We start from the raw sequence: 72,089 nt of genomic DNA on the forward strand, positions 1-72,089 counted from the left end.
AGAATGACTGGTTGCTTGAGTATGGAATTTAACACCATTTTCTATAGTAATATTACATGTTGCTTCCAAGGGCGAATATAATTGTATCTCCTAGTGTGATTCTTATTATATATACTTCTAACCTTCGGCTCAACATGACTAGGTTGCTAAGTAAGGAATTATGGATTTTACTGCAATGAGAAGAATTCGAGTGGCTACCAGAAATTTCTCTTATTCGGTTGTAGCAAGTCTTGGAGTTTGACCTGGCAATGTTCCACACGCGAATAATTCCTTGGTTGCTTTTCATTGTCTTTTCCTTCTCATGCTTTCCACTACGGGGCAGGGAATGAGCGGTGAGCTGCGACTTTTATTGTATTTCTACTAATAAAGATCGTAGAATGTAGGACTAAGTGAAAGAATTTCTACGCAAAATTGTTACGTGAAATAACTGAATGTAAATTCATATGCATCGATGCCACAACCAAGTTGATGCATCGATGCCACAACCAAGTTGATGCATCCGAAACTGCTATCTGAATAGTAATACACGGGCATTGCCGGGACACTTGCTTTGTTGGGTAGTTATTTATTTGGTTGCCACAATCGATGCATACGAAGCGATGCACAATCATAGTTATTTATACGGCAAGGGCGTTGTTGTAAGTATGCTATGTCAAGAAAGAGAGATACTTACAACAACGCCTTTGCTCTCCATGCTTTTCATCGTACGAGTTAGTTAAAAATTCACCACCAATTGGAGAAGTTGCAACAAAGCGGCAAAAGAAAAGAAGTTAGCCAATGATAGAAAAAAAGGATTCAGAAGAGGCAAGGCAATCGCGGTGTCAGCATATACCAGGGACCATATAATACAACTTGACATCTTAATTTATCAAACGTTGTAGCAGCTTGGCATAAATAAATTTTCAAGTGAAATCTACAAAGTAAAAATGGGAAAATCACTATTAGATACGAGCAAGTACACTGACAGCCGAATCAATAGTTATGTTAAGATACTTGGAAGGACTGCTTGTTATTCAACATGTAAAGAGGATATGAATAAGTTTCAGCTCGGACATTACCAAATTTTCTTTTACAACATCTTAGCACCATTATCCATCCTCAATACATTCAACATAAATCATCGATTCGCTCATCAAGATGCAGTGCAGCTATGCATTTCATATTGCTGAAAAGTACCAGGTTCATCCAAATAGATTACCTGACAGTAATTTGTGCACACATATTCTAAACGCCCCTGCCCTGTTCTTGATCAACACAACAAACAACTGCACTTATCTGGTACTTCTCAAGGCATCGAGATGCACTGTACAAGGGCTTCAAATCTGAGAAATATTATCGATGTGTCCCAAACAATCACTCACAAATATATTTTTCTGGGAATTTACTCAGACATTTCATCAATGATAGCTTGCAATGCAATTCACATAATAAAGAGAAGCATATATCGTACATGAAAATCAAATACCTGAGAGGGGTAAATATTGTACATCTAATTGATAGCAGAGCATAAAAATGCATTCATCTTTCCTGCAGGTTGCTTGGATATTTATCGAACACCTTATAGGCATAGATGTAAAACCATCTGTACAAATAAAGATGAGAAATTGTGAGGAGTGAAAAAGAGAGGGTAGGAGGAAAATTAGGACAAAAGAAATCTAAAGGGAAGCTGCAGAAAAAAGTGGCTACAATCAATTAGATCCAGTGGTGATATATAAAGCTACAAATCAGAGATGCGGAGGGAGGACGTACCTTTAGGGCAGATTCCCAGCTCATGGAGGGCCTCAAGGACGGTGCAACGGAGGAAGCAGCGGGTGTACTTGCCGTCCTCGCGCTTGTCGAGGACGGCCTTGGTGGCCTCGCGCCAGAGAACCTAAACAATCAAAACATCATGCTCTTGAACAATATACATAAGAGAAATACCCAACTATGCAAGGAAAAGGCAAGGAACCAATGAGAGAAAAGAAGACCAGCCTCTGTAATTTGTTGTTCGCACCGTGGACATCTTCTTACTCCGGGAGTCACCAACACACTATTCCTCCCTGAGTTGCTGCACAGGTAGATGCCATAGATCAGATCAGATCAGTTTTGAATGGTAGTACACTGGACATGAATGCTATCCTACATTCCTACCTCGAATTTCCAACAAATTCCCATGGAACGTCTCTTCTCCAAACACAAGATTTTTCTTCTTTTCCTACCGCATAATTTCCCAACTGGCTAAACAAAAAGAGATGGGGAATTAGGGGTTTGTGCATAAGCGATGTGACCAAATTGAAGAAATCAAACAAAAATCACTGCATACAGGACCCAATCTCTCTACGGAGTTGATTTACCAAATACGGGGTAGAACAAAAATATCCTTTTTGCAGAAGAATTGCTCAAACCCTAAAACATATTACTCAACCAAATAAATTTAGGTGAGCTCAGGGGGAGACCTACGATAGAAGTAATGTCGTACCTTGCAGAAAGAGCTAGAAATCGGCGGCATCTACGACAGGATTGACAGGGCAACCAGGGACATGGGGTCTCCCGCGAAGAACTCCACCGGCCTGCACCTCAGCTATGACACCTTGTGCAGCTCCACCACGCACAGGGACTGCAGACCTGCTGCTGAACCGAGAGAGAGAGAGACGCGCGAGGCGGAGCTCGAGGAGGAAGGCAGGCATGAGCTATTGGGGGAGGAGATTGTCACGGGATTGGAAGAGGAGGTGCAGGAGGGGATTGGGGAGGAGGTGCTCGGGAGGGATTGGCGGCCGGCGAGGCGGGAGCGCCAGAGGCATCTCATGCGGAGGCGCGCCGAAGAAAGCAGGCAGCGGCGACGGGAGGAGGCGCGGTTGGGATCGACTTGGGGGCGGATGAGGTGCGACTGGGGGAGGAGGAGGCCAGCCGATCGGGAGCCGCGCCTCCTCCTCCGCCGCCGTCGCGGCCGCCATGGGGACGAGGGGGTCGGATGGCTGGTTTCCCTGGAGCCTGCGGGCGCGGAGCGGGGGCGCGGAGGGCGGGCGCGGAGCGGAGGCGGCGGCTGGAGGAAGGGGAGACGGGCGAGAGATCGGGCCGAGCGGGCCTTTTCACGACCCATGGATAAAAAGTGGGTCTGTGGGAGGGCCTCAGCGCCCTGAACGGAACGACGGCTGAGATCGTGCCACGTCAGCTCGATCGGACGGCCGAAAATCCAAAGCGCTGTGAGAGCTCCATGGGGGTGCAGCAATCATACCGTGAGATTCCAAACAATTGATAATGGCATGCACATTGCTCCGTCTACAAACCATCGCTTGTTTTAATGATGATTGGATAGTTCCTAACACGAGAAGATACATATAAGTCTCTAAATCTTGTATCGTGACAATATCATCCACTAGTCTTCTAAGAGACATTTACCTTTCCAGATCCATTGTTGAATAGAAATATAAATCGGTTTCCCATGTTGCAGAGAAATGTTGGATTCGGTATATTTTGCGGGATCTTCATTGGTCGATGGCAAAATCAACTCTTTTATACATCAATAATGTGTCTCTAATGTGCGTAACTGGAAACACGGTGCAACACACGAAAACCAACCGAGTAACCGACCGGGCATCTCCTCCTCGCGTCGCCCCCTCCTGGCGACCGGGGAGGCGAAACCCTAAAGCGTGCCGCCGCCGCCCCCCTCCCCTCCTCTCTCCCGTCTCCGCCGCTCCCAGAGGCGCTGCCGGGCTCAGCCTGCAACGCCGGTGAAGGGGGCGGTGGGGATCTGAGCTCTCGGCTCCCCCCGCGGTGGCTAGGTGGAGGATCTCCGTGGCGGGCTCGCCATGACCTTGGAGGCGGCGCGACGGGCTCTCCTCTCCAACGGCCGGCCTCTGGCTCGGCGGATGGCGCGGAAGAGCTGGTCCAGCGGCTCCCTCGGTGGGGGCTCGGGACTGCGAGGCGGCGGCCTTGCTCGGTGAGGCGCCACCGGCTTCGACGGCGAGCGGTGGGCGCGGATGCGGTCCGGCATCTCGGCCGCGTGGGCGGCGAGGTTCCGGCGGACGGCGGTCGTGGCGCGGGGCTGCTTCGGTGGCCGGCGGCGCCAGATCTGAAGTATCCTCTCAACTGCACATAGGCGCTTCCCACCACGCTGGATCTGGAACTCGTGGGCCTTGTGCCGCTAGTTCCATGGCTGGAGGTGGTGCTGGTGGCAGGAAGTGGAGTCCGGGAGAAATCCCTTTGCCGGTCTCGGCTGCGACGGCGGCGACGCCCGAGTGGCGCCGTTTTCCTCCTTGGTGGCGACGTCGAGGTACTCCCTTCCCTTCACCCCACCCATGTTGCGCTCCCGGGGTGAAAACCCTAACTTTGTTGCGTGGCGGCGGCGCCACGGGCGTCGTGTCCTCCCTGGAGGCGCTGCTGTTGGGACCTTTCGGGGTGTGCGGTTGCTGCCTTCGTGCAGTTGGGTGGTGGCGGTGTTGCTCCGCGACACTGTTCTTCTAGATCAACGACCAAGTCCGCGGCTTCGGCTCTGCGTGAGTGAACCCTTGGCGGGCGGCATGGCTTCGCAAGGTGAGCTCGGGCTGCGAGTTTTGGGGCTCTGTTCTTGCCCTAGGTTTAGGCTTGGTTCCTGCTATGTGCTCTGCTCAAGGGGAGCGTTTCCATTGCCGGCGGTTCGGCGTCCTTTCGAGCCAGGACGAGGGGGTAGGGACCCTCTCCGGCAATGGAGGAGTACTGCCAGACGACAGATAGATCAGGGGGCAAGCGGGTCTCCGCTGCTTCGCTTTCGATGCTTCTACCTCGCTTCACCTCCATCGCTCACGGGTGCTTCGTTCTTGCTTGAGGACATCGAGGACTTCAGCTGGGTTTCTTGTTTTTGTGTTTGCTGTAGTTCTGGATGTTGTAAGCTGTTCTCAGCATTCTTGTATCATCAGCCGTTTGGGCTTTATTAATTTAAAGCCGGGCACTTTGTGCCTTATGTTTAAAAAAAACACACGAAAACCAAGCATATGGGGATTGATACCAATTTCCCATGGGACGAGGTGCACATTCATGAACTATCGATTCTGCATTTTCCCTTCTCTTCTCTATTTGTAGATATCTTTTTAAATGGTTGCCTATGATAATTTTTAGCAAATATCATTCGATTCTTGAACCACATATCAAAATCTAGCTAGGAATCACAAGAGTATGGAGGCAAGGAAAATAAATCACGCAAACCATTTAATTTGTTATGTATAATCTGACTTGGTGTTGTAAAGTTATGAAGTACAATACAAGATAATCTGACTTGGTTTTGTAAAGTTACGAAGTACCAGGGAAGATGTATCTTTATATTGCACCTCTAATGGTTTAAAGATATATACATGTAGTAATTTGAAATAGCGCGACATAGAAAGTAAACATGTATGATAGTCATCTTGAGGCTTTCTCCATATGAGTTTTAAAGATTATGACATGTGTTAGCATTTGGAAAACTTTTGCGTATAGTGGATCGGTCATGAGACTAAACATTGATTAAATTAAATAGCATTGCATGTCTTACAGCATATGTATTATTTTACTATTTGCATTTTGTTTCTAATTATATTTCAGTGTATGGAATATTTTTTCGAATTTCCTTTTGCATCTTTATCGTACATAACTACACTCACTCAACTTGAGAGTGTGTGGGCTAATCAATTAAGTTCGGGCAATCTCTTGCATACATGTGCTGTTTGTAGAGCCAAATAAAATAATAACATTTTCCGAGAACTCGCATTCATAGGTCATACATAGTATTATTTAGAGGTCTATTTCTCATCAAAATTATTTTTCCTTGCGTTAACAACATAAAATTATGATGAAATATTCTAGCATGTTTCTATATATCTAAGTATTCTGGTACAATGGCCCAATATCTAAATCGTGTGTAAGATACAACACCTACGTTTATAGTCATGTTTATGTGATCAAACAAGAATAAAATATCGTCTTAGTTTTTTGCACGTGAAGAAAATATCTTCTTAAAATGTGCAAAAGATGGAATAATCTAGAAAAAGTAGCATTTGAAGTTTCGAAAGAAAATTCACCACTGATTTGTATGAGACTGATGCTACCTCTTCCAGCTGCAACGGTGCAAGTGTCCTCTGAATGCAAAGGCAAAGAGGAAAAAAACGATATTGCAAGGGATGGTCTCCCATCCGTCGCACATAATGGGCGCGTTTGGTAGCTTGGGCGTCCCTTGGCTCGCATTGGGCCAGCCAATTTCAGCATGTTTGGTTACCTTGCCTCGCTCGCGTTCTTGCACGAACCGGTTCTCAAAATACCCTCGGACCAAGCACTGGAGGAACGCCAAGTTCGGCCGTTTCTAGCGTGCCACCCCCGTTTCCGCACAACTGGACAACGCCACGTTCCCGCAGAGCCACCGTGGAAGATGGCGCGAGCTCGCGCGGGATGGCGAAATCTCGGCGGGATAAATTCGTTCACCGCGCTTGAATTTTCGCCGCCATGTATAGGGGGCGGCGCTCTCACCGTCAAATCCAAATCCCTCATTTCCCCCCATCTCGAGCTCATCCACCCTTCCCGATCTACCTACATGTCCGGCTATTCCTCACCCACACGACCGGCGAGGCTTGCGGCGGCGACGCAGGCTGAGGGGGTGGCTACTGGCTCGGATGGTCATCTTCTTCCTCTGTGTCGATGACTTCGTTTGTGGTAAGCTTCTGCAAACCCTGTCCTTAGATCTAGATCTTTTGGGTACACAAGGGGGGTCTGAATGAATCTATTGTAGGACATTCCTTCGTCGCCAATCGAGGTTGTGGAAGTTGTCTAGGTTGCATTTGACTCTACCATGGGGACCATTGTCATTATTACATCTGACTCTTCCATTGGACGGTGGTGTTGCCTGCATCTTCGCCAGGGTCCTCTGCTTCCCCGACCTCGGTGCTGCGTGTGGCTCCTTTGACTGTAATGCCGCTCTTACTTATCTCATTGTTCATTAATGTGGTACTGGTAGTGGTAGTTCATTGATGTGGTACTGCTTAAGGATGTGGATGTTCTTGTGGTAGTTCATTGATCTGCTAGTGTTTGTCATGTAGGCGATCATACCATTGGGCTCCCCTGATCTGTCTGCTCCTACTGTGAATGCTCATCCATGTCTGGTTGCAAGCAAACCTGCCATGGTTTGAAAACCTAAGCTATCTGAGTTTGTGCTCAACCGGTTGGTTCAGCTCATTCGTAGCGGCGTCTGTCTCAACATGGGATTCAAAGAGCATCAGATGAAGAATGTAGCAACTGATGTTCTTGAATTCGCTGGCATACATGTGATCACTCTTCAGCTCTACAACCACATCAAAAACTGGAGGACGAAGTGGAGCGTCATAGTGAAGATGAAATCCGATCGCATTCTGGACTGGAGCGAAGATGGCTGCTGCTTCTATGCCGGTGATGAAGAGACGGCGGAAGAGTACATTCAGGTACGAAGCCATATTGAGTTCCTTCATATATCTGAAGTATGTCAATGTCGTCCGCACTAACAGTTGTTCCTTGTGGATTGCAGCGCTACCCGAGGCATCGTCAGTACGTCGGCACCCCGATCATGAATTATGCTTAGATGAATATGATCTTCACGCCCCGGTTTGTTGCAAGGCACAGCTATTCCAACCTAACTTGATGATCAGGGCTATCGAATTCATTGTAGACAACGAAGCACAGTATGCCGAGTACCGTAAGCTACAGCTAACGGAGAGGAGGACCTAGCTTGGGACCTAGCTCCGCAAGCAGTTTCCTGCTTAGTGCTTCTGCTTCGTTCGTCATGATCTGCTGATTTTGGGAGGTGATCTTCTATCCCTCCATTAGCTAGGACTTGCTACAACCTGATTCCCGATCTGTAACATTAAACTTGTTCGAGGTGGTATTATACTAACCCCTCGTATGATGAAACTGTGATGCATCACGAAGTATAGTTGCCTCGCTCGTGATGCATCGCCCACTAAGTAGTTGTTGTGTATTACCAACACATTTTGTAATAAACTGAATCTGATGTGTTCTTCAGTTTGCAGTGTTGTGTCTCACCACTCTAAGGGAAGGGGTTACCACAACACGCTCCTATCTGCAACCAAACAAGTTGTTGGTTGTACGAGTAGGGAAGAAAGTAGTCTGTGCAGGCACCCAAACAATGGAGCCTGGCTTTCCTCTCTGATGTCTACGGGTGCTTCTATTCTTGTAGACAGTGTTGGGCCTCCAAGAGCAGAGGTTTGTAGAACAGCAGCAAGTTTCCCTTAAGTGGATCACCCAAGGTTTATCGAACTCCGGGAGGAAGAGGTCAAAGATATCCCTCTCAAGCAACCTTGCAACCACAAAGCAAGAAGTCTCTTGTGTCCCCAACACACCTAATAGGTGCACTAGTTCGGCGAAGAGATAGTGAAATACATGTGGTATGAATAAGTATGAGCAGTAGTAACGGCGCCAGAAAAGTGCTTGCTGGCGTGTGGTTGATGGTGGTAATATTGCAGGAAGTACGGATGCAGTAAAACAAGTAAACAAGCAGCGGTAGCGTATTTAGGAACAAGGCCTAGGGATCATACTTTCACTAGTGGACACTCTCAACTTTGATCACATAACAGAATAAATAAATAGATGCTAGACTCTACACTCTCTTGTTGGATGATGAACACCACTAACCGTGTAGGATTACACGAACCCTCAATGCCGGAGTTAACAAGCTCCACAATATTCGATGTTCATATTTAAATAACCTTAGAGTGCACTGACAGATCAACATAACCAAACCAAGTACTAACATAGCATGCACACTTGTCACCTTCACGCTACGAAAGGAGGCATACATCACATCAATACCATCATAGCAATAGTTAACTTCATAATCTACAAGAGATCACAATCATAGCCTACGCCAAGTACTACACGATGCACACACCGTCACCATTACACCGTGCAGGAGGAATAAACTACTTTAATAACATCACTAGAGTAGCACACGGATAAATTGTGATACAAAACACATTGCAATCATAAAGGGATATAAATAAGCACTTCACTATGCCATTCATAACAGGTGAATAAGTATTCTGTGAAATATAGCCTAAGAGACCCACACGGTGCACACACTGTCACCTTTACACACGTGGGACAAGGAGTCTCCGGAGATCACATAAGTAAAACCCACTTGACTAGCATAATGACATCTAGATTACAAGCATCATCATATGAATCTCAATCATGTAAGGCAGCTCATGAGATTATTGTATTGAAGTACATAGGAGAGATATTAACCACATAGCTACCGGTACAGCCCCGAGCCTCGATGGAGAACTACTCCCTCCTCATGGGAGACGAGCAGCGTTGATGAAGATGGCGGTGGTGTCGATGGAGGAGCCTTCCGGGGCACTTCCCCGTCCCGGCGGCGTGCCGGAACAGAGACTCCTGTCCCCCAGATCTTGGCTTCGCGATGGCGGCGGCTCTGGAAGGTTTTCTCTGGTTTCGTCGAACGTGATAGGGTTTTCGTGACGGAGGCTTTAAGTAGGCGGAAGGGCAGCCTCGGAGGGGGCCTGGTGGGACCACACACTAGGCCGGCGCGGCCAGGGCTTGGGCCGCGCCGCCCTACTGTGTCCCCACCTCGTGGCCCCACTTCGTTTCCCCTTCGGACTTCTGGAAGCTTCGTGGAAAAATAGGACCATGGGCGTTGATTTCGTCCAATTCCGAGAATATTTTCTTACTAGGATTTCTCGAAACCAAAAACAGCGAAAACAACGAATCGGCCCTTCGGCATCTCGTCAATAGGTTAGTTCCGGAAAACGCATAAATATGACATAAAGTATGCATAAAACATGTAGATATCATCAATAATGTGGCATGGAACATAAGAAATTATCGATACGTCGGAGACGTATCAGCATCCCCAAGCTTAGTTCCTGCTCGTCTCGAGCAGGTAAACGATAACAAAGATAATTTCTGGAGTGACATGCCATCATAACCTTGATCATACTATTGTAAGCATATGTAATGAATGCAGCGATCAAAACAATGGTAATGACATGAGTAAACAAATGAATCATAAAGCAAAGACTTTTCATGAATAGTACTTTCAAGACAAGCATCAATAAGTCTTGCATAAGAGTTAACTCATAAAGCAATAAATCAAAGTAAAGGTATTGAAGCAACACAAAGGAAGATTAAGTTTCAGCGGTTGTTTTCAAATTGTAACATGTATATCTCATGGATATTGTCAATGTAAAGTAATATAACAAGTGCAATATGCAAGTATGTAGGAATCAATGCACAGTTCACACAAGTGTTTGCTTCTTGAGGTGGAGAGAGATAGGTGAACTGACTCAACATAAAAGGTAAAAGAATGGCCCTTCGCAGAGGGAAGCATTGATTGCTATATTTGTGCTAGAGCTTTGGTTTTGAAAACAAGAAACAATTTTGTCAACGGTAGTAATAAAGCATATGTGTTATGTAAATTATATCTTACAAGTTGCAAGCCTCATGCATAGTATACTAATAGTGCCCGCACCTTGTCCTAATTAGCTTGGATTACCGGGATTATCATCGCAATACACATGTTTTAACCAAGTGTCACAAAGGGGTACCTCTATGCCGCCTGTACAAAGGTCTAAGGAGAAGGCTCGCATTGGATTTCTCGCTTTTGATTATTCTCAACTTAGACATCCATACCGGGACAACATAGACAACAGATAATGGACTCCTCTTTAATGCATAAGCATGTAGCAACAATTAATGTTCTCATATGAGATTGAGGATATATGTCCAAAACTGAAACTTCCACCATGGATCATGGCTTTAGTTAGCGGCCCAATGTTCTTCTCTAACATTATGCATGCTCTAACCATTAAATGAGTGGTAAATCTCCCTTACTTCAGACAAGACGGACATGCATAGCAACTCACATGATATTCAACAAAGAGTAGTTGATGGCGTCCCCGGGAACATGGTTATCGCACAACAAGCAACTTAATAAGAGATAAAGTGCATAAGTACATATTCAATACCACAATAGTTTTTAAGCTATTTGTCCCATGAGTTATATATTGCAAAGGTAAAGAATGGAAATTTTAAAGGTAGCACTCAAGCAATTTACTTTGGAATGGTGGAGAAATACCATGTAGTAGGTAGGTATGGTGGACACAAATGGCATAGTGGTTGGCTCAAGGATTTTGGATGCATGAGAAGTATTCCCTCTCGATACAAGGTTTAGGCTAGCAAAGTTATTTGAAACAAACACAAGGATGAACCGGTGCAGCAAAACTCACATAAAAGACATATTGTAAACATTATAAGACTCTACATCGTCTTCCTTGTTGTTCAAACTCAATACTAGAAATTATCTAGACTTTAGAGAGACCAAATATGCAAACCAAATTTTAGCAAGCTCTTTGTATTTCTTCATTAATGGGTGCAAAGTATATGATGCAAGAGCTTAAACATGAGCACAACAATTGCCAAGTATCAAATTATTCAAGACATTTTAGAATTACTACATGTAGCATTTCCCGATTCCAACCATATAACAATTTAACGAAGAAGATTCAACCTTCGCCATGAATACTATGAGTAAAGCCTAATGACATATTTGTCCATATGCAACAGCGGAGCGTGTCTCTCTCCCACACAATGAATGCTAGGATCCATTTTATTCAAACAAAAACAAAAACAAAAACAAACCGACGCTCCAAGCAAAGCACATAAGATGTGATGGAATAAAAATATAGTTTCGGGGGAGGAACTCGATAATGTTGTCGATGAAGAAGGGGATGTCTTGGGCATCCCCAAGCTTAGACGCTTGAGTCTTCTTAAAATATGCAGGGGTGAACCACCGGGGCATCCCCAAGCTTAGAGCTTTCACTCTCCTTGATCATATTGTATCATCTCCCTCTCTTGATCCTTGAAAACTTCCTCCACACAAAACTCGAAACAACTCATTAGAGGGTTAGTGCATAATAAAAATTCACATGTTCAGAGGTGACATAATCATTCTTAACACTTCCGGACATTGCACAAAGCTACTTGGACATTAATGGTACAAAGAAATTCATCCATCATAGCAAAAGAGGCAATGCGAAATAAAAGGAAGAATCTGTCAAAACAGAACAGTCCGTAAAGACGGATTTTATTGAGGCACCAGACTTGCTCAAATGAAAATGCTCAAATTGAATGAAAGTTGCGTACATATCTGGGGATCACGCACGTAAATTGGCATATTTTTCTGAGCTACCTACAGAGAGACAGGTCGAAATTCATGACAGCAAAGAAATCTATTTCTGCGCAGTAATCCAAATCTAGTATGAACCTTACTATCAAAGACTTTACTTGGCACAACAATGCGATAAAAATAAGGTAAGGAGAGGTTGCTACAGTAGTAACAACTTCCAAGACTCAAATATAAAACAAAGTTACTGTAGCAAAATAAACACATGGGTTATCTCCCAAGAAGTTCTTTCTTTATAGCCATTAAGATGGGCTCAGCAGTTTTAATGTTGCACTCGCAAGAGATAGTATTTGAAGCAAAAGAGAGCATCAAGAGGCAAATTCAAAACAAATTTAAGCCTAACATGCTTCCTATGAAAAGAAATCTTGTAAATAAACAAATTCATGAAGCATGATGCAACAAGCATAGAAAGATAAAACAAGTGTAGCTTCGAAAATTTCAGCATATAGAGAGGCATTTTAGTAACATGAAAATTTCTACAACCATATTTTCCTCTCTCATAATAACTTTCAGTAGCATCATGAGCAAACTCAACAATATAACTATCACATAAAGCATTCTTATCATGAGTCTCATGCATAAAATTATTACTCTCCACATAAGCATAATCAATTTTATTAGTAATAGTGGGAGCAAATTCAACAAAGTAGCTATCATTATTATTTTCATCATCAAATATAGGAGGCATATTGTAATCATAATCAAATTTATCCTCCATAACAGAGCGGTACTAAAAGACTACTATCATTATAATCATCATAAATAGGAGGCAAAGTATCATCAAAGTAAATTTTCTCCTCAATGCTTGGGGGACTAAAAAGATCATGCTCATCAAAACCAGCTTCCCCAAGCTTAGAACTTTCTATATCATTAGCAACAATGGTATTCAAAGTGTTCATATTAATATGTTCCATGGGTTTTTTAATTTTCGCATCAAACCATCCATGTCTTAAATCAGGAAATAGAATAAGAAGCTCATTGTTGTCCATTATGCCAAACTAGTGTAAACAAGAAACAAAAAGATGCAATTGCAGGATCTAAAGGAAATAGCTTCGAGTACTTACAACGGTGTCGGGAAAAGTGCTTAGTAGCCGAAATCCGGAGTGTGAGTACCTTTTACCTTTCCTCCCGAGCAACGGCGCCGGAAAAGTGCTTGATGTCTACGGGTGCTTCTATTCTTGTAGACGGTGTTGGGCCTCCAAGAGCGAGAGGTTTGTAGAACAGCGAGCAAGTTTCCCTTAAGTGGATCACCCAAGGTTTATCGAACTCGGGGAGGAAGAGGTCAAAGATATCCCTCTCAAGCAACCCTGCAACCACAAAGCAAGAAGTCTCTTGTGTCCCCAACACACCTAATAGGTGCACTAGTTCGGCGAAGAGATAGTGAAATACAGGTGGTATGAATAAGTATGAGCGAGTAGTAACGGCGCCGGAAAAGTGCTTGCTGGCATGTGGTTGATGGTGGTAATATTGCAGGAAGTACGGATGCGATAAAACAAGTAAACAAGCAGCGGTAGCGATATTTAGGAACAAGGCATAGGGATCATACTTTCACTAGTGGACACTCTCAACTTTGATCACATAACAGAATAAATAAATAGATGCTAGACTCTACACTCTCTTGTTGGATGATGAACACCACTAACTGTGTAGGATTACACGAACCCTCAATGCCGGAGTTAACAAGCTCCACGATATTCGATGTTCATATTTAAATAACCTTAGAGTGCACGACAGATCAACATAACCAAACCAAGTACTAACATAGCATGCACACTGTCACCTTCACGCTACGAAAGGAGGCATACATCACATCAATACCATCATAGCAATAGTTAACTTCATAATCTACAAGAGATCACAATCATAGCCTACGCCAAGTACTACACGATGCACACACCTGTCACCATTACACCGTGCGGGAGGAATAAACTACTTTAATAACATCACTAGAGTAGCACACGGATAAATTGTGATACAAAACACATTGCAATCATAAAGGGATATAAATAAGCACTTCACTATGCCATTCATAACGGTGAATAAGTATTCCGTGAAATATTGCCTAAGAGACCCACACGGTGCACACACTATCACCTTTACACACGTGGGACAAGGAGTCTCCGGAGATCACATAAGTAAAACCCACTTGACTAGCATAATGACATCTAGATTACAAGCATCATCATATGAATCTCAATCATGTAAGGCAGCTCATGAGATTATTGTATTAAAGTACATAGAGAGAGATTAACCACATAGCTACCGGTACAGCCCCGAGCATCGATGGAGAACTACTCCCTCCTCATGGGAGACAGCGGCGTTGATGAAGATGGCGGTGGTGTCGATGGAGGAGCCTTCCGGGGGCACTTCCCCGTCCCGGCGGCGTGCCGGAACAGAGACTCCTGTCCCCCAGATCTTGGCTTCGCGATGGCGGCGGCTCTGGAAGGTTTTCTCTGGTTTCGTCGAACGTGATAGGGTTTTCGCGACGGAGGCTTTAAGTAGGCGGAAGGGCAGCCTCGGAGGGGGCCTGGTGGGACCACACACTAGGCCGGCGCGGCCAGGGCTTGGGCCGCGCCGCCCTACTGTGTCCCCACCTCGTGGCCCCACTTCGTTTCCCCTTCGGACTTCTGGAAGCTTCGTGGAAAAATAGGACCACGGGCGTTGATTTCGTCCAATTCCGAGAATATTTCCTTACTAGGATTTCGAAACCAAAAATAGCGAGAAAACAACAACCGGCCCTTCGGCATCTCGTCAATAGGTTAGTTTCGGAAAACGCATAAATATGACATAAAGTATGCATAAAACATGTAGATATCATCAATAATGTGGCATGGAACATACGAAATTATCGATACGTCGAAGACGTATCACTCTCCGGCGCAGAAAAATCCGCCCAAGCTACCAAACGACCCACGCTTCACGGCCCATGGCCCGTTCACGACGTGCAGGGCAGCCCGTCTCGTTGGTGTAGTGGTGCAGAAATCCTATCCAAACTACCAAACGCACCCTAAACCCGATGTTTGTCCATGGAGAATTGGAGTGTGGCGATGGCTTCCATAATGATGATGACAAGCAGTATGGGGACTGGATATGTGCCCCAATCGATGACTGGCATCCACAAACATCGGGTGTGCGGGTAAGAACTGCTAGCGGAGAAGCTAGCCGTGGGGGCCGAGGAGGGGGGCGTGGAGGAGGGAGACCATCGGACTCTCACAAACGCCCACCGGTAGAATCTCCGAATGCAGGGGAGAAGGCAAACCCGGGCCAGCTTTAGGTAACCGATGGTTCAAAGAAGAATGGGGAGAAGGAAGACCCAGGTGCGAGGAGGAACCTAGACCTAGCACCGAGGGAGGAAAACGGAAAAAAGGATGTGGGCACTAACGCCTCACCTGGGAAAAAACCTGACCCAAAAAGGCCAAGGAAGGGTGACTCCAACACTGACGAGGCGGGCTCCGAGAAGGGGAGCCACCAGGACCAATGAGTTGCATATGCTATAACTGTCGCGGACTTGGCAGCGACGCAACAGTTAGGGAGCTTCACGAGCTGGTGAAGCGCTTTAAGCCAACTGTGTTGTGTGTAGTGGAAACACAGCTACACAAATCGCGGGTTAAGGGTCTAGCCAAGAGGCTAGGTTATGATCATGGCTTTGCTGTAAGCAGTACTGGGCATAGTGGAGGCCTGGGTGTGTTTTGGAACAATGAAATAAAGCTTGATATTTTTCCGTATTCACAGTATCACATTGATGATGTAATTACGGAGAGGGATAACGAACCTTGGAGGTTGACGTGTGTATACGGAGAGGCTCAAACCTCGGAGAGACACAAGATGTGGGAAATGTTGAGGTTTATCAAGTTCACATCACCTTTGTCGTGGATGTGCATTGGCGATTTCAACGAAGTTTTGCACCAACATGAGCATGAAGGAGTGGCGGATCGGAGCCTTGCCCAGATGGAGGGTCTTCGTGAAGCTTTAGATGTATGCGAGAGTTAGCCGATTTAGGCTATGAAGGCACCAAGTGGACCTTTGAGAAAAGGGTAGCGGGGGGCTCGTTTTGTCGAGTTCTGTAACATCCCAAATTTCAAATCAATGAGAAAAGAGGTTTCCAATATTCAAATTTTAGAACTAACAAAAACTTTTATTTGAATATGGAGCTATGCATAGTGTTCATGCATTATTATGTGACATTGCCATGATGATTGTTTGTGTGCTTATCAAAGTTGCTAAAACCCTAACCTTGATCAATTGAGATCACAAAGAGAAGCAAAGAGGAAGAAAAGAAGAAAAATAGAAAAAATACAAATCACCTCACATATGTGCTTTTAGCCATTTTTGCAAACCTTAAACCTAGGCCAATTTGACTTGTGCCAATGGTTGGGTAATGTTACTAAACACTTAATAACCACTTTTGAATCAAAGAAACTCAAATCAAATCAAAATAAAATGCAAAACCTACTCACATAAGATAATGGTCAAAACTGCCATTTATCTCATGTTACCCACTTTGAGCCCCTGGATTAAGAGTTTTCTAAACTAAAACCTCCCAACTCTTTGCACCTCATCCAATACCTCATTAAGGTGAACAACTTTGGTAAAGAACACCCCTGCAAATTCTTTCTACATTTCAAAATATCATGAAGCAAAGTAGCAACATCAAAACAGATTCTAGATTATGTCCATTTTGGTTTTTCACAAATCAACTCCTTTTTTGCACACCACCACCACCATTGTGTGCCAAATAATATTAGAATGAACTCCACCAAAAATATTTGCAAAATTCCAAAGTTCATATCTTGCGGCCATTTGGTCGGGCACTTGGTGAGCAACATTCTGCCAACTACACACAGCCTAATATCCAGCAGGTATTTGCCCTAACCATCAACCCTATGTCACCATTAGTCCTCTCTCTCACTCATTGCACGATGCCAGGCTTGGTGACACACAATATTGCACAAAATATGCGAGGACACAACCATGCCGTGCCATGATGACACTCCACCATGCCATTCTTCTCTCCTCTCCCATCCAGCGTGCATCAGCATGTCCTGGACGTCCCTTACACTCTCCTCGTCACGCTCGTGCCAACTCTCGCCTAGTAGACGCACTGCATTGGCCGGAACGCACGCGTCCAGTGACGTCCAGCACGCGCCAGAGTGCGCCACGACACGCTCCGGAGCGCGCCAGTACATGACGTCGCCCCGCTGACTCAGACCACCTCTCGCCCTCTCCTCGCGCCAGTAGCCCCCGCCGCGACACCATCTAGCCACCAGACACGCTCACCTGCACCGGAGAGGACAGTAGACGACGTCGTCATCGACGACTTTCGCCGCGGTACCGCAAGCTTCCGTCAAGCTCCTGCGCGCGTCACTGCCTCGTTTTCACCGCCGTCAAGCCTGTCGTGATCGCCATGACGTCGCACACCTCCCTGCGTCATCGCCCGAGCCATGCCGCCCCTGTAGCGACGTCGCCATGGACGACCTCATCCACCGAGCCGCAACACCACTCGCTGCTATAAAAGGAGGCCACCCCCGCCTCAATTCTTCACGCCATTCTCACGCTCTCATCTCAGAACCTCTCCTCTAGCCTCGCCTCGCCTCAATTCGCACCGTAGCCAGCCAATTTCATCGCCGGAGCCCGTGGAGCCGCCGCGGAAGGAGGAGAAGCTGGGAGCCACCTCCGACGATGCCGCTTGTACCTGGAGCCTCGCCGTCATCCACAACGCCACCGCAGCACCTCGCCGACGATTGCCGCCCCGTCGGTGAGCCTCCGACCCCCTGCCCTCGCCGCGCCAGTGAGCTGCGCTCGTCGTCGACGACGACGCATGCCAGCCACACGATCCCCTTCTAATCCTACGCACCAGATTGATTCATACCGCTTCGCTGTTTAAGTGTTGCTGACAGGTGGAGCCCACCTTGTCAGGCAACCAACGCGTGCGAGCCGTGCTGCTGGGCTGGTTTTCTCCTTTTCTTCCCTTTCGGCCCGTTAAGTCGTTCCCGCCAAGCCCATCAATTCAAATCTGGATTTTTAGTTTTAATTCAAATTCAATACTGGAAACAAATTCAAATTTTAATTTAGGAAGATCTACTAAGCCAAATTTTGTGAAATTGATATTGTTGGAAAGCTTAGGAAAAGATCTAACCAACCACACTGGTCTCAACCCAAGATGTATTATAGAATTAATGTAGTAAATATAACAAGGCGGCGCCTTTTCCAAATTCAAACATTTATTAAAAATCAACCCTAAGTGATTTTGAGTTGATTCCAACTCTCATAAATCACATTTCACATACTCTGCACGAATATGTAAAAACATCACATAGTTGTTTGTATGATCATGGGATAGAGCAAAATAATGGCTATGTGGCTATTTCTAATCCATTTAAATGATCAAAAGTTATTTCTTAAATAGTAGGAGAGGTAATCTCTCATTGAAATCTTTGTCTCAAGTAATTCAACATGAGGTATTGACCTTGGTCTATATAATCTCATCTTGTATTATTTGGTGATATTAAATTATTACTAAGGGAATGTGAAATTGCATAGGTGTAATACCTCATTTAAATCATTTTCCCAAATGATAAATATGAAGTGTTGAACTTGGTCAACATGTGTTCATATCTTATTATTTGAGGAGATTAAATCTTAACAAGATTCAATGAGAGAAAATTATTTCTCCAAAGAACTAAATCGAAACCCTAATAAATACTTTCAATGAGAGGAAATGATTTTCCTTAACAAGAACCCCAAAATCAACCAACATGTTAATAATGTTGTGATACTAGAATAGTTTGTGTGAACCATTTGTGTGTTTAGTCTAGCCCTTAAGATTTGTTTGGTGATTGTATACTTCGTATCCGTTTATAGACGCTAGTACCGAGGAATACCAGGAGGAGGAGGTCTACTACCAGGAAGAAGAAGAAAGCTTTGATCACTGTACCAATCAAGGCAAGCTATACTCTTGCAAGTTACCCTAGTGCAAGCTCAACTTGAGCAAGGCACTCCTACCATACTACTTTGTGTTTTACTTTACAAGTCCCAGTTTTTATCTCTCAAAGCTTTTACTTTGATTTCCCAAGTCTTACTTTTATAGTTAACTTGAGTCTAGATAAGGAGTAGTGCAAGAACATCAAAGTTAGCCTAGAGAGCTACAAGCTAGTTAGCACCCCTCATGACTAGTTGCTAGTGCTAAACTAAAAGTGACTACTCTAGCTGGGAATATGTGAATCTTTTGAATTTTAAAACCTTGGAATGATGAGTCATTCTATTGAAAGATTTTGAAGGTGAAAGTGACTTGAATGAAATGGTGATGTTGATAAAAACTGATGATTGGGTTTGGATGCGATACCATTCCAATTCTTGAGTACCCCCACAATACCTGATTATGGGTAAGGCTTTAGCTGGAAATTTATGTGTCTTAGTATGGGTTCCCTCTGAACAAGGTCATAGAGGTTATGCCAAGGCTGCCTCCGTTGAAAGTGAAATGACGTGAAAAGAGTTGAATGTCGTACCCAAGCCCTCGTGCGGCTCCTGGGATAGCAGTTGGTTATCACTGGGAGGCCAAGCTAATGGGGAGAGGTGCCTATACTAGGGTATGTAAGTGAAAGGTTAATGGTTGATGATCCGCATACTGAGTTATGACTATTCAGGGTTATCCCTGACAGATGTAATCAAATGTTGTGGCACAAGTGTGCAACCTCTGTAGAGTGTAAACCTATTCGAATAGCCGCGTCCGCGGTCATGGACAGTTGGAAAGGCCATACTGTTCCGTCATCAGAACTTTTCCAAAAGATGACTTGTGAATTGAACTTGAAAGGTGACTTTGATTTGAATCACAACAGAGTTGTGGGAATGACACTAATGTTCCCACTTGAGTTAAGTTAGGCAAATGAGGAGTCCTTGTTTACTAAATGCTTATAAAATAAATTTGGATTTATGCAAATGAACCTAGAGCTTAGAACCCTCTCACTTAAACTGTTAGTACTTACACTAGTATTAGTTTGCGAGTACTTGAAAGTACTCACGGTTGTGTCCTGGCTATTCAAATGGCCAGACTATGAAGAAGAGCAGCAGTATTAGGATGACGGACAGCAGGACGTCTACGATAACTAGGATCGTCTTCTAACGTCAAGCGTTGCCTGTGGACTAGATGGACTACTACAACTTCGCTTCTGCTATGTGTTGTGTGTGTGTTGATCTCTAGATCAACTATTATTGTAAGTGTGGATCATGTGATCTATTGTTGTAAGACGACTATGGTTTGTAATGAATGATGACTCTATGATATTCAATTGTTATGTCTCGTAAAAACAATCTTCCTGGGATTGCGATGTATGACATAATAGGCATTTGGACTTAAAAATCCGGGTGTTGACAAGTTGGTATCAGAGCCATTGTTTGACCTTAGGAGACCTTAGTTAGAATGGACGTCTGAAAAACTTAGTTTCAAAAAAACAATGAAGTGAATATTTGCGAAAAAATTATTCACACTCTTACCCTTGAGACCTTTTCCAAAATATGAAATTCATGCTTCACTTTGAAATTCTACATAAAATTTTGATACACTGCACTTCTCTAACTTACTCCTCCAATTCACTTACAGATGGAGCCACTCAACCAGACCAAGTTTTATCAGCTGGGCAATGGCGGTAGCTTGATTTTCGAGAGGGACTTGGATGCTTTGTCTGAGCATCTCGGGCGCCCACACCCGGAGTTCTTCGGAACTCAAGTCAACGACCAGCCCGGAGGGGAACTACAGTGGGTTGTCGTTGCGGATCTGAGAGGCAAGATGGAGCCTCCCATGTCCGAGAGGATCCACTTCTCCATCCGAGAGAGCAACTGGCTGGATGGACTCGCTCGTGCTCTGCAGGAAGCACTTGCCCGTCTGTGCGGGCAGAATGTGATTGGGATCCAAGGAACTCGCTTCGCTCACTTTGCGAGGCATGACTCCATTGGAGGACCCATGGACCTGCAGTCACACCCCGAGCTGAAGCATCACGTGGAGCACCTGGACTATATGCTGCACGAGACCCAGAAGGAGCTGGACAACTCCCGCATCTACGCCAACCAGACTCACCTCCACCTGTCTCAGCAGACTGAGACCATCAAGATGCTTGCCAAGGATCGTAAGACACTCCGCCGACGAGCGAGCCAAGAAGGACTCCACCATCGCTCGCCTTCGCGCGAAGATAGCATCCTTGGAGGAGACTGTTCAGGCTCAGGAGACTCAGTTGAGGGAACTGGAGGAAGAAGGTGAAGACATTCAGGGAGGAGCAGCCTACCTGAGTGATGATGATGACTTCGAAGAGGATGAGAACACCGATGTGGAAGACTATGAGTTCATGGAGGCCGGAGAAGATGACTACATCCCGATAGATGTAGATGATGAGTAGTTTCACTTGTTCACTTGCGTAGGTGTGAGTTTGTATCAGGATCCCTTGTATCGAGCATGGAGAAATGGTTCTTAAAACCATTAATGTGTTAGCTTGTAATGTGTGTTGTTTGAAATGAATGAAAGTGTTGTTTGTTTTCAACATGACAAGTACTCAAGTTTTAAACTTCTAAACTTACCTCAAAACAAGCCATAGAAAATTCCCTCTTATCTCATGATCTATCTCAATGTTCAGATGGCCCCTCCAACCCGCAGCACCAATCAGGATGCAATGATGCAAATGCTGCAGATGATGATGGCAGATGGAGAAGCTGAAAGAGCTGAAAGGCAAGCCAATATTGCAGCCCTGCAGCAAATAGCTCAGAACAACCAAGGCCATGGAAACCATGATCACCCTGGGTCCAAGCTGAAGAACTTTCAGAACGCCAACCCTCCGATGTTCAGTAAGACCGAAGAGCCACTTGATGCCGATGACTGGCTCCAGACAATGGAGAATAACCTAGAGGTTGCGGGAGTAGAAGCCCCAGAGAAAGTACTGTTCGCCACCCATTACCTATCAGGACCTGCCAGAGCCTAGTGGACAAGCGCCCGCACAATAAATGCGGGATAGATGATGACTTGGGAGGATTTCAAACTCATGTTTAGCAAGTACCATGTGCCCCCGGGCCTAATCAAGAAGATGAGGGATGAGTTCCGGGAACTCAAACAAGGCAGGATGTCCGTGGTGGAATACCGCGACAGATTCCTCACTCTGTCAAGGTACGCCCCGGATGAAACCGACACCAACGAGAAGAAGAAGGAGAGATTCCTGAACGGACTGCACGATGAGATGCAGACTGTGCTTGTGAACATTCCCTTTGCTGACTTAGAAGCCCTGGTGGACTCAGCCATCCAGATGGAGGGCAAACTGCATCAATCCAATGAGAACCGCAAGCGCCGCATGATGAATCAGAGTGGGCCCAGCAATACCCCAAGGTTGCAGCCGCGTCTGATCGATCCCGCGCGCGCAGAGAGTTTACAGTAGCTGGTTCTTAGCAAAGTTGCGGCCGCGTCTAATCGATCCCGCGCGCGCAGAGAGCCTACCCATGCTGGACCGCAGGTGCTCCTCGTCAAAGATCCCCTCCGCCTCCTACATGACCGGCGACCTCCGCCGACGTTGTCTTGTGGGTGAGGGGAAAGTAAGTAAGGCGGGCGGGGCGGCGGTGAGGAGGAGGCGGATCAACAGAAAGGAGACTCTGATGGTTCGGTGTAGTGGAAGAACTCAACCCGCTCGACCTGACTCCGCTCGACGGCATCTCCCTCTTTGGTGTGAGATCCAAGCGGCGGGAGGCATATACCTGGAGGTCAGAATTCGATCTCGTGAATGTAAGCCGAGAGGGGGTTCGGGTGGGGCCGATGCGGCAGTGCATGGAGAAGCTCATCGTCGCAGCGGTTCCGGCCGTCATCGCCGCATGGGAGCCGTGGAGCTGTGGGAACCAGGGTAGGAAATCCTACGCGATACGAGCTCAGGTCTAGAATAGGAAATGGAAGATCTCGAGCGTATCTTGCTAATTACGGTGACCGCCTAAGATATGATTACCATCTCGTGATTGATGATATGCCATAATTAACTTCAGCGCTGACAGGAGGATAGGGTGAGCTCTGACTTGATTGGACGAAGCGGACACAGGGAAAATAGATTGGAGGGTCTGGATGCTTCCAGTAACGACCATCAAACGCGTTGAGTGTTAAACGACCAACTCCAATTTAATAATAAAGATTCTAGTATCCATAGAATTATAACAATTGTAATCTTACTCACAAAAGGGGTGATAATTATACGGATAGACTGAATATTTCTTGCTTAACAATTGGTTTTTACATTAACAAATTCTCTTCTCGGTGGATCAGATAGACTAAATATTTCTTGCTTGTCCACCGAAGATTTTAACTCGATTCATACTCTTAAGAAATATACTGTAGTCTGTGATAAACACTTCAAAAAAAACTTGTAGTTGAAGACATCCATGTTGTAAGCTGTGCCGTAATTAAGCAGTGTGGCAAGGTTCAGACTAACTATGTTTGTGGTGCTAAAATTATACAGCACAGGAGAAGGGTTCAGAGGATTCCAGGATTGAGCGATAGTCTGCGTTCTGAACATAAAACAGCGTGGTAGCATTATGCAGCTTGTAGATAGACGGAATCGGACAGGAGAATGTTAACAGTCCGTTCGTTCAGGTTCAGATATATCCAACTAGATTAGACATAATTAAAAATCTCACGTGATCATTTCAAAAATCTGCGCAATAGATATACTCGCAGTATTGCGAATTTTGACGCAGCCACAACATCATATAAGCAACAAAAAAAAAAGTTCAGAACACGCGAGCTAAAACTAAAAGTGGCAGGAAAATTCACAAGTTTGTATAATCTGACCGGCGATTGGCTGAAATATCATATGGACACAACCTCACATACAAGAAAATGCAGTCATTGCCAAGCATATGTTCGGTATCAGTTAATCATCAACTTTTCAAGCACAAATTGTGAACTTCCCAGAATTCGTGTTTTGTGTTGAGAGCGTAATTTGCTAATTGATTGTATATTAGGTACAGACAAATTGGCACTTGAATTACCGGGAGCAGCTAAAGTTAAAAGTTCTGAATAAATACTACTGAAATTTGTGGTTAACACTTCATCAAAAAGTAAACACACTGCGGATGAAGGCATCCATGGAAGCTGTACTGTAACTATGTAGTTTCAACATTATTTATACAGCAATACTGAATGTTGTGGTTAACACTTCATCAAAAAATAAACACTGCGGATGAAGACATCCATAGAAGCTGTATTGTAACTATGTAGTTTCAACATTATTTATACAGCAGAGGAACAAGGTTCAGACTTGAGACACTTCTAGGAGTTGTGATAAGGAAGCCAAGAAAAGCATCCAATGATTTGCACACTGAACACGAAACATGTATTTATACCAATCTCGAAAAAAGAAACATGTATTGATACTGGCATGCAACTAGTGCATCCGTAGAAGTGAACACGAGCATGTCAACAAGTTCGTTCAGGTTCAGAGACAGACAAGATTAGTGATCACAAAATAATACGCTTACAAGGCAACATTTAAACTAAGGATGAAACCAATTTAGAAAACAGTAGCTAAAGCTAGCAAAAGTTCACAAGAATCAGTGGATTGAACAGTAAAATATGGTGGCACTATAATCAAGTGGCAGAAACATGAACTGAAGACGACCATCGTAACACCATGTTAGTTCAGGTTCAGAGGATTGCATGCAGATTAGTGATGTCTGACACCACCAGCCACCAATAAAGCTGAAACTGCTATAGATATTTAGAGCACAATAGCGGAAACTGACAGAAAGATTGACAAGCTAGATAATCTAACGCACCATTTGGTGAAATCGCACTCTAGCACAACTGCACAAGAACACATACAAGGAAAATCAAGCATTGAGGAGGATCAGAGACAGATTCAGTTACTGATGACAACAAGATGGTACCATCAGAATACGCCATTACAAGGCAAGAAACATTAAATTTCTTACAACGCTAGCACATCTCCATTACTCAACACCGGCTAAAACAAGAACCTAACACAGACCGATACACCCACAGGTACAAGAACGGGAACCATGGTCGCCTAGGCCCTCTCGCCACGGATGCGGCGCGCGAGCTGGATGTCCTTGGGCATGATGGTGACGCGCTTGGCGTGGATGGCGCAGAGGTTGGTGTCCTCGAACAGCCCCACAAGGTATGCCTCGGCGGCCTCCTGCAGCGCGGAGACGGCGGAGGACTGGAAGCGGAGGTCGGTCTTGAAGTCCTGCGCGATCTCCCGCACGAGGCGCTGGAAGGGGAGCTTGCGGATGAGCAGCTCGGTGCTCTTCTGGTACTTGCGGATCTCGCGGAGCGCGACGGTGCCCGGGCGGAAGCGGTGCGGCTTCTTGACGCCGCCGGTGGCCGGCGCCGACTTGCGCGCCGCCTTGGTCGCCAGCTGCTTGCGCGGGGCCTTGCCGCCGGTGGACTTCCTCGCCGTCTGCTTCGTGCGGGCCATGGCTTTGTGCGCGGGGTGGTTGAGGAGGAGGGAAGCGGGATTGGGATTCGGAATTTGGGGGCACTGGATTTGGAGTGAGGACGAAGATGGGGATGGGGCGGTTTTAAATAGGCGTGGCGAGAGATTTTTTGGTGATGGTGGCGCCGTTGGCGCGTCCGTTTTGGATTTTTTGGTGGAGAAGATGCGCGAGGAGCGTTGGATGGGTTGGATGTGGACGGTTGAGATCGGGTTTCGGTAGGGTGATCCGTGTGGAGAGGGCTAGTGTGCTCTGGTTGGGCGGAGATGAGTCGAGCAGATCCTGGAGGCGTGCTCTGTTCCTGGGCTCCTGTTCCTGCCCGCGTATTATGCAGGCCCGAGGTGCCAGGTGGGATAGCGCGATGATTTGCTCCTCGCCACCAAATACATTTTGAGTAGCATTTTGAAATGAATACGTGTATTCATTTTATTTATATCGTAATTCCATAAATGGATACTTGTTTGGTTGCCACAAGAATTATAAATGACAGTAGATTTCAATGTTGATTTTATAAATGGCTTCAATGGAGAAACGTGAATGACAGGTTTCAGCTCGGAATTGTGTTTACACATGGTATCATTTTGCTGGATTTTCTAAATGAAATAATGGCCCAATTCTGTGGCAACCAAACAGCCCACCTATGTAATTTCAAAATAAATTCCAGAATTCTAGACCCAAATAATAGATACCAAACGATCTCTAAGAGTCGCTGTTATCTAGAAAGTGTGGGATACTCTCCATTTCACGAAACTGTCTGAGATTTTACTTCCATGAAATGGAAGGGGCTACCATAATTTGCAAAGCATTTTTGACCGCTCTATCTCTCCTACTACTCCCTTCACCGAAGGACACAGATCAGGTGACATGCACCTTTTGCATGTCACCGTGTGACATGCGGTCTAAATTCAAATTTAAACATTGTGAAAAAATCTGAAAAAAATCATGCATGTTCACAGCACATATTAAGATAACTCCTAAAAATTGACAGATCTCTCTTTTTTGTTTCTTGATGTATGTTTCGAATTTTGATCTGAACTTTTTAGGGGTTATCTTAATATGTGCTGTGAACATGCATGATTTTTTTCAAATTTTTTCGCAATGTTTAAATTTGAATTTAGGCCGCATGTCACAAAGGTGCATGTCACCTGATCTGTATCCTTCACCAAAATCACGATACAACAAAATTGATTGGTTATAAAGTACATGTTTGCATTGCAGTGATGATTTGGATCGGCATGGGCATGTCATAAGAGCCGAGATGACGTCTCCACCAAGTAACCCACCAAGTCCGCCGCCACAGCCGCCACCGCCACCACTCCCTCCGCCATCTTCAACACCACCGTAAAGGGTTTCTTATGGGGAACCGTCGCCGCTAGTTGAGCGGGCAGCGGTTTTCCTTTCCATTCGAGATGGTCTTATTTCTCATAGGGCCGGCGTTCTGGTTCAGGATCGATTGACAATCCGATTGCTTGCTGTTGATCGGAATTTCATATGCAAAGCCGACCGCCATGATTGTGAGTTCGATTTTGGTGTTGCGCAGGAAATTAATGGAGTTCGAATCGTGGTCGGCACAGTTCTGGGGTGCGGCCTGGACCGGAATTTCTTTGGCCGAGCCCATCGCTGCGGACCGCCCCTTGCACGAGTTTACGATGTGGTTAGGCTGCATCGAAACAACAAAGCTTTGGATCCAGCGTCCGTGGCGGCCTTTGGGAGAGACGGTGGGCTTCAGCCCAACACTGTGCATACGCGTGAGAGATTTAATCAGTTTGCCCCCAGTCCAGTTTCGGGCGAACCCTAAAATAGCGGAGACCGGAGCGGTCGTTTTCTTCTCTCTCCCTCCGTCGCCCAGATCCACTTCTCCCTCCACCCAATCCACGCAGAGTTGGTCGGGGACGACTGCCGGCGACCATAGGTCGTTTGCGCAGGTCGTTTCACAACCCAGGATGGATCGGAGGTTCGGCGGTCCTTGCCGCTCTCCTCCGAGAAGATCTTCACCATGCAACTACTTCGGATATCGTCGAGGGTTGGATCTGATGCAGATCGACGTGGTGAGAAACGTCGTTGGGAAGATGAGTGTCGCCGTGAATATGAATGGTGGCGGGAGGAGGATAACCGCCACAGAGAAGATGAGTGGCGTCTGGCGGATCAAGAGCGACTCCGATTTGAAGAACGGCGCAGAGTCGAGGAGCGTGGGCGACTCGATGAAGAGCGTCACCGGGAGGCAACCCAGATCTCTGAGAAGACGGCACGCGAGCGTGCTCTCGCATAGAGGATCCGCAAAGAAGATGAGATGAGGGCAAGAGATCGGTGGGCTCATCGTGCTGAGATGACTCATGACGCTTCTTCCAACCCTACCTCTGCTCGATCTGTTGATGTAAGTCCGATTACCTCATCCCTACCATCCTCTAATGTTGTAGTTGCAGATGTTGTAGCAGTAGCTCCTCATATCCAAACTCAGACTCGGTCAGGGGTAGTAGCAGACAACTCGCCTTCTCTTGTTTCGTTGCCGGAGCCGGTGGGATCCTTTGTATCTCCACCTACTCCAGCTTCATTGGTTCGCGCTGGTAGAAAGGTGGATAATACTACTAGAAACTCGTGCTATAGCATCTGCAGTAACTGTGGTGGTAGTCATCATGTTTCTATTTGTAAAGAGTGTGATCCTTGGGAATACAATGCCCCTTTTTCGGCAGTGAGGAATTTGGTTCTGGCTTCTACTCAATCCATGTTACTGAGGAAGATAACTATCCTATTGACCAACTTAATTATGGACATATCACTGTGGAGAAGGGTGAGGTGAATTGCATGAATATTGAGCATGAGTTCAATGTTTGGGCTGAGTCTATGAAGATCAATTGGCGCTTTTTCGCCAAAGAAGTTTCTTCCACTGAGTTTAGGACTAGATTCTCCTATGCGAAAGCTATTGATGAATTGGCTCACTTTGGAAAGTTGTTCATGAGAACTGTGCCTGGTGCTACATTAGCTTAGAGAAATGGTCCGAAGATATTGAACCAATATCTATCATGCAGGAGGCATAGTTTAGGATAAAAGGGATACCAATGAAGTTCAGGAACAAGTCAACAGTGTTTTATGCAACCAGTCTTGTTGGAAAGCCACTTGCTCTTGATAAAAATTTCCTCCTGCATTTCTCTTATGTGAGAGTGAAGATTGGCAGTCAGGACATGGATCTTGTTCCCAACTCAAGAATTGGAGAAATCAAGAAGGGATTCTATGAGTTTGAGTATACCAGGGAGTTGTTTGATCCCACCCCCAATGCTGGTAAAAAAATTTAGTGTGCCTGCTGATACTCAAGGCAATGAAGGCAATCAAGGTACACAAAAAAGGCAGAGAACTGGGCTACAAGATTCTGATGTTGGCTCCCAATCTTCTCCTCCCAAAGTCGCTGGCAATTCGCACACTGGTAATCATAGATAGAACTATGTTCAAATATCACCTACTCCAAGAAACAAGGACACTGGTAAGAGGAAGCTGTTTGAAGACGATTCTTCTGCAAATGTTTGTCAGATGGAGGGAGGGCCATGCTCCTCTTCTACCGCCAATGATAAATGGTCCCCTGTTCTACCTAAGGTACAAAAAGAGGTGGTTGATGCGTTGGCTTCTGTGCCGTTGAAGGAAGGAGGAGGCTCTTTTAGTCAGAATGTTGATAATTCCTTTAGCAAGTTCATCAATTCTCTTGCCAAGTCGAAAAGTGATAAAGATTTTATGATACAGAAAGCCTATAGTGGGATCTTAGACCCAATTGTTGAAAATGTGAATGAAGGAGCTGGACCGTCTGATGAAATGGTGGACTATGACAACAGTGGATCTGATGAAAACTCTCAAACTTCTGATGTCCCTTATCTCACACAGGGTCATGGCGTCCTTGCTCTTGCATGCTACCCCCTCTCTTAGGCATGAGAGAACTGCAATGGTTATCCCTATTGATGGCTCTCAGCCAGAGCCTAACACACAAGAAGAACCTCTCTCTCTCAGGTTGATAATCCTCTCAATGAATCTCCAGGTGATGGCAATACTTTGATTGCTGGTGGTGGAGTACAGCAGCCTGCGCCCAGGATGAGTTCCAGGGTGGAGTCTCTTGGAGTCCATAATACAAGAATCGACACTAGAGCTAGGGAGAATACTGAAGCTAGAAACATTCCAGGGCTCCATGGTGAGAAAGACGCCGCAGATATTTGTGCTGGCGCAGATAATCTCATGCGATGGCATCAACAGGAGGAAATGCCGAGACTCGGAATTCTGGCCCAGATCCTCCACTTCGTCTTGAAGATAAGAAGCCAGACGAAGACAAGAAACCTGGAGACATTGTCTGAAGAAAGGCGATGGGGGACTGCATGTGGATGTTGATTTTTCTGATGTCTATCGCCTGATGCTCATTTGTTTTGTGGCTTGATCTCGGTGGGAGATCGTTTTCATATGTGTTGCCCTGCCATCGTTCCCTGTAATAAGGCTACAAGTTTGTTTATGTTGCTGCTTCGTCAGACGCTAGCATTAGGGCGACGTTTCCTTTTATTTTGTGATACTTGTAATCTGCCTGAACATGGTTTCGTTATCTAGCTGATAATGAAATTCGATACCTTGTTGGATCGCTTGGATTTTTTTTTTGATTGGTTAGATTTTGATTTGACAAAGGTTCGTTTCATGTCGTATAATCGGGGGGAGCAGTTTTACTGTACCCTCAAGTGAGTATAGACCGTTCATTCACCCCCAATCAGTGATCGGATTAACTCGTACTACAGAATAAACATCCGAGTACCATGGCAAAAATCGGGGAGTACCACTTGTTGCAGAGGCAGAATCATAATATGTACAATTATTATTGCAAAAACAACTAGACTTGGATTAAAACAGAACTCAATACTTCCTCCCTGAACCCTAATGGCGTTGAGGAATTGGAGCAACGATCGCGAGGTGACGACCATAAAATCACTATTCAGGTAGTACCTACTCTGAAGTACTTGGGGACAAAGGGAACGTGGATGTGTAAGGAGTCGCCAACGTTGCTTCCCAAGAAGTGCTAAATTGAAAAATGCAAATCTCGAAATCCCATACCTCCGATATTCTTGAGTTTTGCAATTTTGTCCCAGGCAAGCCAGTGCATTGCTTTCTTGTCCAAAGATCCATTCCATTAAAATTTAGCGATGAGGGAGTTTTTTTTGTTCGCATGTTCCTTTTGACAACAAGAACACTCCCATACGGAATGTTGGTACAGCTTGGAGGATTGCTTAATCATGACCTCTTTCCCAGCATATGACATTAGTCTCCCCCTTCCCCGAAATCATGATACATGCTTTACTTGTACATATTTGATTAGTTATTTTTTTTTTTGAAAGATGTTCCATATCGGACTAACTAAGAGCTGGCGAATGTTTCGGTGAAATTTGGTAACTACGTTTTTTCCGAAAGCAGCGGATTGTCCGGTGACAACTCCTTACGACATTTAGAGCCATCAAGACAAAGCCACCCCCCCCCCCCCTCTTTCGGCCCTAGTATCACCGTGCATCGCCCTAGTCTCACCGTTCGTCCTATTGTGAGATTTTCCTTCGCGGGGGCCTTTCTCACGCGTGCCCATGTCCTACCTTTACCTTCTGTCGCTAGATGCTAGCACCCACCTCCACATGTATCCTTGCGTCATCGACATCAAGAGGAAGACAAAGAGGCTATACACATCAAATGGAATACCAGGAGGCAATCTCGGAAACATACTAGAAGACCATTTATGTATCACCATTTGAGAATGAAAGAAAAAACTGTGGAAGTACAACCAACATCGCAAATATGTTGCACACGATTTATAGTGGGTGAAACGTGTGGGATGACAGTCCAATACGCTGAGAGCTTCTCTTTCACCAGTGTGTGCCACACATTTGTCACGGCCTCAACACATGTGTCACGGTCCCAAGATGCTTTTCGTGTACGATGTCCCAACGAACAAGGTGCATGGGACATGTTGGAAGCTGACAATTCATATTCCAAACATGCCCACATCCCATTTGCCCAAACTTAGGACTGTAAATTTGCAATATAACTGTTGCAACCAAGCAACAACACTAAAATGCAATAAAATAACGGATGTCTCATCATTCCATAAACATTACATTACCTGCTTCGATAGGATAAATAGTTCACATCTGGTAGACGGATTGAGCTTCAGTAACTTTGCTAGCCTACAAAGTCACTGACTTTGTGTCACTTACAAATGGGGTCAGGTGGAACCCTTCATTATGTGGGTCCCACGTGGCCCCACTTGTAAGTGACTCAAAGTCAGTGACTTTGTGGGCTGGCAAAGTCAGTGAAGTTGAATCCCTGGTAGACACCTAACCATTACATTACCAGGTTCCATTGGCATGCCATTTACTATCGACACACCAACAATTAGGCCACACGACCTACGTGCTTACATGCCACCAAAATAACAGGCTCAGCATGCTGCCACTCGCATGGTGGATATCAGCTAATGATGTGCATATCAAAGTCCAAAACGTTTATTCTCAAAAAAAAAAAAAAAAGTCCAAAACGTTAACCTATACACGGTTATTCTGCACGATCCTGTCAGTACCTACTAACTCTCCTGCCACCCACCGTAATCCCCACAAAGGCACAAACTACCTGTGGCCTACCAATCGTTGGCAAGCAAGTACCCTGGGAGGTCCCGTATGTTCACCCTCGACGAACTAACCTCGCACATTATCTTCCACCTTAGGTGTGTCACTTCCCTCTGCATATTGGTTCCCATCACAAACTCATAACCGTTTTTTAGCTCCGACCCATCAATTTGAAGAACCCGGCAACGATTACGGTCAACAGTCAAAACACTGCCATCCTGAAGTTCCCTTGTTTTGGGATGACAGGCTATAGCACCCTGTCCAACTGCTAAAGGCCGAGCAAGGTCAGTCGGTAGGCCTTCTCGAACAACAGACTGAAGATCAGGATACTGTTGTCCAACTGACTCATGATACTGAGAAAGCTTTTCTCTCTCCTCCTGTAAAAACTGCTTCGAGAATCGACGTGGCTTTCCAAAAGAACTGCAAAAAATAGACTCAGAAAATGAACAAAAGCTAAAGCAAACAAATCAACTGAATGATGACAGACCTCGTAATAACACCCCACTCAACACGAGTCAGCTTTGGCGCATGTCCCAGCTCAACTTGATTCAGGCACTTGACAAATTCATTCTTCGCTGACTCATGACCCAAATTCAAGTACTCGGCAAAAAAATCGTTCTTGGGAAACCATGGGTAATCAATTGCAGTGCAGCACCATTCAGACATGCACCATCTCCGGAGCTTGTCCTGCAAGAGGTCAGGGTAAATATAAGTTGCAACTTCTAAACCTTGCAAATGATGAGATGAATTGATCAGCAAATTTTCTTGACAAAACATCCAACCTTAAGATCAACAACGCTATTCACTGGGTTGGTAATATTGTTGCGGTAATCAGCAACAACCTCAGAGGGCTTATACTCTGGAGCAAGTGCTTTCAAAATGCCTAATTTGTGACTGCTTATAGCCTTCGACATCGAGTCAGATTTCTGAGTTAATGCATTTTGTGTTACGTCCATATTATCCATGGCTTCTACTTCCGAAATAGCGCTCCCATCATTACGTGGATCTTTCTGCTCTACTTCAGAAATAGTACTCCCATCATGGTGTGGATCTTTCATAAGTCTAGCACTTTTCCTAGTAACCATCTCATTATTTGCAATTCCTGACAGCCTTTTAATCTTCTTCCTTTTTATGGAGTTAGCATTTTCCTCAAATAATTGTACTGTTGCAGGAGCACTAGGCTTGTCATCGGATTCATTGTCTTTGCTTCCCTTAATGTGTGCTGATGATTCTGAAAAATTAGTATGGGCAGTATCAATAGCACAAATCAAACACAAACCGTTGATAAACTTAGCATATCAATCAAAAGTTAATTCTGCTAAATCACATTTTGTACATAACTTTTGTGGGATTTTCACATGATGGTCTGACGCATGAACTTATGAAAAGTCTAACTGTGGACCTGGTTAAACAATTTGTTGACCTCTTAGCAGTATGCACAGTATCTAGAAGTCTTGTTGTTACAAATAGAAGCCGAAAAATGGAATTAAGTGTATTGCAGGTAAAATAGATGTAGTCATGCAGAGAAAATCTTTGTTTAGAGTATACATCCAAGGCAGAGCACAACTACAGTGTTGCCTGGAAACTAGTCGACGACGTATGCAGGTGCTTCACTGCGTCCATTTCTTTTAGAAAACATAAGGCTGCACCAGTGGCGGCGCGGCGCAGGCACATTTGGAACTGTGGGGGTCCATAAATGGTCCTTGTATGAAGGAGCGTGGTAGGCGCATTTTTGAAGGAAAAGCCATGAATATTGCTGCTCTTGTCCAGCACATAAGAGAGGAGGTCAATCAGGTCCAAACTGCCCACTTGTTGTAGGAGTTTGGGCTGACTAGGGTCAGCTGTGAGCAACCTTTTCTTGTCTGTTTGTCTTTCTCAGAGGTTGTCCAGGTTGTTGGCTCTCTGATAAAATCTTCCTTTTGGCTTGTAAAATCCACCCCCCCCCCCTCTATAAATGAAAAGGCTGAGCTCCTGCGGTTCGGATAAAAAAAAAGAAATTGGAATTTATGCAGAACTCCTTTAAGGTTAGACTCCACAGAAGATTATAACTATATAATGGACCCCACAGATAATCAGCTCTGACTCCACCGCTGTACAGCACTGTCTATCATGTAGCCTAATCCCTATGACTCTGTCTAAGAACTCTGTATCTCCACACAAAAACATTGTCAAGAAGAGTGAGATAAGCAAATAAATACAATTGCAAGAGCTCAAGTACTAAACTGCTAAACTCTCCATTGCATGGTTCCACCGCCACACCACATAATCATCAGATAAATAAATACTATTAAATGTTAATGGATAAGATAAGGTGAACGGGAATTAAATAATGAAAATATAGCTTGCAACTTCTGAAATTAGATCCATAGTATGAGATAAGACTAACCGGTTTCAGCATTGGAAAAAGGTCGTAGAATATTTACAGGTCCATCAGCTAATGTATGTAATGAATCAAAAGCTGAAGTTTCATCTGCAAAACAAAGTCCAATCATGCGATCAGGACCAAAGGTTTGTGCCATAGATATGTAAGCAAGAATTCTAACAAGTTATCCTTACACCTTATAATTTTTCCTACATATTTGATCAGACTTTAGAAAGTTTGACCCTGACCAAAGCTACTATACAGATTAATTTGAAACAGAGGGAGGATCAAGCATTACAAAACAAAATAAATAATATATGGGCGCAAAGCAAAGCTGAACAGAAGGAAGTTTGTATGGCAACATCGATTTCTATCTATTAACTGTTACATAGTTATGTTTGAGGTTCCCATGGTAGGGAGATTGATAGTTTATGGTGGTTGACCATGACAGCATAGGACATACCTACGTTTCACCACACAATCAAGAAAATATTGTACTGTACATACATATAAGAAGAAACTCCACCCATTGTCCATCTTGATGGAATGCTATTGTCATTCGATAATATGAATATGTCTATATTGTATACGATAGTTGAGAAGATACTGCACTGTACAACTTTATAACAGGAGACAGGAACATACGATCACTCGATCTTCCAGGTGTTTGAGAAACCTGAGGTGAGCCTCCTATTTGAGCAAGAGCAGCTATATGAGCACCTTCATCCTTGCCATTAATAAGTTTTGATTGTCTATTTTCTGTACCTATCTTGTCATCTTGGTGGTACATGCTTGCAACAGGCACTCGTGGAGTCCTTTTTCCAACACCACGTGGTATGTTTCAATACCTCAATTTAAATTTTCTTTGTTCAAGGAAATTAAAAATTGTAACATTGTTTTTATGATTAAACAGTGCCAGATTTCGTCACTAAGTAGTTGAAAGCTTTGCCCATACTTGAATTTTTCCTTTCTTCTAACACATTTAGATTTGGTGTTGAAATTACCTCTAGGAATTTTCTCCTTCAACAAAGAAAGGCATCCATAGCTCGATGAATCAGACTGAGATTGCCATAGATCAGGGCAACGTGTATCAGATGTCTTCGACATAGACTGAAGTTTGGGAAGATTAGGCTTCTGTGGATTCCTAGAAGTTTCCGGTGAACCGTTACTCTCACAATCACTGTAACTTCGATCCTATAGTTCAGATCAGATATCATTGGTTACAAACATTCTAGATAAACGCAATAAAATGATATATCATACTGGAAGAATATTTTTTCTGAAGTGTAACCCAAGGCTGCACATATGCCACCATAAGTTCTAGGTCTACCATTCCACTAGTTCACAAGAACACCCATATGCTGTAATCTTATACGGGATAAATTCATTTCAATTGACGATATTGAAGTAACACCTCAAGAATGTTGCTTGCAGATGTCAGCCTTTAAACATAACATAGCTTAATGTAGTCAAAACAAATGACTATTTTTTTTTTTCTCGAACACACGCCTAGGCGTGCATCATTATATATTAGAGAAAACCGCTGAGAAGGTGGGAGCATACAGGGTTGTAGCAAGGCTACGAAAAACTGAAAGAAAGCAAAAAGAAAGAACTATACAGGGGCTACAGGCAGCTAACTTTGTTAGGCCTGCAGGTGCTGTGACTATTACAATCTTGATAGTTGGAGCTCCTAAGCATTTCATACTGCTATATTACCAGATGCAACAAATAGTTCTTGTTTTCAGAGTCTGTACTTGATATAGTTTTTGCATATATCAATAATAACCTCACATTCAGTACAGTACTTTTATGGAATTCCCAACCCATGCTTGAATTTTTTCCCACACAAATATAAGATGTCTAGAGATATTGAATAATCCTTGACAGTAGACACTAGTGCTCCACATACAGTATCAAGAAAATATCAGTTCAGGATATTACACAATAAGAAAAGTAAGAAAATAAAGTGCACGCAAGAACAAAAATACTGGTTTGTTTATACATATATGCTTAGTTATCCTAATTGTTTCATTAGAAAGTGCTTTAGCATCTATGCTATTGGCATATTAATAGAAACACACAATTGTTCATACCATACAAAGTAGTGCCCATATGGCAGACAATAGTAGCACAGAATTTTACAATAAAACTCAGCTGACACTAAAACTTCTGTAAAATCAGAGGCTGGCATTTTTTGCCTAAGTCATACCACTGGCCTGTAATTTGGAGCTGCCATTGCAAGCCTTTACAAATGTGTGGACTTAGACAGATCAAAAATTGATTTAAGAAACGCGAGACACTGCAAAGTGCAGATACTTACTCGCACTCTACTTCTATGTACAACTGTTGCATCCTTATCATTCCAATCTTCATCAATCTTGGCATTGCGCTTGATTAGGTTTCTCAGTTTTCTTGTGGAAACCATTGATAGTCACAGAACTACCTGAAAGACAATTCACTGGAGGTTAGATGATTTACTTCAATAGCTCTTAGATGAAATTGCAAACGGTAATCTGGAAAAAAAAAGATAGGCAGGAAGGCTAACAATATATCTGCGATAAATAAAACATGCATTACATACACAACCTTCATGAACTAATGTTTTATATATAAGGAAAATTAGGGTGTGTACTCTGTACTATTACAAGAACCACTATCTTGCAAGCTCGATGATAAAGAAGGCGTGCATTTAACTTTAAGCGTGCCTAGGTGCTAGGAGACCGCAGAACGCCTAGCCTAAAGTGCTGCACACGTAACATTGCTGGCGCACATGCAGTAAATTAACCCTTAGATGCAAGGAAGAACTTCCCGATTTAATGTTACAGCTCCGCGCCTCGGCCCACACGCACGGGAATCAGACAATAGATCAGCAATCAATAGAATGCAGAAGAGAGACATCCAGTGCGCGGGAGTAGGAGGCAATACTTCGACGCGTGAGGACGTCTGCGCCTCCACGAGCGGCAGCGGCAGGGGCCTGGAGACTTCCTCGGGCGGTAGTGAGGATGGGGCTAGGGTTGGATGGCTCGAGGAGCTCGATCGGAATAGCACGGAGGTGCAGACCCCTCGATGAATTGGTGGGGATAGGTGCAGTGTAGCTCACTGCAGCTGAGAGGGGGAGAGGGGATTCTAGAAGGGGAGAAATGGAGGTGGAGAGAGGTGGAGGAAGAAGGAGGAAAATGTTGCACGATGACACTTTTTGATGGGCCGCCGTCAGCGCTAGCCTAATATGGCCCGTTGGAATATCAAGCAGCCTGCCAGAATTTTCTATTAAAAAAAGACGCTGCCGCAGAACACGTGGATTTAGACAAAAATAACTTTCTTTTTACTTGGCATAAAATAATCTTATCTCGAAAATAATTTTAAGTACTTTTTTATATGACGTCGTGCCCTGGGATTTTATTATATGACGTTGTGCCCTGGGATGTCATGCTTCAGAGTGATGCTTTATAGTAGCATTGTTGCCAAATCGAATTTCATTGCAGAAAATTATGATTTCATCAGGAAGGAAAAGGTAAATCCAACAAGAAAAGGCGGAGGGAGCAAAGGATCACACATGTAAGAACCTATATAGATTAGGAAAGAGGAGCTTCAGAGGAATCATGACCATGACTCCTTTGATTAGGGATTTCTTTGCTTACAAAGTCATGCTATTGAGTATAATTCTGTTGGGAAGCACTATTTGTAGATTATTTGTGAGATAGGGCTTATTTTGTCTAAAGTTTTGAGAAATCGTTATTTTTGTTCAATTACCCAGAACATAATGAGTAAAAGGTGCATGTTGGTCTACTTACTACAAAGAGGACATTTGTTTAGTAAATCGCGATCAATTTTTCTAGACTAACATATGGTAATAATCAACACTTTGCTCTCATCTCACCTCGCCACTTAGCCTGATAGGTTATCTTCCCCACCACAATCGGGTGTGGCATCGATGAAGGAGACCAACAAGACGAGCTCCACCGGCACAAATCCACAACGTTGTTCTAGTCGTCGAACGCCAACATGGCCCTCGAAAGCCTCACACTACGAATGCTCGGCGAACTCGTAAAGTGTGTTGAAGCTTCCCTTGGGGTCGCCGCTCCCAATGGTCTAAACTTGTTCATTGAGACCAGCTCAAGAAATTTAATATAAAATAGTAAGCTTTAACTTTTAAAACCGCATAACCAAAGTATACTTCCACCTAATTACATAATGTCAACATGTGGTATTCATACAAAATGTAGAAATAAAGCAATAAACTGACATCCACCTCATGTTCTACTTGGATACAAGTTAACTTTTGTGCTTCTTAGTCTTCCGGTTTTTGTGATATTGATGTGTTGTGTCGACCATTAGTGCACAAAGAACAACTATGAAACACAAATGGGAGTCACTCGAAGACATTCTCGTATCAACCCCCGGGTTGATAGGACAAACAGCGGGGAGCAGGGGGCGCTAAATCGAGGCTCTTGTTGTTGGAGTGGACCGGCGTTCGTCCGACAGGGCTAGGCAACATGCTGGGACGAAGTTGGCATACATGATACTCAGCTCCTAGTGTTTTATGCGTGTCATGGACTCGTAGGGATGAGTAGATACAATCTCGCGGTCTCATGTTATTTCCTCATCAGTCATCTGCATCCAAGCCGAGATAGCATGATAAGAGACCAGACATTGTACGCGATGGGAACTGGCAACCTTATTTTCTTCTACCTAAAGCCCATACCTATATCATACCCCTGAGTGTGGACTCACAAAATTAGGGGTCCTATGAGAGTGATGAGATCACACAACCCTGTAAAAGGGGATGTCCTTTGACGTTGCGGGTGTCGCGACTGTTAAATAAAGTTTGCATTGTTCATATCAGAGAGACAGAGACCAATCCTCTCTCTTTGGCATCAACACTGAAACAAGTAGAATTATTACCACACAAAATATTGTATATGTTGATGCAAATATAGGAGACATCAAATCGGTTTCATATAGGCAAGTTGGTCAAAAAGCTTGCGAAGAAAGCAAGAAATACATGAAGTTGCAAACATTACTTGTTGTAACTTTCATACCAGGTAAGACCAATCTGATATTTGTCGTCCTAGCTATGGTACATTTTGTTTACATAAGGTCCATATATATATTCTTGGAGTCGCTAGTAATGGTCACTATGCCATTACATCGACAAACTAATTGCCGACGAGCATCTCCATGATTTCATAAGCTCTCACTTATCAGGATGCACAACCTTCCGACCGCCACAGCTAGTCTCAGGCACCATCACCACGACATTAATTTGCACTAGGATTTTGGCTCGTCTTTGTGCGAGTAACAACTCATAAATTTATCTTTTGAAAAGACATCAAATTTTATATGTCCTATTGTGGATCAATTATAAGACTAGATATTAACTAAATTAAATAACACCATTTGTTTTACTTATTACATGTTATTTTATTTTTGTTGCATGTGAATCGGGATTTTTTTTAACCTTGTTCCTTCTACGCATGCCTATTATGCATATGACTATGTGGATCATTAACTTGTAGAGTAACACATCCAATATAGGAGTATGTGAGCTCATTAAGGAGACTAATATATTCTTTAGCAAACATATGATATGTTGGTTCTAGATTAAACTACAATCATGGTTTTAGTGAGGATCCATGTACTATATACCAAACATTTTGTGTTCACTTAACACACTAAGTGTACTAGTAGGATGTTCCAATATCTTTTTTCAATGGATGGTGCAGTATCTAAATCATGCCTAAGATCCAAGAGATATATGTATAGCCATGTTTACCAATGCCAACATAAAAATATCTTGCTAGCAATATGACAAATGGAATACTTATATGAAATAACATTTATTTTTGAAAAAAGCTGTGTACCAACACATGAAACTGAGAGCATTATTTAGAAAATTTTGTCTATAAGAAGCAGGGGTTTTGTCCAATACATACACGATGTAATTGCAAAATTGCACATGCAACTTTTTTACTCTATTTATTTGTAGACAATGTAAGTGTTGGTGAACAATTGAGCTGGCGCTGTCAATTTCACTATCGGTGACAAGGGATTAACTTGTCAATGCCTACAAGTAGTAGACTAGGGTTTCGTTGGATGTAGAGGGCAAGTAGATCTCGAAGGTTTCAACCGAAAAGTACTCGACGATGTAAAAGCTAGGGTTTGTGAGACAATGATTCGATCCTTTCTTTGTCCCTCGACTCCCCCTTATATAGGAGGTGGAGCCGAGGGATTCGTGATACACAGGTTTACAGAGTCCGGGAGGGTTTCTAACCCGTCCCGCAAGATTACAAATAATGCTTCCTATTACAACTCTAGCTTTCCTTAATAGTATCTTGGGCTTCCGAATCTTCTCATCCTTCGGTGCGTGGGCCTTCAGTAAACCCCGGGTACCTTCTTCGGTAGGCCCATTGGGGATGCCTAGTAGCCCCCGAGATTTTGTTTGAATCGTAGAGTCAGGGAAAATCTCCACCTTTATATTTATTCGATAACTTTGAAGTTTATCACATATCTTTGCATATGAATTTCTATATTGTACAGGGATAATGGTAGTTGGGGCTCGTTCATCTGACGGATCAGGTACTAGTTAACTGCTCTAGTTGCGCAAAAACCTACTTCAAGATCACGTCCTTGGACATGATCTTGGGATACTGGTGTAAACTTCGACAGGTGCCGCTTAAGGTCTTACCATTCTGTCGAGTCCCAGTCATATTTATCGGGTACCTAACGCGTCCGTTAGGATTTTTCTTCGTATCTGTTGATACGGAAAAAGGTAGCAAACCGACGTCAGAGACGGCGCCACGCCACGCAGAACGGATCCGGGGTCTTACCTTCGCAAAGTTTTGCGGCATTCAGAAATTATTCGCAACTTTGGCGTTCTGAGAATATATTGTCGAGTGCTTATTCGGCTGTTGGAATAGCATATTTTATTGAGTCAGCGGATGACTTATATTGCTCTCCCGATGGGAGTATATGCAGAGTTATTTATATAACTCGAAATATACTCACTTCTTCTTTCTTTCTTTCTCTTCTCTTTTTTCTTCTTTCTTTTTTTTTATAATTTCATCGGGCACGCGAACAGCGTTCCCGATGGGAGTAGCCCCCGAGGCTACAGCCAATGACTAGTGCTTGGTTGTAGGCTCAACACTTTAATGCCTCGTGTCGCTATATTGTCATTCTTTCTCGAGCTTTTATATCTATCGGGTGCGCGAACAGCGCTCCCGATGGGAGTAGCCCCCGAGGCTATGGACAAATGCATGCATTTGATCATAGGCTCTCGCCATTTCTATTTTGCCATACTCGTATTCTTTCCTTTTTTCCAAAGTAGCCCCCGAGCATTTGGGCAAAAACTTGTATTTGATCAAAGGCTCTCGAAAAAATCAAGAATCTTCTGCTGTCACTACTTTGATGAACCTTCGTAGCCGAGGTATTCTCTTGCCAAGGTGACATCATTGCTGACGATAGCCACGATCACTTTATCAGAAAAATGCGAGAACTTCACTCTCACTGTCTTGCGGGCCCAATTTACGCATCGTATTGACACGTTGTGCAAGTGGGGGACACACGTCCTCCGCTTTTCCTGGCGCACGTACTGTAGCTCCTGTGCTTTCTCATCTGTATGAACTTACTTTTTACCCCTTGTCCACGTGTACATCATCTGTCCCACAATCTCTTAATCCAACGGTGCGTCGATTCACCGCACCTCTATATAGAGGCATCGTCTTCCTCCTCTAGTCCTTTCGCTCGCGCCGCACCTCTGCTTCTCCTGTGCAAAATTCTCTCTTGCGCCCCATAGTTCTTGGAACTCCACCACGCTCGCACTGTACTCCTGCGCCATTGTTGATGCCACCGCGCAAGCTCACCAAACACAACACGGCCGAGTCCAAGATGGCGACCGAAGATCTGGGGAATATGGAGTGGGAGAGATCCAAAATCTCCCCTCAGGACATCAATCTTCTGAAGAAACTGGGGTTCAGCAAGAAAGAAGGTGCGCTCCGCTTCCCCAGCGAAGAAAGCTACCCAACCCCTCCAATGGAGTATCGGGTCAGTTTCGTCGACCACCTCATCCGTGGTCTTTCCGCCCCCATTCACAATTTCTTACGGGGGTTGCTTTTTATGTATGGACTACAACTGCATCATCTTACTCCAAACTCCATCCTCCATATCTCAATTTTCATCACGCTTTGCGAAGCTTTCCTTGGAGTCCAGCCTAACTGGGCTCTATGGAAACGCATTTTCTTCTGTCGCCGTAATGGCTCTCCCAATGTTTCCTACAACATTGGCGGTGTTGTCATCTGCGTCCGCCCCGACGTCGAGTACTTTGACGTCAAATTCCCTGACTCAGTACAAGGGTGGCGCAAAAAGTGGTTGTATATTCATGAGGAGAATCATGGCTCTGTTGAAGACAACATCCCTCCTTTTGATGGCACCGAGAAAATCTGTCGCCGTCGTTCCTGGGATGCAGAGGCTATCGACGAAGAAAAAGCGGCAACAGAAGCCTTGATGACACGCATCCACCAACTCCAAAATACCCGAGAACAAGAACTGTCGGGTATCCAAATCACGGCTTATTTCCTTAGGATTAGAGTGCAGCCTCTGCAAGCTCGCAAAAATTCCCTCTGGAAGTATGCTGGCGACAAAGATGTGGATCGCCTGTCGGTGGATTTGTCGGTCAAGGATTTAGAAAAACTTGTCCGAAAAATCTCCTCCCTCAACAAGAAAGATCATGTCCCCTCTTCTTGCCGCGTAAAGCCGTATAGCGCCACCAACGCGCTCCCTGAGGTAATTCTCGTATGAACTATTTTTCTCGAGTACTTATTTTTGTTGACATCTTTTGCATAACTTTCTTGTCGACATTCTTCTTTTTTGTAGAACCATCCAGATCTTGTTTCTCTTCCTCCCCTTCCTGAAGGTGGAGAAGTCGAAGAACAGGCCGTTGTCACTGACGACAACCAGGGTATTTGTCGCCCTGAGAGTGAAGCCGCAGGTTCTCGAAAATATGCGGTATCCTCTGAAAAGGAAGTTGACTCCGAGGCTACCGGATCAGCACAGTCTCCTCCCCCAACTGTTTCTCCCAAGAATAAGAGAAAGAGGGGGGAAACTGTCGACTCCGGCCCTTCCAAGACCGGCACACCTCTTGCCGAAGAAGTTGCTCCTACTGAAAAAAGGACCACTTTCGACCCTTATACCGATGCTCTTATCAGCTCGTAAGTTCTTGTCGCTGTTTATTGTTTACCATTGATTGTTTTGACTATATTTTCTTACTATCTTGTCGCCTTTTTGTAGTGATGATGACGATGAAATTCAACCTATTTACGCGACTGCTCGAACGAGTACGTCTCGTACTTTAGTTATTTCTGAAGCTCATGGAGATGAAACTTCGCCTCTTCAGCGAGATGAAGAGCATCCCTCTCCTATTGCCAGCCCCCGAGCCTCTTCACCAAAGAGAGCTAGGGTAGAAACATCCAAGGACCCTCTCCTGCTGGCTGGTAGTTCCACGACTCCGTCACTGGATGATGTAAGTTTTTCTCTATTCTTTTTCTGAACATTTCAACTTTTGTCGACTCCCCTTTGTTTCTTTCATAAGTTCTGTCGAGCTTTCCCTTCCTAAATTGACTTTTCTTTTTTCATTTGTTTTCTCTTCAGCCTGTGATGAAGGAATTTATTCGCCTCGGTACCCAAGTCGTCGGGTACCGTGATCATGCGAATAAACTTGAAGGTACTATTTTTCCTTGCCCTCTCTGCTGTTTTTACTCCTTCGGTGTTTTGTCGTGGTATTTACTGTTGTTTTTATTTTTTCCAGAAACTCTTGCCGAAGCCCTCAAACGTGCTGACGCTCTTGCTATTAAGTTAGAGCAAAGCGAGGCACGTCGCAAGAAAGCTGAAGCTGATGCCGCCGCCGTCGAAGACCTTCGAAAAAGGCTTCATGAGGCGGAAACTGCCTTAAGCGACAACATATCCGAACAAACTATTCGTGAAGCTGAAATCCTCAGACGCTTGCAATCGCAAAGTCGACGTTTTGTCAGTAAGTCTTTAATCCTTTGCTATTTGTTCGGGTTACCTAATTTTATCCTTGCGCAATTTTTGACGATCTTCCTTCTGCTTCTTTGTAGGGAAAACACATCAGGATTTTGACTTGGAATGTCCTGAAGGCGATCAGCTGCTTGACGAGCTTTCCCTGCTTGAATTTCATGCAGAGGAGGCACGCGAAGGCCTTGCTGAAGCCAGAGTAGGTCTGTCGCGTCTTTTCCCTTATTTCTTCCCGAAGACGCAGGAGCCCAAGATTTTCACCAAACTTGCCAAGCACTTCAACTCCCAAGAAGATCTTGGGCTTAAACTTCGCCAAGAAGATTTAAAAGTTGGCGTCGAGGGCACTATCGCCTTGGTTGCTGACAGCCAACAAGACGTCGACTGGACGAAAGTTGGCGACACAATGACAATGGAAACGAAGAAGTGGCAGTCGCTGATCAAGGCTGCTAAACCAAACTCGAAGAAGGTCCTCGCCTATCTTGGGTGCAAGCCAACTCCAGCTCCAAGCTCATCCAAGCCGGAGGTCAAGTAGACCACCCTGTCTTTCCTTTTTCTTTTTCTTTCTTCCTTTTGATGTTGTCTCCAAGGTAGCTTTTGGCGACACATATCCCACTAGCTCGTTAGGGTGTCCTCCATTGTAATGCCTTGTAAATATTCTGAAAATCAATGGAATTCTATTTTGCTTGGTGATTGATGTCGAATTTTTTGTTTTCAGTTGATATTTGATAACTATACTCCAACTCCTGCTCCTTCCGATATTTTGCCTACTTCTTCTTGCTTGAAGAAAGTGCTTGTTAATACTGAACTTGGTGAAGATTCCTCGAGTAAGAATTTATCGCAAGACTTGGAAGAACTTCGTCAACAGCTTCAGTATGCGAAGAAGCAAACACTTGTGATGATGGAGCAGTCTCGCAAGGCATCCAAAAATGAGAAAATTGCACTTCAACAAGCTCAAGAGGCCATAGTTGCCAAGGAAGCCGCCGTTTCTGAAGCTGAAAAGGCAACCACCCGAGAAAATTTTATGCTCGAATTGATGAATGAAGCCAGTGTGGATATGTCAGGTATGCTTTTTCAAATCAAAAAACTTCTTCTGTCTTCCTGCTGTATCCTTTTTTTTTGAAATTCCTGTGCCGTCGCCAAATAGGTTCCTTTCTCGACGTTGCTGCCGAAGACGAGAGGGTAAACGCGAGGACCAATCTTCTCGTTAACCTTTCTCTTGACCACGGTTCTCTGTTCTGGGCCACTCCAGAGCGGACCCGACAGATTGTCAGGTTTCAAGACCGCGCCCGTCAGGTTCGCGAGTTCCTTGATTTCTGCACTAGAACATTGTCCCTGGTTTACAAGACGATGTTTCCTCGGAACGAGGCACCCGACACTCTTCTTGGCTTGATGGAGAAATTTCGAGATGCTCCTCAAATCCATGGATTTGTTCGGGCCCAACTTTCTGCTGGCGCCAGGTTTGCTATGATGATGATTAAAATCTGCTATCCCAAGTTTGACATGAGCCAAATTGTTGCCAAGTGCTTGGCCAAGATGGCGAAAAGGAAAAGGGATGTTGGCAAAATTGATGATCATGTGACCCCTGTAGCGGAAGATATGATGGATGAACTTCTTCGGATGGACGCTGAGTTCTTCGTGAAGGGCAGCTATGCTGAACACAGTACTCGTACTGTAAATCGGATGACCATAGATAATATACTAGGCCGCAATTGACTTTCTTTTTCTTTGAATTTGTTGAGTTTTTCTCAGGAATTGCCTCTTGTATGTTGTAAACATATTCTATATTTGTAAAGTCAATAAATGTTTCTATTTTTCCTCATCAAGCCCCCGAGTGTCCCGGTGGTGAATTTCTTTATTGTATATGCGAGGTTGTAAACCAAGGCAACTAAATTATATGGAATATGCTATATTTCCGGGTACGAGCCCCCGGGCCTTGTTGTTGATCGCTTTTTGTATCTTCATTTATTTTGCGAGGTGCTTTTGCACCCAGGCGAAATATTTTCGTCAATATATATTGTAAGTCTTGAGCACAAGCCCCCGAGCCTGTTGGAGAAAAAGATATATATCTCGACTATCTTTATTATATTGCAGCACCGCGAGCCCGCCTCATCAAAAACCTTTTCCGGCCCCACTCGGTGCCCCGAAAAAGGAAAAGAGTGCGTCTGAAAACTCGCGGGCGTTTCAGTACATTGTATTTTTACAAGGAGGACTATATTTCGACACTAAGCGTAAAAACGCCTTAGCTGTGCCACGTTCCAGGGGTTTTTCTCGGGAGCCCCTGACTTATTATCCTTGATCATGTATGCTCCTCCTTCGATTACTTCTGTGACGATGTAAGGGCCGAGCCATGGCGACTCGAGTTTTTCAGTACTATTTTGATTGAGTCGCAGAACTAGATCTCCCACCTGAAAGGACCTTGGTCTCAAACGTCGACTATGATAGTTTTTCAAGTCTTGCTGATACTTGGTGACCCGTGATAGTACTTCGTCTCCGGCCTCATCCAATGCATCGACATCGTCTTCCAATGCCTTTCTAGAAGCTTCTTCATCATACTCCGTGACTCTTGGGGAATCATGCTCTATCTCTATTGGCAATACTGCCTCAGCTCCATGGACCAGAAAAAACGGAGTTTCCTGTGTCGCTGTATTTGGTGTTGTTCGAATACTCCACAATACACTCGGCAGCTCCTCTGGCCATGTGTGTCGAGCTTTTTCCAATGGTCCTAACAAGCGCTTCTTGATACCGTTGCAGATGATACCATTGGCTTTCTCGACTTGACCGTTGGTTTGTGGATGTGCGACTGACGCGAAGTGCAATTTGATGCCTACCTCTGCACAGTATGCCTTGAATTCCTTGGATGTGAAGTTACTGCCGTTGTCCGTGACAATGCTGTGAGGTACTCCGAACCGAAAAACAATGCTTTTTACGAACTTTATTGCGGATGCTGCGTCTAGTGAATTTATCGGCTTGGCTTCTATCCACTTGGTAAATTTGTCGACAGCGACGAGCATATACTCGTATCCTCCTGGCGAGGCTTTATGTAACTTTCCCACCATATCAAGGCCCCATTGAGCAAAGGGCCAGGACAATGGTATTGGTGTCAACTCTGCTGCCGGAGAATGAGGTTTCGCGGCAAATCTCTGGCACGCGTCACAAGTTCGTACTATCTCCTTTGCATCCTCGATTGCTGTCAACCAGTAAAATCCAGCTCGAAAAACCTTGGCAGCAATAGCTCGACTGCTCGCGTGATGACCACATATTCCCTCGTGTACGTCCTTCAAGATTATCCTTCCTTCTTCGGGTGTGACGCATCGCTGTAACACACCTGAAATACTACGTTTCTACAGCTCCCCCTTGACCACTATAAAAGCTTTGGACCGTCGAATAACTCGCCTTGCTTCAACTGGATCGTCAGGTATTGTTTTTCTTAGGATGTATGATATGTACGCTTGCATCCATGGTACTTGCACCATCAATACTAGATCTTGTTCCTCTTCTTCTTCTATTTCTTTTGCAGCCCCCGCGGATTTTTCCTCCTTCTCCTTTGTCGTTGCCTAATCGACGGTACCTCGGAGGAGGAATCCTCACGAGGGGAAGAAGAAGTAGGGGCCATAGGGCGGAGTGCACACGGGACGGTGGTACGCGAGTTACCCAGCTTCGGAACACCTGCACGATGACAGGGCCTACTGCTGCTTGTCCGGAATTATCCGGGCGCTTTCGCGTTGTTACAATGAGTTGTGGTTGTCTCGCTTCTAGCTCGAGATCTCCCCTCAGGGCTCCCGGGATCCGGCTTATATAGGCGCACGGATCTAGGGTTTACATGGAGAGTCCTAGCCGGATTACAGGTTGCCTAACTACGGTACAATGTCTTGCCGTGTACGTCAAGGATCCGCCTTCCATCTACGTCGTACTGGATCCGGGTTCCTTATGGGCCTCCACGGATCCGGCTTCCTTCATGGGCCTTCACGGATCTGACTCCTGGCATAGACCTCTTCGGATCCGGGTCGGATCCGGCTACCTTCGTAGGGCGGTTAGGATCCGGGTACCTCTGTAGGGCGGTTCGGATCCGGCTACCTTCGCAGGGCGGTTCGGATCCGGCTACCTTCGTAGGGCGGTTCGGATCCGGCTCCTAGTTCCTGGGTTGGACATCTTCCATCTTGATCAACAACAACTGGGCTGCCCGGTGGGCCATATGCTACCACCACCATCTGTGGGCCACCCGGGCTTGCCGGAATCGGACCATGTCGATGGTATACCTATGAAGTATATCCACAACAGTAGCCCCCGGAGTTCTCCAAGATTCACCGTTCTTCCATCCAGCTCAACTTGCGCATGTATCTTCATCCTTTGGCTGGAACGAATAATAGAGAATCTTGAAGGACTCCAAACTTCATATCTCCAACCAAGTATTGGTCGGAAACTTCATGATCCAATGGTCAGATTCTTCGAAGACACCATCCAACGTAATCTTCGGTATGGATCCGACTAGCCAAATGTAGGTTCGGATCTGACTAGCCAAAATATAGGTGTGGATCCGACTACCCAAAAATATAGGTGCGGATCCGACTAACAAAAAATTAGGTGCGGATCCGGCTACCGAAAATTGAGGTGCGGATCCGACTACCAAAAAATAGGTGCGGATCCGGCTACCAAAAAATTAGGTGCGGATCCGGCTACCAAAAAATTAGGTGCGGATCCGGCTACCAAAAAATTAAGGTGCGGATCCGACTACCAAAAATTAGGTACGGATCCGGCTACCAAAAAATTAGGTGCGGATCCGACTACCAAAAAGTTAGGTGCGGATCCGACTAGTTAGCCAGATTTCGCCATCTTTGAAATTTTTCTTGACATAACCATATGTATGTAGCCCCCGAGCGTTGAGTCGGCTTGCTCCAAGGAGACTCGATGCTCAGAAACTTATCCCCCAAGCGTCAAGGTGGAAATTTTTCGGTTAGTTGCTCCAAAGAGAACTTCATCGATGTAGCCCCCGAGCGCCAAGGTGAATTTACTTGAAAATCCGGCTTGGAGCTCTTAGAGTAGCTTTATCTTTATATGTGACCAAGGAATAGTGTAAATCCCAAGCATCTAGGCGGAAATTTCCAGCACTAATACTCGAAAGGAAAAACACACTTTTCACTTAAGATCAAAATCGCAGCCCCCGAGGGTTGGTTCCGGCTAAGCATAGCGGAATCAAGACTCAAGTTGCTTTTCCAGCTGTGCATGCTACGGATCCGCCTAACCTTATCTCATATGGATCCGGCTAGCTTCCCCTGGGCTTCTCGCGATTGCTAGGTCTGCTTGAAAACACCTTAGTTCGAGGACTGTTGAAGGTCCAAGCATCATGTACCTGATATATAAACACAAAAACACATTTGTATTAAATTGTTTCTTTGACCATGTTCAACAAACAAATGTAAGGCGGAACAAAAACGGCCTTTGAACAAATGTTTTGAAGCTGAAGCTATGCAGCAGTTGAACAACATAAAACTGTCAAGGCGGAAAAAACTCGACTATCTTGAACAGTTAATGTAATTTATATGTTTTAAGCAAGCGCTGGTTTATCCGTTCTTCTGGTTTATATGCTTGACTTTTCGCGAGACGGCAAACTTTAGACACAGAACATCTCGTCGAGGCGATAGCGCTTAATAGCGAAACAATCAAGAACCTCGAAACGAGAGGCCGGCTTTAAGTACCGAAATGTCACTACTAAGGAATCCACATATATACAACGAAAAACGTGTAGGCCGGAAAACTCAAGCTAACGCCCGAAGACGGAAATTTTGCAGCGTATCTGGAGCCTTAAGCGGCAAAAACAAGTACAAAGTTTTTCACGAGCGCGAGGCAAATCGTGGGAAAGATATGACCAACAGTGAAAGCGGTAAAAGACTCAGGATATGAGTGAACCAATCTTAATCTCATGATCATAAAATATTAAAATTTTAAATATAAATAGGGACTTAGCTGTTTGGAGCGGAGTCAACGTCGGTCATGGCGGTTTTTCTTTGGCGTTCCGTCGAGCCGGTGCGAGATTGATTGTCGCAGTGGTCCTGTCGGTGCGGATCCACCTACCAAAATTTAGGTGTGTGGATCCGACTTTCAAAAATTTAGGTGCGGATCCACCTACCAAAATTTTGGTATGGATCCGGCTACAAAATATAGGTGCGGATCCGACTACCAAAAATAGGTATGGATCCGGCTACCAAAATATAGGTGCGGATCCGACTACCAAAAATAGGTATGGATCCGACTTCCAAAAATTGAGGTGCGGATCCGGCTACCCAAAAATAGGAATGGATCCGGCTACCAAAAATAGGTGCGGATCCGAGTACCAAAAACGTAGGCGCGGATCCGGCAACCAAAAACGTAGGCGCGGATCCGGCAACCAAAAACGTAGGCGCGGATCCGGCAACCAAAAATAGGTATGGATCCGGCTACCAAAATATAGGTGCGGATCCGACTACCAAAACCAGAATTTGAAATTTCCGAGTCTAAGGCGGATTCTTCCGTGGAAAGCTCCGGCGACTCGGATCGGATCTTTGCAGCTGCGTCCTGCTCGGCGGCGGTCGTAGCTACACTACTTACCAGTGCGTTTCCGTCGAAATCGACGGTCTCGCAGATGAAGATGTGGAACCCGCCCGGTTCCGGCCTCCAGAAGCCGCAGGCCCCACGGTGGGCGCCAACTGTCGTTGCCTAATCGACGGTACCTCGGAGGAGGAATCCTCACGAGGGGGAGAAGAAGTAGGGGCCATAGGGCGGAGTGCACACGGGACGGTGGTACGCGAGTTACCCAGCTTCGGAACACCTGCACGATGACAGGGCCTACCGCTGCTTGTCCGGAATTATCCGGGCGCTTTCGCGTTGTTACAATGAGTTGTGGTTGTCTCGCTTCTAGCTCGAGATCTCCCCTCGGAGCTCCCGGGATCCGGCTTATATAGGCGCACGGATCTAGGGTTTACATGGAGAGTCCTAGCCGGATTACAGGTTGCCTAACTACGGTACAATGTCTTGCCGTGTACGTCAAGGATCCGCCTTCCATCTACGTCGTACTGGATCCGGGTTCCTTATGGGCCTCCACGGATCCGGCTTCCTTCATGGGCCTTCACGGATCTGACTCCTGGCATAGACCTCTTCGGATCCGGGTCGGATCCGGCTACCTTCGTAGGGCGGTTAGGATCCGGGTACCTCTGTAGGGCGGTTCGGATCCGGCTACCTTCGCAGGCGTTTCGGATCCGGCTACCTTCGTAGGGCGGTTCGGATCCGGCTCCTAGTTCCTGGGTTGGACATCTTCCATCTTGATCAACAACAACTGGGCTGCCCGGTGGGCCATATGCTACCACCACCATCTGTGGGCCACCCGGGCTTGCCGGAATCGGACCATGTCGATGGTATACCTATGAAGTATATCCACAACATCCTTCTTTTTCAATTTCTTCGGCTTTGTTGATCTCTCTGTTATTTCCTCCCAGAACACTCCTGGTGGAATTGCGAGGCACTGCGACCCGATATTTGCAAGAACATTGACTTCATCGTTGCTCAGCCTGCTTATATGATTTACCTCGCATCCATCAAATAATTTCTCGAGCTCGTTGTACACTTGTTTGTATGCCACCATGCTATCATTGACTGCATCACATTGGTTCATGACTTGCTGAGCCACCAATTGTGAGTCGCCAAAGATCTTTAGTCGAGTTGCGCCACAAGCTTTCGCCATCTTCATCCCGTGTATAAGAGCTTCGTATTCTGCCTCGTTGTTTGACGCATTTGGGAACGTCATCCGTAGAACATACTTTAATTTGTCGCCTTCAGGTGATATGAGTATCACGCTAGCTCCAGCTCCCTCTAACCTCTTGGACCCGTCAAAGTTCATAATCCAGGTTCTTGATAGATCCGGAGGTCCTGTATTTTGCAGCTCCATCCACTCTGCGATGAAGTCTGGCAAAATTTGCGACTTTATTGCTTTTCTTTTTTCATACGTGATGTCCCGAGGAGAAAGTTCTATTCCCCAAAGGGAGACACGACCTGTAGCTTCTGGATTGTTTAGTATATTGGATAAAGGCGCCTCGTTGACCACTATTATCGGATGCGCCGAAAAGTAGTGCCGCAACTTTCTTGCGGTTGTAAACACTCCATATGCTAGTTTCTGGTACTGCGGGTATCGCTGTTTTGAAGGCGATAAAACTTCACTGATGAAGTATACCGGCCTCTGCACTCCATGAAGTTTTCCTTCTTCTTCTCTTTCGACAACAAGTGCCGTGCTGACCACTTGAGGTGTAGCCGCAATATATAACAGGAGGGGTTCCTTCTCTTTAGGCGCCACCAAGATTGGTGGTGTCGAGATTGTGCGTTTAAGATCCTCGAAGGCTCTATCTGCCACTTCATTCCACTGGAACTTCTCTCCTTGTTTGATTAAGGCGTAAAATGGTAACGCCTTTTCTCCCAACCTGGCGACGAATCTGCTTAAAGCTGCGACTCGCCCAGTTAGCTGCTGTATTTCTTTCAACTTCGTTGGCTTTCTCATCGTTACGATGGCTTGGATTTTTATGGGATTTGCTTCGATCCCTTTTGCTGAAACTAAGAACCCGAGAAGTTCTCCTGCAGGGACGCCGAAAGAACACTTCATCGGATTCAGCTTGAGACAAAATTTGTCGAGGTTGTCGAAAGTTTCCTTCAGGTCCTCGATCAACGTTGCCCCCTTTTTTGATGTTATAACGACATCGTCAATGTATACTTGTACGTTTTTCCCAATCTGTGTTGCTAAGCACTTCTGCATCATCCGCTGATATGTTGCTCCCGCGTTTTTCAAACCAAAGGGCATTGTTCTATAACAGAACACGCCGTAAGGTGTAATGAACGCTGTTTTGACCTCGTCCTCTTCTTTCAATCTGATCTGGTTGTAACCAGAGTATGCATCCAGGAAGAAAAGATGTTCACATCCTGCCGTGGATTCGATAATTTGATCGATCCTTGGGAGGGGAAAGTGATCCTTTGGACAATGCTTGTTGAGACACGTAAAGTCGACACACATGCGAAGGACTTTAGTGTTTTTCTTCGGGACCAACACTGGGTTTGCGACCCACGTGGCCTCTGTATGCAGCTCCTTGATGAAACCAGCTTCTCTTAGTCGATCAATTTCTGACAAGCATAGCTTTGCGGTTTGGCTCCGAAAACGCCTTAGAGGTTGCTTAATTGGTCTTGCTATTGGATCCAAGTTTAGGTGGTGCTCGGCAAGTTCCCCGGGTACTCCCGGCATGTCAGCCGGACACCATGCGAAGATTTTCCAGTGCTCACAGAGGAACTCGACGAGCGCGCTTTCCTATGCGAGGTCCATGTTTGTTGCGATGGACGTCGTCTTCTTCGGATCTGTCGGGTGAATCTGCACCTCCTTGGAATCCTTTGCATTGTTAAAGGTTGGCTCCTTGTTAGGCCTCCCCGCATCTGGTAGCACATCATAATCAGTCGTAAGCCTTGACTCCATGTATTCTTCTTGCATCCCGAAAGTTTCTGACAGTCGATGAAAATCTTTGTCACATTTATCGGCTAGCGCAAAGCTTCCTTTGACTGTGATTGGTCCCTTAGGTCCAGGTAACCTCCACAACAAGTATGTATAATGTGGTACCGCCATAAACCTGGCATATGCTGGCCGCCCCAACAAGGCGTGATACTGTGATGGGAAATCCACGACTTCAAACTCCAGCTTCTCTATCCTGTAATTTTCTCGGGTCCCAAACTGAACGTCGAGATTGATCTTCCCCAACGGATAACTTGGCTTCTCCGGCGTAATTCCATGGAAACGCGTATCAGTTGGCTTCAAATTTGCTAGGGAGATGTTCATCTTCCTTAGCGTATCTGCATACATAAGGTTTAGGCTGCTGCCGCCATTTATGAATACTCGCGATACGTCGAATCCCGCGATTACTGCTCGGTAAGATAAGTGCTGACTGCCCCGGTCGAGGAACTTGCCTGCGGATGGTCCGCTATCGTGAAGCCAATGTCTTGCCCCGACCAATTGAGGTACTCAACCGTTGGTGGAGGCATCTTCTCCGCCATGAACACTGTCGCGAGATTACTTTCGAGCTCTATTGGATGGCCTCGTCTTTCTGAATCATCGAGACCGCTCCATGAGAGTTGGGATCAACGTAAGGTGGTGGTGCTGGTGCTGCCGCTATTCTGAGCTGATGTCGATTTTCGTCCGTAATTGCGGGAGGAGGTGGCAAGTGAATCTCACTCTTGGGCCCCTGGGGGTTTCTATTTGTTGTTTGTGCATTGGCTATTCCTGCAACTCGCAGCATTGCTTGGAAATTTCGACAGTCCTTCTGCAGATGCCCCGACTGCCTTCTTCCATTGCTGTCGAGGTAAAAATGCATCCGACATGGCCCGTTCATCATATCTTCGGGAGTTACGAAAGGTCTCGAAATCTCGACCCGCTATTTTGCCTGTTATTTCGAGAGTCATCTCTATTGTCGCCTTGCTGTGCATTACTCCTTTGATAATCATCTCTATTGTTTCCTCCATTGTTTCCCCGAAACCCAGCCGATATTTGGCCAGGGGCATCGTAACTCGAAAATTGTCGAGAAAATCGTCGTCTATTTTGAAAATTTCGACTGCGGTCCTCCTTCGGTGACCTGTGTCGTTTATTATGTACAGCATCCTCGCCATCTTCCCATCTGTTTGCTATTTCCATTAGTGCTGATACTGTCCTTGGGTTGGTTCTTCCCAAGTCCTCCACAAAATCGCCTCGTCGAACTCCTGCTACAAACGCATCTATCGCTCTCTCGTCAGATATATTCTCTGCCAAGTTTTTAATGATGTTCCACCTTTGAATGTATTTCCTCATTGATTCATCATGCTTTTATAGACATGATCTCAACTCCTCTAGTGTCGCAGGTTTTTTGCAGGTTGATCGGAAATTCTTGACAAACACATCCTCAAAACTATCCCAGCTGTCGATGGAGCCTGGGGGAAGCTTCTTTATCCAAGATCTTGCGGCTCCACTCAGGTGTATTTGAATGCTCTGCATGGCTGTTGATCTGGTTCCACCTATCAGCTTTACCGTCTCGAGGTAATCGACTAGCCAATCCTCGGGATCTTGTAGGCCATCAAATTTCTTGAAACTATCGGGTAACTTGAATCCTGAGGGGACTCGATTTTTTCGGACCCGTCGCGTAAAACACGGGAGTCCACACAAATCTTCTTCAGCAAGTTCTGGTGAGTGCCGATGTTCTCTTCTACCTTGCCGCGCTCTATCTACCCTGGCCTGAGCCGCCGTATCTCTGACTCCACTTGCTATTGGTGGATCTTGCACTGCTGTAGTAGGTCTCGGGCTATTTTGTCTTGCAGATCCTTCGGGAGGTGTGGCTGCGAATGCTGCTCCCATGGCTCCACATCCTGCCATGGCCATGTTGTACAACGCCTCTCTTAGATCCCCGGGAGGTGGCCTAGACGCTAGGATGAAAGCTTGCGTTGCCATGTACCCTGCTTCCGGTGTTTTTGGAATGATATTCCCCCTCGTGTCGATTGACATAAAAGACATGTCGAGGTTTTGAATTAAAGTCTCTCTTTCGGCTTCAGGTATATTTTGCAGCCGCGATCTTGCTCTCTGCCGAGCTTCTCTGTGGCTATCTCCCGAAATTCCTGATTGTCGACTTAACTCCGCTCTTCGCCTGCTTGATGCTGAAGCTGCCTCCTTTCTTCTATTCAGAGCAGCTGTCTGTTTTTCCAATTCCCTTCCAGCTCGAGCGAGCCTATATTGGTAGGCCTGCAATTCTTCAGTCGTAGCAGTTGTCGCCATTGGTTCTGAACCATCCATAGCTCTTGCGGCTCTATCCCATGCTGCTTGTGGCAGTTGAACCCTAGCACGTGGTGTAGGTCCGACATATTTATTGCCCAAACCTCGCCTTAGGTCAGAGGGATCGACATATGGATTTCCCAATTCATCGAAAGCCTCTGATGTTTTCTCCTGATCGCGACTTGCTTCTCCAATGGCGTAAATCTGATGATATTTTGGATTCTGAACCTTGCTGGGTTTGGTGACACCATCATAGAGATTGGTGAAGACCTTGCCAACATTGATGGATTTGTCGATAAAGTCGAAGCTGTCGATGCTATTCGAGTCAGCGCTTATATAGGAGTCCGCGGATGACTCGAAGGACATGTCGCTGAAGATCTTGGCGAGTTTTTCGCTTGCTTTGGTGCTGATGAAGCGTGGCGACGAAATCTCCTCGTCGCCTGACTCGATGGATGATGCTGAGCTTGAAAAATCGGGATCGACCGTCGATAATCCCGACGAGATCGGAACTTCGAGACGATACGCTCCTTCTTTCTCGACGCGGAAGTGGAACTTTCCAAACGTCATCTCCATGGGCTCCTCCAGATACGCATATGCATCCAAACGGAAGGGCGGGTGAGGAACAAAATCAACGAGACCAGTTTCGATCTGTTTACCTCTGTCCATGATGTTGCTTGCTATCGATGAAGTCGACGATCTTGAACGTGCCATCGAGATCAGCTCCTTGTCGCCTCTAGATCCCACAGACGGCGCCAATTGACAAGGGATTAACTTGTCAATGCCTACAAGTAGTAGACTAGGGTTTCGTTGGATGTAGAGGGCAAGTAGATCTCGAAGGTTTCAGCCGAAAAGTACTCGACGATGTAAAAGCTAGGGTTTGTGAGACAATGATTCGATCCTTTCTTTGTCCCTCGACTCCCCCTTATATAGGAGGTGGAGCCGAGGGATTTGTGATACATAGGTTTACAGAGTCCGGGAGGGTTTCTAACCCGTCCCGCAAGATTACAAATAATGCTTCCTATTACAACTCTAGCTTTCCTTAATAGTATCTTGGGCTTCCGAATCTTCTTATCCTTCGGTTCGTGGGCCTTCAGTAAACCCCGGGTACCTTCTTCGGCAGGTCCATTGGGGATGCCTATGTCAATCGGTAATAGGTACTCCCTTCAATCCATAATAAGTTTTGTGTCTTTATTTCACATTTGGACCAAAGTAAACTAAAACATGGATACCTAGTATGAATTGGTGGGAGTATATTTATTGCTTAAGGACATGCATCGGTGCCACAACAACATGAAGTGGACCAAACCAGAAAAGCTCAAGCTAAATATGCATTAAAAAGTTCCTTCTTCATATTATTGTAAAGAACCCAAGTTCAAATCTATAGTCTCTCTGACATCGAAAATTCAATTCAGCTCCCAGGTGCATTGAATGTCTTTTCCCTGTGTGTGGCAGAACAAAACTGACGCTCAATATTTTGAACCGTGTGCGCGTAGTTCGGGTAGCCCCTGCGCGGATAAAACACACACAAAAACGCTTTCTGGAATGTAATATTATATTCACACATACTCGACTTCAGAGAAAGCGTCGGCATATATGTCCACTAGCGCAAACAGTTGGAGGATAAACCATCGTGTGCAAACTTTGTGTGATAATTCCTCTAATGCGCTCGTCTCGTTTTGTTCTACCTATCTCAAATGGTAACAAATTCAAAATCGTGCGTAGAACTTTTCCGAGGTTACCTTCAATCACGCTGATCAAATGTAATCATTTTCACTTTGGATTCTAGTACTATAAAATCCTAAGATTACGATAAAATTATATTCCCAGCCCATGTCCTCTCGCTGGATTGACCGCTTCCAAACTTGTGCGCACCAAATTCCAAGAACACCAAAGCATATGCTCCAATGGCGTTCTTGCCACCCTCCATGGAGTACAGTTTCTATGAGTAGGACATGTCCTTCTACGTGACATTCACCCTCCGTGCAGTGAGGGTGGGGAGGTGGATCCGCTGGGTGAAGGAGCAGTACATCGACGCCACTCCGACCAAGTGACTTGGGATGGACTGCGAGTACACCCTCGCGAAGCCAGGTAGCAAGAAGAAGCTTCCATTGGAGGAGGGGCAGCGCGCTGCTGTCCTCCAACCTTGTGTCGCTAGCGAGATCCTCGTTTTTCAGATTGTGCACGCTGATGTAGTGTTGGAGGCCGTAAGAAAATTATCTGGCGACGATTCTATCAACTTATGCGGCGCTTCTGTTGGCAATGATGTGAAGATGCTCGAGTACTATGGCATCACATTAATTCCGGTGAAGCGCGACCTCTAGAGGATGATCCCGAACCCAATGACTAACTATCCTCCTTCTTTGTATGCTTTGTCCAATCATTATATTGGGACGGAAATTGCGAAGAAGGATCGCAGTTTCATGAGACAACGCGACAAATGGTCCGAGTTTCCATTACGCTTTGATCGTATCAAGTATGCCGCTCTGGATTCTCACTTCGGTTTCGTGATAGCTAGGACACACTAGCGTTTACTCAGCTACAATAGCATTATGGATCGGCTCAATGTATAGATGATGTAGTGGACCATCAATCATTCTATGTAATGAAGTTATATACTTTGGATGAATTATGAATATTGTTAATGAATTTTAAATGTATGCATTTTTACTTCCTTGTAATGTAGAACTACACTTTTCATCGCACACGGTTTTGTTACAGCAGAACTGTGTGCTATGTACTACAACATGTAAACACAACATTTGTACATCGCACACGGTTTTGTGTTGTATAATTGTGTATGATTGACATCACTTCCTCCAACAACAAAAACGATACATCCTCCCTAAATATGTATGTTATGTGGGCACATCTTATCAGACAATCGCAATACTTGCTACTATCATGCATAAATTAGGACCAACATCGTCCTTATCCATTCTCACCTCAACCGATAGACCACAGTCATGCCCTTCTCTTTAGAATCACACTAAGACGACTTAGTCTCCGGAAAAGCACCTAGACAGCGAGGCGGAAACAACCTTCTGGCCCGAGATCTTCCTCACAAGAATGCCTATGAACTCCCATGCTTCATGTTGGCTGTGGAGTCGGACGATCCACATGTTCGTAGGGAGGATCTGCAACTAATACCTTTGGTCAAGCCTGCTCGTCCTCGACCTCCATCGTGGCCACGACAGCGTGAGACTGCGTCCTTAATACGTCTCAAACGTATCTATAATTTTTGATGCTCCATGCTTGTTTTACACCAATTCATATGTGTTTTGCTTACCCTTTTTTGCAGTTTTACATGATTTTCGGCACTAACCTATTAACAAGATGCCACAGTGCTAGTTCCCTGTTTTCTAATGTTTTTGTATTTCAGAAAAGTTGTATAGAAAATAATCTCGGAATTGAAAGAAACAAAAGCCGAAGTCAATATTTTACCGAAACGAAGACGATGTCGAGAGGGGAGATGAAGAGGCGCAGCAGGTCGGCCAGACCACCCCTAGGCGCGGCCTAGACCTGGCCCGCGCCTAGGGTAGGTCTAGGCCCACCAGGCGCCCAACCGACCTCAATCCTCCGCATATTTATACATCTTCTCGGGAAAACCCTGGATACCCGAGCCTCCATCCACGAAAAGTTCCGTCGCGGTCGCCGTCGCTGAACCCATCTCGTGGGGTTCCGAAGCTCTTCCCGGCACCCTGCTGGAGGGGGAAATCATCGCCGGAGGCATCTACATCGCCATGACCGCCTCCGAAGTGATGCGTGAGTAGTTCATCCCTGGACTATGGGTCCATAACAGTTGGTAGATGGTTGTCTTCTCCACCATGTGCTTCATGTATCGATCTTGTGAGCTGCCCTACATGATCAAGATCATCTTTATGTAATCATCTATGTTTGGTTTGCTGGGATCCGATGAATGTTGAATACTATGTGGAGATTTATTATATATTCATGTCATATGTTATTTGTGATCCTGCATGCTATCCGTTGCTAGTAAAACTCTGGCCAAGTGGACACTTGTGACTCCAAGAGGGGGTATTTTTGCTCGATAGTAGGTTCATGCCTCTAGTTTCCTGGGAGAGTGACTTTATAACTTCTAAGGTTGTAGATGTGTTTTTGCTACTAGGGATAAACCAACAATATTTTATCCAAGGGTAACTCTATTATTTACTTTACATACATTGCTTAATGCGATATTCTGTTGCTTGCAATTTTATACTGGAAGGGGTGTGGACGCTAACCTGAAGGTGGATTATTAGTCATAGACGCGGTTGGATTATGGTCTATGTATTATGTTGTAATGCCCAATACCAAATTATCATAGTAATCATCTTGTCATGTATCGATCGATATTCTGTCAATTGCCCAGCTGTAATTTTTTTACCCAACATGCTATTTTCTTTATGGAGAGACACCTCTAGTGAACTGTGGACCTCGGTCCTATTTCCTTTACTGAAAAATTCAACTGCAATCCTGTTATGTTTACTTTCTACAAATATCTCCTTCCATTCGATGCATCTAATCCTTTGTGTTCAGCAAACCGGTGAGATTGACAACCTCACTGTAAGTTGGGGCAAAGTACTTTGGTTGTGTTGTGTGCAGGTTCCACGTTGTTGCTGATTTAATTTTTATTTTCCCACCCTCATGGCCTTTCTATCTTTCTAATCGAATTTTAGGATTCAAAAGAAAACGGCTAGAATTTACTTCTAGTATATATACTCCTATAGAAGCGCATACAATAATGCGTGGTAAAGGCGGAAAAAGACTATATTGAATCAAAATCAAAGGGCAAATTATCTTACCTAATATGGTGGATCCCATACTACCCTATCCTACACCGGTAGTGCGTCCTGCCACTAGTCAGCCAATAACACCTTCAGAAGTCACGTCTTCTCCTACTGGTCGATTAAACCTTGGTTTCGTACTGAGGAAAAACTTGCTGCTGTGCTCATCACACCTTCCTCTTGGGGTTCCCCAATAGCGTGTCTGCATACGACGAGCACACGCCATCAGTCCTCATCCCGCCACATGTTTACATTGTTAGATTTTACATGTTTACCTTCTATTATAGCTCGGATCTACTCTAAGAGCCGGTATTTTTGGCGGCAAGATTGGATTATAAAGTCTTTGAAATCCATGTTTTATTCATGAGTTAGATCCATTATTTGTTTAGTTTAGTACTAATGTGTTTCTTAGATCTACATATGCAGTAGGCGAGACCCCTTAGAATATTGTGTATGACAAGATCTGTTGTGTAAGCGCAATTAGTTTAAGCTTGGCTATATATGATTGTATATGGAAAGATTTGGTTGTTGGATCTACATGTTATTGTGTGTTAGAGTTAGCTAGCTTGATTTATATATTATCGTGTATATGTTATTGTGTATGGAAGCAAAATTAGGTTAAGCTTTATCTACATATTATTTCACTTTTATTAATGTTTTTTATTCTATACTTGTGTAATAGGGAACTTATTTTGATAACACTGCATAAAAAGGATTAAAAAAAGAAGGCAAGGAAAGGTGTGCAACTTTTATGTTGTCACTATGCCTTTCTCTTATTGTACCCAAGTTCCTCCATCCACGTCATTCGCAGTTGCATTTAAGTGACTAGTTAATTCAATTTGCACATCTAATAATGTTTACTATTCTCACATTGAATATCATTTTATATTATATTTTCAGATTTTTTGAGCAATATTTGTAAAACCGAAAGTGCACCTCCTACAACGGGTGACGTCTACCCTACGATGATGGTGACCCAAGGACAAATGGAGAAATCTATCTGTTTTATCCTTGCAACAGACATCACCGTCACGAGGACAAAGATGTGACCAAGACTCTTATTTTGTGTACTTTTCTCGTTTGTAAAGCTACTTGATGAAGCTATGTCGCAAATATATGTAGACATATGATCAGTTTTGGATGTGGAATCAAGTTAAATGAGATTTTCTACTCTATTTGCATGGGTGTTCAGCTTGGCATATATCGTGTCCTTGTGTAGTGATCGTTTATCATGTGTGATAGATCATTTTCGCCGTGCCGAGTGTGAAGGTATGTTCTGTACTAGTGTATGCTCCGAACAAACTTATGACTTGTCGCCATGGTAGAGGATTGGAAAGGCCTATGTGCCACATTGTTATCAGAGAGGCCTTTAACATAAGAAAATACAAATTTACAAATTAAGCAACCGTGGATATATCGCAAAATTTGTTCTCAACACACAATTCATACGATGGACAACCATAAAACAACGCATTGATAGCAACAAAAAAAGGAAAGCCAGAAATGGCATTACAAATAGAACTTTCCAGAGCAACTGGTCATCGGTGATCCATGACCAGAGCCGGTAAAAGAGGAGAAGCCTCATATATATTCCCATAGATAGATGTTCAAAGAAACGTGAAAAACTGTATGATCATCGTCATTGATCGTGGAGACGTGAAAGCCATTGATCGGCCAGCTGACTACATGCCTTGTTCAACAAGGTAGTCGCCAAGCCTCTCCACCACCATGTTGCACTGCCCAGGGGTCATGGGCTCGTCGTAGATGCCGACGACCAGCGCCTGCCCGGTCTTCTTGATGGTTATGCCTCCTGCTCCCTACAGACCGAATCAATGGCAAATTGATTAACATAACGAAGAGGAAGGATCGATCGATCAGCGAGAGCATGTAGTATAAGTTAGGAAACTCCAGAGATGCAAAACAGTTTCGTACCTTCTTGCCACGGATGACCGCGCCGGGCTCACCCTGGATGACCATGTACTTGGCACCTGCGACGAACATTCCGGTGGGGGCGAGGTGCCCCGGCTCGTCGAAGTCCTTCATGATGCCGGTTATCTCCTCAGGCTTGAACTGGACAACCACGCAAAATTAACCAGCACCGTACGTGAGACCTGAACTCGATCATACAGTGATCCAGAGAATGTGGCAAGGTGTGTGCGACGATGATCACCTGGGGGAAGGCAGTGCTCTGTGCCCAGACAGTGCCGTCGTGGCCGAGGATGGCGGCGGAGGCGAGGTGGTGGCCCTCGATCTCGCACATCAGGTGCTCGTCGACGTACGTCTGCCACGACATCTTCGGTCCTCTCTCGTTTGCTTACCGGAACGGCGAGGGGAGATCGGAGAGGGTACTGCTCGGGGTGGATCGATCGAAGGTGTCGAGTTCGAGCTTTGGATTTAATGGTGGAGGACATAAATAGGGAGGGGATGGAAACGGAAGACCGGATCCCTGCGTCCTCCCAGCCACCCGTTCGCCTCTTCGCGCCCTTACACCTCGCCGTCTTTCAAGGCGACCGATGCTGTGATTGGTCAGAGCACATCGCTCGGTGTTGCAGGCATATTCTGACCTGCCACTCCAAAACGAGTGCTCTTCTACCATCGTGCATGCATGCATCATGTATATACGACATTTAGATGCAATTCCGTTGCAGTGACATTTAGATGCAATTCCGTTGCAGTGGTAATTAGTGTGCACTGGCATAGCATTTGCATGCTGCTATTTTTGGAGACGAAATCTGGCTGCGATGCATTTTTTTTTGATTGAGCATAAAGCTTTATTTATTCATCAATAACGCCTGAGCAAATGTGTGGATGATGGTCAACACTTGTGAGTTTGTGGATGGGCTGTAACTAAACAGCAGGCTTTATGGGCTTTATGGCCAGAGTACTTTCTAATCACCCTAGTTGTGGCATGTCGTGCTTCTAGGCCACATCTTTTGAAAAAAGCTAAATACACTACTAGTCCTAAGAGTTATACTTTACGTGCAGTTTAATCCCAATAGTTGTAAAATGAAGTCAGTTAGTCCCAACATTTGTCAAAATGTGCAAAACTAGCCCCAAGTTATTCAGGTGTTGACACGTGGCTTCGGTATTTTTGCAAAATGGTCCCTACACATTTTCTATACAACATCGTCTTTGCTGAAGCCTAAAGGATGTGGTCCCATATCTTACCTCGTCGATTGGATTCAGTCGAACAATTAACATAACTTGTTTTTCATTTTCTCACTTACAATTAACATTGTAGGTGAACAATGACTCAATCATCATGTTCAGAGTATCACGTTTCTGTAAAAGCACATTTAGATTTCAACACTAAGAATTACTAGAACTAAATCTAACTAAGAGGCACAACATCACGTTCGGGGAGAACTCTTAGCTAACTACTCCCTATTACTTTCAGAGATAGATAGAATGATACATTATAGTTTTGCCGGGAGATCAGTTTATGCATTCTTTCGTTCAAAGGGTTATTTCTATAAAAATAGCCCAAAACGTAATGGAACAGCACCGCACGGATAGTAAGCAGAATATGAAACTCTCTATCTGATCTAGACGGAGAAACTATGTATTCCGTTTGTTCCCTCTTCGTGTTTCTAAGTGGAATTCGGCCCACAGGATAATAGGCATATGGAATACAGATGATGTGATATTTCATCTGTCGTCTTCATCTTCATCTTTTGCATGAATTTATTTTTTGACACCTTTACCGTAGGGGAATCCCTTACGATGTAATTTTATATATTGAAACGAAAGAGTACAGAACATCCACAGGGGTCAGGTTATTCCAAAAGGCCAAAATGTTCTAGACAAATAATTGCGGAGGTGAATATATTCCTGCGATGGCTACGCCGTGAGAAGGATATTTGCGGGGACTTTGGAAACGGAACCACAACTGATCAACGAGCACCGAGTAGTTTTAAAAACTGAACCGAATCGGCGGTCTGACTGCAAAAACCGGAACCGACGCCCTGTCCAATTTTTTAAGTGACACTGGTATAATTAGCAAACGACCAGAAAAAATGTATATAAATATTTCGTTTTCCATAGGATTCGAACCTATGACATGTCACAATGCTCAAAACTGCTCATTTGTGGCCCAAATAACACCTCTGCTAGGCTTGATTTGTGATATACTATAGAAGTAAATACAATATATAGGATTAGATGCTAATATTTCCCAAAATTACCATAGTAATTTCTAAATTTAGCGGTTTTAATTATCAGAACTGAACCGACTGAACCAGCGGTTGAACCGATGAACTAGTGAGCCAGTCACTTCGCCGGTTCAGTTGCCAGTCCGGTTTTTAAAACTATGGCACCGATGCCTGTTGCATCAAGATGATCTGACTTGCTCGGTGTAGTAAAAGGTATAATGTTTGGCAGAAAGTACCACAAATTACGACCATTCTCGGAAAAACCGGGAAAAAAGATCCATGCACGCTCACCGCACAATCATGATTTCTGAGTTTCGAAACGATGGTTTGAACTTTAAAGTGGAACTATTTCCAGCGACATCGTTTTCTTGCTGCAAAAAACATTTCCTACGACATGAGTCCCAAGCTGACCTAGAAGCACACCCAGATAATGCCTCGTTCGGTTACGATGGATTGAATCCGAGCATCCAGACAGGGATTCAAAAGATCTACAGCGCACACGCAATACTTTATAACGAGGGCGCCGCTGCTGCGCCCTCTGGTCGGCGGTGGCGACGCTGGTTCCTTCTTGAGGTCGAAGGAGACGCCCACTCCTGCTTGACGGTGGCCGGCGTCGACCCGCCGGACCTCGACGCCGACCGCGAGCCAGACGAGGAGGAGGATGGCGCCATCCTCCTCGGCATCCAGGAACTACCGTGCCGGCGCGACACGGTAGCCGCCACCAGCGGCGGCATCCCCAGGACGGGGGAGTTCCCGTCCTCGATGTGCGCGAGCACATTCTCGAGGGTGCGGCCAGGCGCGCTCCACCATCGGCGGCGGCCGGCGGCGTTATTCCTTGCCGGAGGAGGAGGAGGTCCGTCGTACGCCCGGAGTTCGCGTTCATACCTGCGCCGGAAGAACGCGATCCACGATTCGTGGTTGTCGGGGAAGAAACGCGGATCCGCGCGCTGCTCGTCACTGAGAGTGACGAGTACCTCGTTGATCGCCGTTTCGAGTAAGTCCCCACCCGTTGGCGGCGGCGGGATCGGCATGCCGCCTGCGCTCAGCCTCCATCCCCCCGGTGCGCGAAAGTCCGGCGGCGCCGGGTAGCCCGCCGCGTGGAGGAGCCGTCCCTCCCATTGGTGGAGAGAGTGGCGGCCGAAGCCGTTGTTGGCCGCACCGTCGTTTGCCATTGCTACTTCTTTCGAGTTCGGGGAAGATTTGGTGGAACGCGAGAGAGGTAAATGCGGGGCAGACACGGTAGTTCGGCGATAAATAGAGGTAGGTGCGCGTGATACTGATGTCTACGGGAGCTTCTATTCTTGTAGACAGTGTTGGGCCTCCAAGAGCAGAGGTTTGTAGAACAGCAGCAAGTTTCCCTTAAGTGGATCACCCAAGGTTTATCGAACTCAGGGAGGAAGAGGTCAAAGATATCCCTCTCATGCAACCCTGCAACCACAAAGCAAGAAGTCTCTTGTGTCCCCAACACACCTAATAGGTGCACTAGTTCGGCGAAGAGATAGTGAAATACAGGTGGTATGAATATATATGAGCAGCAGTAACGCAGCAGTAGTAACACAGTAAAACAGTAAACAAGCAGCGATAGCAGTATTTAGGAACAAGGCCTAGGGATTAGACTTTCACTAGTGGACACTCTCAACTTTGATCACATAACAGAATAGATAGATGCATACTCTACACTCTTTTGTTGGATGATGAACACCATTGCGTGGGATTACACGAACCCTCAATGCCGGAGTTAACAAGCTCCACAATTCAATGTTCATATTTAAATAACCTTAGAGTGCATGAAAGATCAACACGACTAAACCAAGTACTAACACAGCATGCACACTGTCACCTTCACACTATGTAGGAGGAATAGATCACATCAATACCATCATAGCAATAGTTAACTTCATAATCTACAAGAGATCATAATCATAGCCTACGCCAAGTACTAACACGGATGCACACACTGTCACCATTACACCGTGCAGGAGGAATAAAACTACTTTAATAACATCACTAGAGTAGCACATAGATAAATTGTGATACAAAACACATTGCAATTATAAAGAGATATAAATAAGCACTTCACTACGCCATTCATAACGAGTGAATAAGTATTCTGTGAAATATAGCCTAAGAGACCCACACGGTGCACACACTTGTCACCTTTACACACGTGGGACAAGGAGTCTCCGGAGATCACATAAGTAAAACCCACTTGACTAGCATAATGACATCTAGATTACAAGCATCATCATATGAATCTCAATCATGTAAGGCAGCTCATGAGATTATTGTATTGAAGTACATAGGAGAGAGATGAACCACATAGCTACCGGTACAGCCCCGAGCCTCGATGGAGAACTACTCCCTCCTCATGGGAGACAACAGCGTTGATGAAGATGGCGGTGGTGTCGATGGAGGAGCCTTCCGGGGGCACTTCCCCGTCCTGGCGGCGTGCCGGAACAGCGACTCCTGTCCCCCAGATCTTGGCTTCGCGATGGCGGCAGCTCTGGAAGGTTTCTCGTACCGTGGCTTTTTCGTCTCGAAGTTTTAGGTCCAGGGGCTTTATATAGGCGAAGAGGCGGCGTCAGAAGGTCGAAGGGGCGCCGACACAATAGGGGGGCGTGGCCGCGCCGGCCTAGCGTTTGGTGGGCCTGTGCCCCCTCTCTGGTGGTTCTCGGGTGTTCTGGATGCTTCCGGGCAAAATAGGAACCTGGGCGTTGATTTCGTGCAATTCCGAGAATATTTCGTTACTAGGATTTCTGAAACCAAAAACAGCAGAAAACAGGAACTGGCACTTCGGCATCTTGTTAATAGGTTAGTTCCAGAAAATGCACGAATATGACATAAAATGTGCATATAACATGTAGATATCATCAATAATGTGGCATGGAACATAAGAAATTATCGATACGTCGGAGACGTATCAGCATCCCCAAGCTTAGTTTCTGCTCGTCCCGAGCAGGTAAACGATAAACAAAGATAATTTCTGTAGTGACATGCCATCATAACCTTGATCATACTATTGTAAACATATGTAATGAATGCAGCGATCAAAACAATGGTAATGACATGAGTAAACAACTCAATCATAAAGCAAAGACTTTTCATGAATAGTACTTAAAGACAAGCATCAATAAGTCTTGCATAAGAGTTAACTCATAAAGCAATAAATCAAAGTAAAGGTATTGAAGCAACACAAAAGAAGATTAAGTTTCAGCGGTTGCTTTCAACTTATAACATGTATTTCTCATGGATAATTGTCAATGTAAAGTAATATAACAAGTGCAATATGCAAGTATGTAGGAATCAATGCACAGTTCACACAAGTGTTTGCTTCTTGAGGTGGAGAGAAATAGGTGAACTGACTCAACATAAAAGTAAAAGAATGGTCCTTCGCAAGAGGAAAAGCATCGATTGCTATATTTGTGCTAGAGCTTTTATTTTGAAAACATAAAGAGAGCATAAAAGTAAAATTTTGAGAGGTGTTTGTTGTTGTCAACGAATGGTAGTGGGCACTCTAACTACCTCATCAACCAGACTTTCAAGAGCGGCTCCCATGAAGGACGTTATCTCTACCAGCAAGGTAGATCATCCCTCTTCTCTTTTGTTGACACATGTACTTTAGTTTCATTATTTATGGATGACACTCCTCCCAACCTTTTGATTACACAAGCCATGGCTAACCGAATCCTCGGGTGCCTTCCAACATTCACATACCATGAAGGAGTGTCTATTTGCAAAATTAAGTTGCTTACTGATGAATCAGAGCAAAACATGTGAAGAGAATTATTAATGCAAGTTAATTAATCGGGGTTGGGAATCCCATTGCCAGCTCTTTTTGCAAAATTATTGGATAAGCGGATGAAGCCACTAGTCCATTGGTGAAAGTTGCCCAACAAGAATGAAAGATAAACACCACATACTTCCTCATGAGCTATAAAACATTGACACAAATCAGATGTGATAAATTTTGAATTATTTAAAGGTAGCACTCAAGCAATTTACTTTGGAATGGCGGAGAAATACCATGTAGTAGGTAGGTATGGTGGACACAAATGGCATAGTGGTTGGCTCAAGGATTTTGGATGCATGAGAAGTATTCCCTCTCGATACAAGGTTTAGGCTAGCAAAGTTATTTGAAACAAACACAAGGATGAACCGGTGCAGCAAAACTCACATAAAAGACATATTGTAAACATTATAAGACTCTACACCGTCTTCCTTGTTGTTCAAACTCTTTACTAGAAATTATCTAGACCTTAGAGAGACCAATTATGCAAACCAAATTTTAGCAAGCTCTATGTATTTCTTCATTAATAGGTGCAAAGTATATGATGCAAGAGCTTAAACATGAGCACAACAATTGCCAAGTATCAAATTATTCAAGACATTCTACCAATTACTACATGTAGCATTTTCCGTTTCTAACCATATAAAAATGAACGAAGCGAGTTTCAACCTTCGCCATGAACATTAAAAGCTAAGAACACATGTGTTCATATGAACCAGCGGAGCGTGTCTCTCTCCCACACAAGCATGTATTTATTCAGAGAATGAAAATAACAAAACAAAAATAAAAGCACACGGACGCTCCAAGTAAAGTACATAAGATGTGACCGAATAAAAATATAGTTTCAATAGAAGAAACCTGATAAGTTGATGAAGAAGGGGATGCCTTGGGCATCCCCAAGCTTAGACGCTTGAGTCTTCTTGAAATATGCAGGGATGAACCACGGGGGCATCCCCAAGCTTAGACTTTTCACTCTTCTTGATCATATATCATCCTCCTCTCTTGACCCTTGAAAACTTCCTCCACACCAAACTCGAAACAAACTCATTAGAGGGTTAGTGCATAATCAAAAATTCACATGTTCAGAGGTGACACAATCATTCTTAACACTTCTGGACATTGCTCAAACCTACTGGAAGGTAATGGAACAAAGTAATCCATCCAACACAGCGAAAGAGGCAATGCGAAATAAAAGGCAGAATCTGTCAAAACAGAACAGTCCGTAAAGACGAATTTTAAAATGCCACCAGACTTGCTCAGATGAAAATGCCCAAATTGAATGAAAGTTGCGTACATATCTGAGGATCACGCACGTAAATTGGCATAATTTTCTGAGCTACCTACAGAGAGGAAGATCGGAATTCGTGATAGCAAAGAAATCTGTTACTGCGCAGCAATCCAAATCTAGTATTCACTTTACTATCAAAGACTTTACTTGGCACAACAAAGCACAAAACTAAGATAAGGAGAGGTTGCTACAGTAGTAAACAACTTCCAAGACTCAAATATAAAACAAGTTACTGTAGAAAATAAACACATGGGTTATCTCCCAAGAAGTTCTTTCTTTATAGCCATTAAGATGGGCTCAGCAGTTTTAATGATGCACTCGCAAGAAATAGTATTTGAAGCAAAAGAGAGCATCAAGAAGCAAATTCAAAACACATTTAAGTCTAACATGCTTCCTATGCATAGAAATCTTGTAAATAAACAAGTTCATGAAGAGCAAAGTAACAAGCATAGGAAGATATAACAAGTGTAGCTTCAAAAATTTCAGCACATAAAGAGGTGTTTTAGTAACATGAAAATTTCTACAACCATATTTTCCTCTCTCATAATATCTTTCAGTAGAAACATGAGCAAACTCAACAATATAACTATCACATAAAGCATTCTTATCATGAGTCTCATGCATAAAATTATTACTCTCCACATAGGCATAATCAATTTTATTAGTTGTAGTGGGAGCAAATTCAACAAAGTAGCTATCATTATTATTCTCATCATCAAATATAGGAGGCATATTGTAATCATAATCAAATTTATCCTCCATAACAGGCGGTACTAAAAGACCAATATCATTATAATCATCATAAATAGGAGGCAAAGTATCATCAAAGAAAATTTTCTCCTCAATGCTTGGGGGACTAAAAATATCATGCTCATCAAAGCCAGCTTCCCCAAGCTTAGAATTTTCCATATCATCATCAATAATGGTGTTCAAAGCGTTCATACTAATATTACCAACAGCATGCAAATAAGATTTCATAGGTTTTTTAATTTTCGCATCAAACAATCCATGTTTTAAATCAGGAAACAGAATAAGAAGCTCATTCATGTCCATTATGCCAAACTAGTGTAAACAAGAAACAAAAAGATGCAATTGCAGGATCTAAAGGAAATAGCTTCGAGTACTTACAACGGAGAAAATAGCTTAGTAGCCGAGATCCGGAGTGTGAGTACCTTTTACCTTTCCTCCCCACAACGGCGCCGTGAAAATAGCTTGATGTCTACGGGAGCTTCTATTCTTGTAGACAGTGTTGGGCCTCCAAGAGCGAGAGGTTTGTAGAACAGCAACAAGTTTCCCTTAAGTGGATCACCCAAGGTTTATCGAACTCAGGGAGGAAGAGGTCAAAGATATCCCTCTCATGCAACCCTGCAACCACAAAGCAAGAAGTCTCTTGTGTCCCCAACACACCTAATAGGTGCACTAGTTTGGCGAAGAGATAGTGAAATACAGGTGGTATGAATATATATGAGCAGCAGTAACGCAGCAGTACACAGTAAAACAGTAAACAAGCAGTGATAGCAGTATTTAGGAACAAGGCCTAGGGATTAGACTTTCACTAGTGGACACTCTCAACTCTGATCACATAACAGAATAGATAGATGCATACTCTACACTCTTTTGTTGGATGATGAACACCATTGCGTAGGATTA

General features: G+C 44.7%; 4 protein-coding genes across 4 annotated transcripts in view; all 4 read right to left on the bottom strand.

Moving 5' to 3' along the window:
- LOC124706843 (histone H3.2) overlaps positions 1-2,403 on the bottom strand; it is a 7,940-nt gene extending 5,537 nt beyond the window's left edge. The window contains exon 1 of the mRNA XM_047238511.1: positions 2,385-2,403. The gene's annotated coding sequence lies outside the window, so the exon portion shown is untranslated. The remainder of the gene's footprint in view (positions 1-2,384) is intronic.
- Positions 2,404-25,209: 22,806 nt separating this feature from the next.
- LOC124706841 (histone H3.2) lies at positions 25,210-25,620 on the bottom strand. Its single transcript, XM_047238510.1, has one exon. The coding sequence runs from the start codon at positions 25,618-25,620 to the stop codon at positions 25,210-25,212; it is 411 nt and encodes a 136-aa protein (XP_047094466.1).
- A 6,549-nt stretch (positions 25,621-32,169) lies between these two features.
- Positions 32,170-37,043, bottom strand: LOC124648026 (protein ALWAYS EARLY 2-like). The gene is made up of 5 exons (XM_047187857.1): positions 36,939-37,043; positions 35,623-35,812; positions 33,039-33,487; positions 32,744-32,943; positions 32,170-32,676 (listed from the first exon to the last, which is right to left on the bottom strand). The coding sequence occupies exons 1-5, from the start codon at positions 37,041-37,043 to the stop codon at positions 32,268-32,270; spliced, it is 1,353 nt and encodes a 450-aa protein (XP_047043813.1). The 3' UTR covers positions 32,170-32,267.
- A 25,623-nt stretch (positions 37,044-62,666) lies between these two features.
- LOC124649066 (profilin-2) lies at positions 62,667-63,630 on the bottom strand. The gene is made up of 3 exons (XM_047188742.1): positions 63,384-63,630; positions 63,146-63,283; positions 62,667-63,030 (listed from the first exon to the last, which is right to left on the bottom strand). Exons 1-3 carry the CDS (start codon positions 63,504-63,506, stop codon positions 62,896-62,898), a joined length of 396 nt encoding a protein of 131 aa, XP_047044698.1. The 5' UTR covers positions 63,507-63,630; the 3' UTR covers positions 62,667-62,895.
- Positions 63,631-72,089: the final 8,459 nt, after the last annotated feature.

The sequence above is a fragment of the Lolium rigidum genome, chromosome 4 (assembly GCF_022539505.1).
Source record: "Lolium rigidum isolate FL_2022 chromosome 4, APGP_CSIRO_Lrig_0.1, whole genome shotgun sequence".
Taxonomy (NCBI): Eukaryota; Viridiplantae; Streptophyta; class Magnoliopsida; order Poales; family Poaceae; genus Lolium; species Lolium rigidum.

Bases quoted from the DNA above. Each gene is read 5' to 3' on its own strand.
- LOC124649066 (XM_047188742.1), bottom strand. From the start codon at position 63,506: ATGTCGTGGCAGACGTACGTCGACGAGCACCTGATGTGCGAGATCGAG. The intron at 63,284-63,383 runs GTGATCATCGTC...GTGGTTGTCCAG, and splicing joins AGAGCACTGCCTTCCCCCAG to TTCAAGCCTGAGGAGATAAC. The intron at 63,031-63,145 runs GTACGAAACTGT...TTCGGTCTGTAG, and splicing joins CGGTCATCCGTGGCAAGAAG to GGAGCAGGAGGCATAACCAT.
- LOC124706841 (XM_047238510.1), bottom strand. From the start codon at position 25,620: ATGGCCCGCACGAAGCAGACGGCGAGGAAGTCCACCGGCGGCAAGGCC.
- LOC124648026 (XM_047187857.1), bottom strand. From the start codon at position 37,043: ATGGTTTCCACAAGAAAACTGAGAAACCTAATCAAGCGCAATGCCAAG. The intron at 35,813-36,938 runs GTAAGTATCTGC...TCTGAACTATAG, and splicing joins TACATAGAAGTAGAGTGCGA to GATCGAAGTTACAGTGATTG. The intron at 33,488-35,622 runs GTAATTTCAACA...CTAATTTTTCAG, and splicing joins GAAGGAGAAAATTCCTAGAG to AATCATCAGCACACATTAAG.